Source organism: Triticum urartu, chromosome 4A (assembly GCF_056163025.1).
Source record: "Triticum urartu cultivar PI428250 chromosome 4A, HENAU_Tu73, whole genome shotgun sequence".
Taxonomy (NCBI): Eukaryota; Viridiplantae; Streptophyta; class Magnoliopsida; order Poales; family Poaceae; genus Triticum; species Triticum urartu.
This window is the reverse complement of record NC_141876.1, coordinates 591,076,725-591,148,813: the sequence shown is the minus strand read 5'-3', so window position 1 is coordinate 591,148,813 and position 72,089 is coordinate 591,076,725. Positions and strand designations below refer to the sequence as shown.

The window sequence follows — 72,089 nt, the reverse complement described above, 5'->3', positions numbered from 1 at the left end:
GAGAAAACCAAGCTGAAAGACGATGGCAGCAACTATACGGACTGGGTCCGGAACCTGAGGATCATCCTCATAGCTGCCAAGAAAGATTATGTCCTACAAGCACCGCTAGGTGATCCACCCGTCCCATAGAACCAAGACGCTATGAATGCTTGGCAGACACGTACTGATGACTACTCCCTCGTTCAGTGCGGCATGCTTTATAGCTTAGAGCCGGGGCTCCAAAAGCGTTTTGAGAGACATGGAGCATATGAGATGTTCGAAGAGCTAAAAATGGTTTTTCAAGCTCATGCCCGGATCGAGAGATACGAAGTCTCCGATAAGTTCTTCAGCTGTAAGATGGAGGAAAATAGTTCTGTCAGTGAGCACATACTCACTATGTCTGGGTTGCATAACCGCTTGACTCAGCTGGGAGTTAATCTCCCGGATGACGCGGTCATTGACAGAATCCTCCAGTCGCTTCCACCAAGCTACAAGAGCTTTGTGATGAACTTCAATATGCAGGGGATGGTAAAAAACCATTCCTGAAGTATTTGCTATGCTGAAATCAGCAGAGGTAGAAGTCAAGAAGGAACATCAAGTGTTGATGATGAATAAAACCACTAAGTTCAAGAAGGGCAAGGGTAAAAAGAACTTCAAGAAGGACGGCAAGGAACTTGCTGCGCCCGGCAAGCAAGCTGTCGGGAAGAAGTCAAAGAATGGACCCAAGCCTGAGACAGAGTGCTTTTATTGCAAAGGGAAGGGTCACTGGAAGCGGAACTGCCCCAAATACTTAGCGGATAAGAAGGCTGGCAACACCAAAGGTATATTTGATATACATGTGATTGATGTGTACCTTACCAGTACTCGTAGTAACTCCTGGGTATTTGATACCGGTGCCGTTGCTCATATTTGTAACTCACAGCAGGAGCTGCAGAATAAACAGAGACTGGGGAGGGACGAGGTGACGATGCGCGTCGGGAATGGTTCCAAGGTCGATGTGATCGCCGTCGGCACGCTACCTCTACATTTACCTACGGGATTAGTTATAAACCTCAATAATTGTTATTTCGTGCCAAGTTTGAGCATGAACATTGTATCAGGATCTCGTTTAATACGAGATGGCTACTCATTTAAATCTGAGAACAATGGTTGTTCTATTTATATGAGAGATATGTTTTATGGTCATGCTCCGATGGTCAATGGTTTATTCTTAATGAATCTCGAACGTAATATTACACATATTCATAGTGTGGATACCAAAAGATGTAAGGTTGATAATGATAGTCCCACATACTTGTGGCACTGCCGCCTTGGTCACATAGGTGTCAAACGCATGAAGAAGCTCCATGCAGATGGACTTTTGGAGTCTCTTGATTATGAATCATTTGACACGTGCGAACCATGCCTCATGGGTAAAATGACCAAGACTCCGTTCTCAGGAACAATGGAGCGAGCAACCAACTTATTGGAAATCATACATACTGATGTGTGCGGTCCAATGAGTGTTGAGGCTCGCGGTGGCTATCGTTATGTTCTCACCCTCACTGATGACTTAAGTAGATATGGGTATGTCTACTTAATGAAACACAAGTCTGAAACCTTTGAAAAGTTCAAGGAATTTCAGAGTGAAGTTGAGAATCAACGTGACAGGAAAATCAAGTTTCTACGATCAGATCGTGGAGGAGAATACTTGAGTCACGAATTTGGCACACACTTAAGAAAATGTGGAATAGTTTCACAACTCACGCCGCCTGGAACACCTCAGCGTAATGGTGTGTCCGAACGTCGTAATCGCACTCTATTAGATATGGTGCGATCTATGATGTCTCTTACCGACTTACCGCTATCTTTTTGGGGCTATGCTTTAGAGACTGCCGCATTCACTTTAAATAGGGCTCCGTCGAAATCCGTTGAGACGACACCGTTTGAATTATGGTTTGGGAAGAAACCTAAGCTGTCGTTTCTAAAAGTTTGGGGATGCGATGCTTATGTCAGGAAACTTCAACCTGAAAAGCTCGAACCCAAATCGGAAAAATGTGTCTTCATAGGATACCCTAAAGAAACCATTGGGTATATCTTCTACCTCAGATCCGAAGGCAAGATCTTTGTTGCCAAGAATGGATCCTTTCTAGAGAAAGAGTTTCTCTCGAAAGAAGTAAGTGGGAGGAAAGTAGAACTTGATGAAGTATTGCCTCTTGAACCGGAAAATGGCGCAACTCAAGATAATGTTCCTGAGGCGCCTGCACCGACTAGAGAGGAAGTTATTGATGATGATCAAGATACTTCTGATCAAGCTCCTACTGAAATTCGAAGGTCCACAAGGACACGTTCCGCACCAGAGTGGTACGGCAACCCTGTCTTGGAAATCATGTTGTTAGACAACAGTGAACCTTCGAACTATGAAGAAGCGATGGCAGGCCCGGATTCCGACAAATGGCTAGAAGCCATGAAATCCGAGATAAGATCCATGTATGAAAACGAAGTATGGACTTTGACTGACTTGCCCGTTGAACGGCGAGCCATAGAAAATAAATGGATCTTCAAGAAGAAGACAGACGCGGATGGTAATGTGACCATCTATAAAGCTAGGCTTGTCGCTAAGGGTTATCGACAAGTTCAAGGGGTTGACTACGATGAGACTTTCTCACCGGTAGCGAAGCTAAAGTCCGTCTGAATCATGTTAGCAATTGCCGCATTCTACGATTATGAGATATGGCAAATGGACGTCAAAACGGCATTCCTTAATGGTTTCCTTAAGGAAGAGTTGTATATGATGCAGCCGGAAGGTTTTGTCGATCCTAAGAATGCTGACAAGGTGTGCAAGCTCCAACGCTCGATTTATGGGCTGGTGCAAGCATCTCGGAGTTGGAACATTCACTTTGATGAGATGATCAAAGCGTTTGGGTTTACGCAGACTTATGGAGAAGCCTGCGTTTACAAGAAAGTGAGTGGGAGCTCTGTAGCATTTCTCATACTATATGTAGATGACATACTTTTGATGGGAAATGATATAGAACTCTTGGACAGCATCAAGGCCTACTTGAATAAGAGTTTTTCAATGAAGGACCTTGGAGAAGCTGCTTATATATTAGGAATCAAGATCTACAGAGATAGATCAAGACGCCTCATAGGTCTTTCACAAAGCACATACCTTGATAAGATTTTGAGGAAGTTCAAAATGGATCAGTCCAAGAAAGGGTTCTTGCCTGTTTTGCAAGGTATGAAGTTGAGCTCAGCTCAATGTCCGACCACGGCAGAAGAGATAGAAGAGATGAGTGTCATCCCCTATGCCTCAGCCATAGGTTCTATTATGTATGCCATGCTGTGTACCAGACCTGATGTAAACCTTGCCGTAAGTTTGGTAGGAAGGTACCAAAGTAATCCCGGCAAGGAACACTGGACAGCGGTCAAGAATATACTGAAGTACCTGAAAAGGACTAAGGAAATGTTTCTCGTTTATGGAGGTGACGAAGAGCTCGTCGTAAAGGGTTACGTCGACGCTAGCTTTGACATAGATCTGGATGACTCTAAGTCACAAACCGGATACATGTATATGTTGAATGGTGGAGCAGTGAGCTGGTGCAGCTGCATACAGAGCGTCGTGGCGGGATCTACATGTGAAGCGGAGTACATGGCAGCCTCGGAGGCAGCACATGAAGCAATATGGATGAAGGAGTTCATCACCGACCTAGGAGTCATACCCAATGCGTCGGGGCCAATCAAACTCTTTTGTGACAACACTGGAGCTATTGCACTTGCCAAGGAGCCCAGGTTTCACAAGAAGACAAGGCACATCAAGCGTCGCTTCAACTCCATTCGTGAAAATGTTCAAGATGGAGACATAGAGATTTGTAAAGTACATACGGACCTGAATGTAGCAGATCTGTTGACTAAACCTCTCCCTAGGACAAAACATGATCAACACCAGAATTCCATGGGTGTTCGATTCATCACAATGTAACTAGATTATTGACTCTAGTGCAAGTGGGAGACTGTTGGAAATATGCCCTAGAGGCAATAATAAAAGCATTATTATTATATTTCTTTGTTCATGATAATTGTCTTTATTCATGCTATAACTGTATTATCCGGAAATCGTAATACACGTGTGAATACATAGACCATAATATGTCCCTAGTAAGCCTCTAGTTGACTAGCTCGTTGATCAACAGATAGTCATGATTTCCTGGCTATGGACATTGGATGTAATTGATAACGGGATCACATCATTAGGAGAATGATGTGATGGACAAGACCCAATCCTAAGCATAGTACAAAGATCGTGTAGTTCGTTTGCTAGAGCTTTTCCAATGTCAAGTATCTTTTCCTTTGACCATGAGATCGTGTAACTCCCGGATACCGTAGGAGTGCTTTGGGTGTATCAAACGTCACAACGTAACTGGGTGACTATAAAGGTGCATTACAGGTATCTCCGAAAGTGTCTGTTGGGTTGACACGGATCGAGACTGGGATTTGTCACTCTGGATAACGGAGAGGTATCACTGGGCCCACTCGGTAATGCATCATCATTATGAGCTCAAGGTGACCAAGTGGTTGATCACGGGATCATGCATTACGGTACGAGTAAAGTGACTTGCCGGTAACGAGACTGAACAAGGTATTGGAATACCGACGATCGAGTCTCGGGCAAGTAACATACCGATTGACAAAGGGAATTGTATACGGGGTTGATTAATCCTCGACATCGTGGAGCATGTGGGAGCCATCATGGGTATCCAGATCCCGCTGTTGGTTATTGACTGGAGAGTCGTCTCGGTCATGTCTGCTTGTCTCCCTAACCCGTAGGGTCTACACACTTAAGGTTCGGTGACGCTAGGGTTATGAAGATATGTGTATGCAGTAACCCGAATGTTGTTCGGAGTCCTGGATGAGATCCCGGACGTCACGAGGAGTTCTGGAATGGTCCGGAGGTAAAGAATTATATATAGGAAGTGCTGTTTCGGCCATCGGGACAAGTTTCGGGGTTATCGGTATTGTACCGGGACCACCGGAGGAGTCCCGGGGGCCCACCGGGTGGGGCCACCTATCCCGGAGGGCCCCATGGGCTGAAATAGGAGGGAACCCAGCCCATAGTGGGCTGGGGCGCCACCCCCTATAGGCCCATGCGCCTAGGGTTTCACCACGGAGGAGTCCAAGTGGTGGAAGGCACCTCGAGGTGCCTTGGGGGGAGGGAAACCTCCCCTTGGCAGCCGCACCTAGGAGATTGGATCTCCTAGGCTGCGCACCACCCCCCCTTGGCCCTCCTATATATAGTGGGGGAGAGGAGGGATTTCATACCTCAGCCTTTGGTGCTTCCTCTCTCCCCGTTACGTCTCTCTCTCGCAGTATAGGCGAAGCCCTGCTACTGTGACGCCCTGCATCCATCACCACGCCGTCGTGTTGCTGGATCTTCATCAACCTCTCTTCCCCCCTTGCTGGATCAAGAAAGGAGGAGACGTCATCCGTTCTGTACGTGTGTTGAACGCGGAGGCACCGTCCGTTCGGTGCTAAGATCATCGGTGATTTGAATCACGTCGTGTTCGACTACATCATCCCCGTTCTTTGAACGCTTCCGCTCGCGATCTACAAGGTACGTAGATGCATCTAATCACTCGTTGCTAGATGAACTCCTAGATGGATCTTGGTGAAACCATAGGAAATTTTTTGTTTTCTGCAACGTTCCCCAACACATTCATATCTAGTGGACATGTTGCTCTTGTGTGCAGAGGCACGTTCTTCTCAGACTCAGCCACTTGATGTCTCTCACATCATGTGGTGTGAGTTTCGGTTTACGGTGTTCACTCGCAAGGTACCTATCTATGGACCGTACCTGTTTTTGCTGCTCTCCTCCACTTGGGAGAAGATGTATCCAGGTGATGAGTTCCTTCCTCCAGACTGGATTCGCCATGAGTCCATCAGCCTTCGCGTCAAGCCCAACTGGGCCAACACCACTAATCGTGCTGAGGCATCGTCTGCTAGGAGGGCTACTGGTGGGGGGGCTGCTGCTGCTGCTGAGGACCGTGCTGCTGGTGAGGGGGAGGCTGCTGCTGCTGAGGACCGTGCTGCTAGGTTCACCACCTCTTCCTCTGAGCCGTCATGGGCCAAGAAGCTGAAGGACAAGATGAAGACTCTCTTCTGCATGCAGGCAAAGGGACAGTACAGGACTCACGTGGCTGACAAGGAGAGTCGCCGCCACGACAAGAAGGTGATGAGGCTCTTTGGAGAGGATGTGTCTGGCGGGTCTGAGGACGTCATCACACCTGAGGTAGACTGGATGTCAAAGCAAGGCTACAAGTGGACCAGTTCAGAGGATGACATGGAGGAGACTATCCCCGCCGCCGAGTCTGACGAGGAGCACGAGGAGCAGTGGGACGACTTCTCTGCTTGAGCCACCACTTGTGTTGTAGGTGTCCTCTCTGCCTTTTTGGCGTCTCGATGCCAAAGGGGGAGAGAGTGTAGGGATTTGCGTGTGTCGTGCTTGCTGTGTTTGTGGTGTGTTTGTTTGGACCTCGTTTGCCTCGTTTGCTTTTGTTTGGTTTGTGTCTTCGAGACCTATCCTCCATATGGTGTAAGACATATGCACTCTTTCTATCTATCGTAGTTAACTTATGTTTGGTATATCTTGTCTAGTGATAGATATGCTTTGTCTCTATAATATAGGGGGAGCTGTGATCCTAGTATTCGTGTGTCGTGCAGTCCAAAGCACTCATCTAGGTGGCACACATCTAGGGGGAGCCCGTCTATATTATAGAGAGGAGGGGTTTGCATTTACTTAATATTATTTTCTTTGTCCAAATCCCCTTTTGTCATCAATCCACCAAAAAGGGGGAGATTGTAAGGTCATATTTATCCCTAAGTGTTTTGGTGATTGATGACAACGCATTTGCGGACTAATCGTGTGCCATGAGCTTTCCAGACTCTTCTCTGCTAGGCACAAGACGATTGGGTGTCCCTCGAAGACTTACGAAGACGGCGTCTTTTCTACGTTTCCTTTTGGTGGATTTGAGTCGTAGGAAAGCCGTACTATTAAGAGGGGGTCCGTGTTGGAAAGGTTTGGGTGGAATCATCACGTACACGTCTCCTTGTATCCCCTCCTTTCTTCCTTGGAGCTTCGTCCATTTTTCTGCCTCAGATGACTGGCTGCTTATGTGGTTGCGGTAGTACCGCTCCAGGAGCAACGGTAGTACCGTGGGCATCCATGGTAGTACCGCGCAGGCGCGCGGTAGTACCGCTGGTGCTCACGGTAGTACCGCTCCCCTGGAGCCGTACTACCGCTGCCCACCCGCTAGTGCCGCCCGGGTGCGGTAGTAGGAGCGGATGTAAAAAATTACATCCGCACCTCCGCGGTACTACCGCTTTCGCCGTGCGGTAGTACCGCGCTAGGCGGCCAAGCAGTAGTACCGCCCCTCGGCAGTACTACTGTGTCGAGTTTTTGCTACTTCCGTTCTGTTGCGGAAGTATGCATGGAAGTTCCCATTCCTCCTATCGGACTTTTGCCTCACGGTAGTACCGCGCTGTGGGCGCGGTAGTACCGCTTGGTTGCAAGCAGTACTACCGCGCGGCCTTGCGGTAGTACCGCTGGTCATGCGCGGTAGTACCGCTGGCCGCGGGCTGGTAGGTGGGTAACGGTTGGATCTTTTCTCCACACTATATAAAGGGTCTCCTTCTTCCCCGTTGACTTACCTCTTCCACCATTAATGCTTCATTATTGCTCCAAGCTCCATTTTCGCCCGATCTCACTCCCTAGCCAACCAAACTTGTTGATTTGCTTGGGAGTGGTTGAGAAGGCCCCGATCTACACTTCCACCGAGAGATATTTGATTCCCCCTACTAATCCCTTGCGGATCTTGTTACTCTTGGGTGTTTGAGCATCCTAGACGGTTGAGGTCACCGCGAAGCCATAGTCCATTGTGGTGAAGCTTCGTGGTGTCGTTGGGAGCCTCCAATTAAGTTGTGGAGATTGCCCCAACCTCGTTTGTAAAGGTTCGGTCGCCGCCTCCAAGGGCACCAATAGTGGAATCACGGCATCTCGCATTGTGTGAGGGCGTGAGGAGATTACGGTGGCCTTAGTGGCTTCTTGGGGTGCATTGTGCCTCCACACCGCTCCAACGGAGACGTACTTCCTCTCAAAGGGAAGGAACTTCGGCAACACATCCTCGTCTCCACCGTCTCCACGTTTGGTTATCTCGTGCCTTTACTTGTGTAGCTTATTTGTTTCTTATATCTTGCTTGCTTGTGTTCCTATTAGTGTTGCATCATATAGGTTGCTCATCTAGTTGCATATCTAGACAACCTATTTTGATGCAAAGTTTAAATTGCTAAAGAAACGCTAAAAATTGTTAGTTGTCTATTCACCCCCCCCCCTCTAGTCAACCATATCGATCCTTTCACTGATGTATCGACAATTTTTCATTTCAAGCGGTCTAAAATGTGCTATTGGTTCTCACCAACGGGCGAAAAGGAGGGACAATATTAAAATTGAAGGAATGAGTGTGGGCGATTACCGTGTAATTCTTCGGATAGTGGGGATGATCGATCATATGTTGTTTCTGCGGAGATTAAGAAGGCAAATCATGGAAGGCCTCTTTATTTCAAAGAAGTATTATAAGAGTGCTAGAAAATTCTACTTCGTGCAACATGTTATGTGCATCTAATATCGTTCTAGTTTTATGAAGGCATCTCGTAATTATTTTCCTGTAGATTACTCTAAATGAAAGTTCATGGCAAGGGTCTTCTCGGATCTAACCTCATGAAATGATGTAATCAAATACGACATGCAATATGACAATGTTGCTGCTAACATTTCGAAAAGCAAGGACATGCGGTCCATGATTCACGAAAGCGCACAACTCAAATCATCACACTCAACGAGAAAATCCTCGAATAATCCAACGTGTTTAATATGCATGGTGTGAGCAACTTGAACCCTACCATGCTACCATATCTGAATTTAGTCGTTTGAAGTAACACATTAATTTTCATCCATCGTTCATCTCATTTGAAGTTCTCTTCGACGTACTTAGTGAAGGAAATATGCCCTAGAGGCAATAATAAAGTTATTATTTATTTCCTTACATCATGATAAATGTTTATTATTCATGCTAGAATTGTATTAACCGGAAACATAATACATGTGTGAATACATAGACAAACTTAGTGTCACTAGTATGCCTCTACTTGACTAGCTCGTTAATCAAAGATGGTTATGTTTCCTAACCATGAACAAAGAGTTGTTATTTGATTAACGGGATCACATCATTAGGTGAATGATCTGATTGACATGACCCATTCCATTAGCTTAGCACCTGATCGTTTAGTATGTTGCTATTGCTTTCTTCATGAATTATACATGTTCCTATGACTATGAGATTATGCAACTCCCATTTGCCGGAGGAACACTTTGTGTGCTACCTAACGTCACAACGTAAATGGGTGATTATAAAGGAGCTCTACAGGTGTCTCCAAAGGTAGATGTTGGGTTGGCGTATTTCGAGATTAGGATTTGTCACTCCGATTGTCGGAGAGGTATCTCTGGGCCCTCTCGGTAATGCACATCACATAAGCCTTGCAAGCATTGTAACTAATGAGTTAGTTGCGAGATGATGTATTACAGAACGAGTAAAGAGACTTGCCGGTAACGAGATTGAACTAGGCATTGGATACCGACGATTGAATCTCGGGCAAGTAACATACCGATGACAAAGGGAACAACGTATGTTGTTATGCGGTCTGACCGATAAAGATCTTCGTAGAATATGTAGGAGCCAATATGGGCATCCAAGTCCCGCTATTGGTTATTGACCGGAGATATGTCTCAGTCATGTCTACATTGTTCTCGAACCGTAGGGTCCGCACGCTTAACGTTACGATGACAGTTATTATGAGTTTATACATTTTGATGTACCGAAGTTAGTTCGGAGTCCCGGATGTGATCACGGACATGACGAGGAGTCTCGAAATGGTCGAGACATAAAGATTGATATATTGGACGACTATATTCGGACACCGGAAGGGTTCCGGAGAAGTTTCGGATAAAACCGGAGCACCGGGGGGTTACCGGAACCCCCCGGGGGGTTAATGGGCCTTATGGGCCTAATGTGGAGAAGAGGAAGGGGCTGCCAGGGCAGGCCGCGCGCCCCCTCTCCCCCTAGTCCGAATTGGACAAGGAGGGAGGGGCGGCGCCCCCCTTTCCTATTCTCCCTCCACCTCTCCTAGTTGGACAAGGAACGGGAGGGGAGTCCTACTCCCGGTAGGAGTAGGACTCCTCCTGCGCGCCTCCATAGGGCCGGCCGCACCCCCCCTTGGATCCACCTCTAGACACACAAGTTGATCCACGTGATCGTTCCTTAGCCGTGTGCGGTGCCCCCGCCACCATATTCCACCTCGGTCATATCGTTGTAGTGCTTAGGCGAAGCCCTGCGTCGGTAGAACATCATCATCGTCACCACGCCGTTGTGCTGACAGAACTCATCCCCGAAGCTTTGCTGGATCGGAGCCCGGGGAGCGTCATCGAGCTGTACGTGTGCTAAGAACTCGGAGGTGCCGGAGTAACGGTGCTTGGATTGGTCGGGTCGGGAAGACATACGACTACTTCCTCTACGTTGCGTTAACGCTTCCGCTGTTGATCTACAAGGGTACGTAGATCACACTCTCCCCTCTCGTTGCTATGCACCACCATGATCTTGCGTGTGCGTAGGAATTTTTTTGAAATTACTACGAAACCCAACAGTGGTATCAGAGCCTAGGTTTTATGGTTTGATGTTATATGCACGAGTAGAACACAAGTGAGTTCTGGGCGATATAAGTCATACTGCTTACCAGCATGTCATACTTTGGTTCGGCGGTATTGTTGGATGAAGCGACCCGAACCGACATTACGCGTACGCTTACGCGAGACTGGTTCTACCGCCGTGCTTTGCACACAGGTGGCTGGCGGGTGTCAGTTTCTCCAACTTTAGTTGAACCGAGTGTGGCTACGCCCGGTCCTTGCGAAGGTTAAAATAGCACCAACTTGACAAACTATCATTGTGGTTTTGATGCATAGGTAAGATTGGTTCTTGCTTAAGCCCGTAGCAGCCACGTAAAACTTGCAACACCAAAGTAGAGGACGTCTAACTTGTTTTTGCAGGGCATGTTGTGATGTGATATGGTCAAGACATGATGCTAAATATTATTGTATGAGATGATCATGTTTTGTAACCGAGTTATCGGCAACTAGCAGGAGCCATATGGTTGTCGCTTTATTGTATGCAATGCAATCATGAGTAATGCTTTACTTTATCACTAAGCGGTAGCGATAGTCGTGGAAGCATAAGATTGGCGAGACGACAACGATGCTACGATGAAGATCAAGGTGTCGCGCCGGTGACGATGGTGATCATGACGGTGCTTCGGAGATGGAGATCACAGGCACAAGATGATGATGGCCATATCATATCACTTATATTGATTGCATGTGATGTTTATCTTTTATGCATCTTATCTTGCTTTGATTAACGGTAGCATTATAAGATGATCTCTCACTAATTATCAAGAAGTGTTCTCCCTGAGTATGCACCGTTGCGAAAGTTCTTCGTGCTGAGACACCACGTGATGATCGGGTGTGATAGGCTCTACGTTCAAATACAACGGGTGCAAAACAGTTGCACACGCGGAATACTCAGGTTATACTTGACGAGCCAAGCATATACAGATATGGCCTCGGAACACGGAGACCGAAAGGTCAAGCGTGAATCATATAGTAGATATGATCAACATAGTGATGTTCACCAATGAAACTACTCCATCTCACGTGATGATCGGACATGGTTTAGTTGATTTAGATCACGTGATCACTTAGAGGATTAGATGGATGTCTATCTAAGTGGGAGTTCTTAAGTAATTTGATTAATTGAACTTAAATTTATCATGAACTTAGTACCTGATAGTATCTTGCTTGTTTATGTTTGGTTGTAGATAGATGGCTCATGCTGTTGTTCCGTTGAATTTTAATGCGTTCCTTGAGAAAGCAAAGTTGGAAGATGATGGTAGCAATTACACGGACTAGGTCCGTAACTTGAGGATTATGCTCATTGCTGCACAGAAGAATTACGTCCTGGAAGCACCGCTGGGTGACAGGCCTGCTGCTGGAGCAACACCAGATGTTATGAACGTATGGCAGAGCAAAGCTGATGGCTACTCGATAGTTCAGTGTGCCATGCTTTACGGCTTAGAATCGGGACTTCAACGACGTTTTGAACGTCATGGAGCATATGAGATGTTCCAGGAGTTGAAGTTAATATTTCAAGCAAATGCCCGGATTGAGAGATATGAAGTCTCCAATAAGTTCTATAGCTGCAAGATGGAGGAGAACAGTTCTGTCAGTGAGCATATACTCAAAATGTCTGGGTATAATAATCACTTGATTCAATTGGGAGTTAATCTTCCAGATGATTGCGTCATTGACAGAATTCTCCAATCACTGCCACCAAGCTACAAGAGCTTCGTGATGAACTATAATATGCAAGGGATGAACAAGACTATTCCCGAGCTCTTCGCAATGCTGAAAGCTGCGGAGGTAGAAATCAAAAGGAGCATCAAGTGTTGATGGTCAACAAGACCACTAGTTTCAAGAAAAAGGGCAAAGGGAAGAAGAAGGGGAACTTCAAGAAGAACAGCAAGCAAGTTGTTGCTCAAGAGAAGAAACCCAAGTCTGCACCTAAGCCTGAAACTGAGTGCTTCTACTGCAAGCAGACTGGTCACTGGAAGCGGAACTGCCCCAAGTATTTGGCGGATAAGAAGGATGGCAAGGTGAACAAAGGTATATGTGATATACATGTTATTGATGTGTACCTTACTAGTGCTCGCAGTAGCACCTGGGTATTTGATACTGGTTCTATTGCTAATATTTGCAACTCGAAACAGGGACTACGGATTAAGCGAAGATTGGCTAAGGACGAGGTGACGATGCGCGTGGGAAACGGTTCCAAAGTCGATGTGATCGGGGTCGGCACGCTACCTCTACATCTACCTTCGGGATTAGTATTAGACCTAAATAATTGTTATTTGGTGCCAGCGTTGAGCATGAACATTATATCTGGATCTTGTTTAATGCGAGACGGTTATTCATTTAAATCAGAGAATAACGGTTGTTCTATTTATATGAGTAATATCTTTTATGGCCATGCACCCTTGAAGAGTGGTCTATTCTTGTTAAATCTCGATAGTAGTGATACACATATTCATAATGTAGAAGCCAAAAGATGCAGAGTTGATAATGATAGTGCAACTTATTTGTGGCACTGCCGTTTAGGTCATATCGGTGTAAAGCGCATGAAGAAACTCCATACTGATGGACTTTTGGAACCACTTGATTATGAATCACTTGGTACTTGCGAACCGTGCCTCATGGGCAAGATGACTAAAACACCGTTCTCCGGTACTATGGAGAGAGCAACAGATTTATTGGAAATCATACATACAGATGTATGTGGTCCGATGAATGTTGAGGCTCGTGGCGGATATCGTTATTTTCTCACCTTCACAGATGACTTAAGCAGATATGGGTATATCTACTTAATGAAACATAAGTCTGAAACATTTGAAAAGTTCAAAGAATTTCAGAGTGAAGTTGAAAATCATCGTAACAAGAAAATAAAGTTTCTACGATCTGATCGTGGAGGAGAATATTTGAGTTATGAGTTTGGTATACATTTGAAAAATTGTGGAATAGTTTCGCAACTCATGCCACCCGGAACACCACAGCGTAATGGTGTGTCCGAACGTCGTAATCATACTTTACTAGATATGGTGCGATCTATGATGTCTCTTACTGCTTTACCGCTATCGTTTTGGGGATACGCTCTAGAGACGGCCGCATTCACGTTAAATAGGGCACCATCAAAATCCGTTGAGACGACGCCTTATGCACTGTGGTTTGGCAAGAAACCAAAGTTGTCGTTTCTGAAAGTTTGGGGCTGCGATGCTTATGTGAAAAAGCTTCAACCTGATAAGCTCGAACCCAAATCGGAGAAATGTGTCTTCATAGGATATCCAAAGGAAACTATTGGATACACCTTCTATCACAGATCCAAAGGCAAGACTTTTGTTGCTAAATTCAGAAACTTTCTGGAGAAGGAGTTTCTCTCGAAAGAAGTGAGTGGGAGGAAAGTAGAACTTGACGAGGTAACTGTACCTGCTCCCTTATTGGAAAGTAGTACATCATAGAAAACTGTTTCAGTGACACCTACACCAGTTAGTGAGGAAGCTAATGATGATGATCATGAAACTTCAGATCAAGATACTACTGAACCTCGTAGATCAACCAGAGTAAGATCCGCGCCAGAGTGGTACGGTAATCCTGTTCTGGAAGTCATGCTACTAGATCATGATGAACCTACGAACTATGAAGAAGCGATGGTGAGCCCAGATTCCGCAAAATGGCTTGAAGCCATGAAATCTGAGATGGGATCCATGTATGAGAACAAAGTATGGACTTTGGTTGACTTGCCCGATGATCGGCAAGCAATTGAGAATAAATGGATCTTCAAGAAGAAGACTGACGCTGATGGTAATATTACTGTCTACAAAGCTCGACTTGTCGCAAAAGGTTTTTGACAAGTTCAAGGGGTTGACTACGATGAGACCTTCTCACCCGTAGAGATGCTTAAGTCTGGCCGAATCATGTTAGCAATTGCCGCATTTTATGATTATGAAATTTGGCAGATGGATGTCAAAACTGCATTCCTAAATGGATTTCTGGAAGAAGAGTTGTATATGATGCAAGTGGAAGGTTTTGTCGATCCAAAGGGAGCTAACAAAGTGTGCAAGCTCCAGCGATCCATTTATGGACTGGTGCAAGCCTCTCGGAGTTGGAATAAACGTTTTGATAGTGTGATCAAAGCATTTGGTTTTATACAGACTTTCGGAGAAGCCTGTATTTACAAGAAAGTGAGTGGGAGCTCTGTAGCATTTCTGATATTATATGTGGATGACATATTACTGATTGGAAATGATATAGAATTTCTGGATAGCATAAAGGGATACTTGAATAAGAGTTTTTCAATGAAAGACCTCGGTGAAGCTGCTTACATATTAGGCATAAAGATCTATAGAGATAGATCAAGACGCCTAATTGGACTTTCACAAAGCACATACCTTGACAAAATTTTGAAAAAGTTCAAAATGGATCAAGCAAAGAAAGGGTTCTTGCCTGTGTTACAAGGTGTGAAGTTGAGTCAGACTCAATGCCCGACCACTGCAGAAGATAGAGAGAAAATGAAAGATGTTCCCTATGCTTCAGCCATAGGCTCTATCATGTATGCAATGCTGTGTACCATACCTGATGTGTGCCTTGCTATAAGTTTAGCAGGGAGGTACCAAAGTAATCCAGGAGTTGATCACTGGACAGCGGTCAAGAACATCCTGAAATACCTGAAAAGGACTAAGGATATGTTTCTCGTATATGGAGGTGACAAAGAGCTCATCGTAAAAGGTTACGTTGATGCAAGCTTTGACACTGATCCGAACGATTCTAAATCGCAGACCGGATACGTGTTTACATTAAACGGTGGAGCTGTCAGCTGGTGCAGTTCTAAACAAAGCGTCGTAGCGGGATCTACATGTGAAGCAGAGTACATAGCTGCTTCGGAAGCAGCAAATGAAGGAGTCTGGATGAAGGAGTTCATATCCGATCTAGGTGTCATACCTAGTGCATCGGGTCCAATGAAAATCTTTTGTGACAATACTGGTGCAATTGCCTTGGCAAAGGAATCCAGATTTCACAAGAGAACCAAGCACATCAAGAGACGCTTCAATTCCATCCGGGATCTAGTCCAGGTGGGAGACATAGAGATTTGCAAGATACATACGGATCTGAATGTAGCAGACCCGTTGACTAAGTCTCTTCCACGAGCAAAACATGATCAGCACCAAGGCTCCATGGGTGTTAGAATCATTACTATGTAATCTAGATTATTGACTCTAGTGCAAGTGGGAGACTGAAGGAAATATGCCCTAGAGGCAATAATAAAGTTATTATTTATTTCCTTACATCATGATAAATGTTTATTATTCATGCTAGAATTGTATTAACCGGAAACATAATACATGCGTGAATACATAGACAAACTTAGTGCCACTAGTATGCCTCTACTTGACTAGCTCGTTAATCAAAGATGGTTATGTTTCCTAACCATGAACAAAGAGTTGTTATTTGATTAACGGGATCACATCATTAGGTGAATGATCTGATTGACATGACCCATTCCATTAGCTTAGCACCCGATCGTTTAGTATGTTGCTATTGCTTTCTTCATGACTTATACATGTTCCTATGACTATGAGATTATGCAACTCCTGTTTGCCGGAGGAACACTTTGTGTGCTACCAAACGTCACAACGTAAATGGGTGATTATAAAGGAGCTCTACAGGTGTCTCCAAAGGTAGATGTTGGGTTGGCATATTTCGAGATTAGGATTTGTCACTCCGATTGTCGGAGAGGTATCTCTGGGCCCTCTCGGTAATGCACATCACATAAGCCTTGCAAGCATTGTAACTAATGAGTTAGTTGCAAGATGATGTATTACAAAACGAGTAAAGAGACTTCCCGGTAATGAGATTGAACTAGGTATTGGATACCGACGATCGAATCTCGGGCAAGTAACATACCGATGATAAAGGGAACAACGTATGTTGTTATGCGGTCTGACCGATAAAGATCTTCGTAGAATATGTAGGAGCCAATATGGGCATCCAGGTCCCGCTATTGGTTATTGACCAGAGATATGTCTCAGTCATGTCTACATTGTTCTCGAACTGTAGGGTCCGCACGCTTAACGTTACGATGACAGTTATTATGAGTTTATACATTTTGATGTACCGAAGTTAGTTCGGAGTCCCGGATGTGATCACGGACATGACGAGGAGTCTCGAAATGGTCGAGACATAAAGATTGATATATTAGACGACTATATTCGGACACCGGAAGGGTTCCGGAGAAGTTTCGGATAAAACCGGAGCACCAGGGGGTTACCGGAACCCCCTGGGGGGTTAATGGGCCTTATGGGCCTAATGTGGAGAAGAGGAAGGGGCTGCCAGGGCAGGCCGCGCGCCCCCTCTCCCCCTAGTCCGAATTGGACAAGGAGGGAGGGGCGGCGCCCCCCTTTCCTATTCTCCCTCCACCTCTCCTAGTTGGACAAGGAACGGGAGGGGAGTCCTACTCCCGGTAGGAGTAGGACTCCTCCTGCGCGCCTCCATAGGGCCGGCCGCACCCCCCCTTGGATCCACCTCTAGACACACAAGTTGATCCACGTGATCGTTCCTTAGCCGTGTGCGGTGCCCCCGCCACCATATTCCACCTCGGTCATATCGTTGTAGTGCTTAGGCGAAGCCCTGCGTCGGTAGAACATCATCATCGTCACCACGCCGTTGTGCTGACAGAACTCATCCCCGAAGCTTTGCTGGATCGGAGCCCGGGGAGCGTCATCGAGCTGTACGTGTGCTAAGAACTCGGAGGTGCCGGAGTAACGGTGCTTGGATTGGTCGGGTCGGGAAGACATACGACTACTTCCTCTACGTTGCGTTAACGCTTCCGCTGTTGATCTACAAGGGTACGTAGATCACACTCTCCCCTCTCGTTGCTATGCACCACCATGATCTTGCGTGTGCGTAGGAATTTTTTTGAAATTACTACGAAACCCAACAGTGGTATCAGAGCCTAGGTTTTATGGTTTGATGTTATATGCACGAGTAGAACACAAGTGAGTTCTGGGCGATATAAGTCATACTGCTTACCAGCATGTCATACTTTGGTTCGGCGGTATTGTTGGATGAAGCGACCCGAACCGACATTACGCGTACGCTTACGCGAGACTGGTTCTACCGCCGTGCTTTGCACACAGGTGGCTGGCGGGTGTCAGTTTCTCCAACTTTAGTTGAACCGAGTGTGGCTACGCCCGGTCCTTGCGAAGGTTAAAATAGCACCAACTTGACAAACTATCATTGTGGTTTTGATGCATAGGTAAGATTGGTTCTTGCTTAAGCCCGTAGCAGCCACGTAAAACTTGCAACACCAAAGTAGAGGACGTCTAACTTGTTTTTGCAGGGCATGTTGTGATGTGATATGGTCAAGACATGATGCTAAATATTATTGTATGAGATGATCATGTTTTGTAACCGAGTTATCGGCAACTAGCAGGAGCCATATGGTTGTCGCTTTATTGTATGCAATGCAATCATGAGTAATGCTTTACTTTATCACTAAGCGGTAGCGATAGTCGTGGAAGCATAAGATTGGCGAGACGACAACGATGCTACGATGAAGATCAAGGTGTCGCGCCGGTGACGATGGTGATCATGACGGTGCTTCGGAGATGGAGATCACAGGCACAAGATGATGATGGCCATATCATATCACTTATATTGATTGCATGTGATGTTTATCTTTTATGCATCTTATCTTGCTTTGATTAACGGTAGCATTATAAGATGATCTCTCACTAATTATCAAGAAGTGTTCTCCCTGAGTATGCACCGTTGCGAAAGTTCTTCGTGCTGAGACACCACGTGATGATCGGGTGTGATAGGCTCTACGTTCAAATACAACGGGTGCAAAACAGTTGCACACGCGGAATACTCAGGTTATACTTGACGAGCCAAGCATATACAGATATGGCCTCGGAACACGGAGACCGAAAGGTCAAGCGTGAATCATATAGTAGATATGATCAACATAGTGATGTTCACCAATGAAACTACTCCATCTCACGTGATGATCGGACATGGTTTAGTTGATTTAGATCACGTGATCACTTAGAGGATTAGATGGATGTCTATCTAAGTGGGAGTTCTTAAGTAATTTGATTAATTGAACTTAAATTTATCATGAACTTAGTACCTGATAGTATCTTGCTTGTTTATGTTTGGTTGTAGATAGATGGCTCATGCTGTTGTTCCGTTGAATTTTAATGCGTTCCTTGAGAAAGCAAAGTTGGAAGATGATGGTAGCAATTACACGGACTAGGTCCGTAACTTGAGGATTATGCTCATTGCTGCACAGAAGAATTACGTCCTGGAAGCACCGCTGGGTGACAGGCCTGCTGCTGGAGCAACACCAGATGTTATGAACGTATGGCAGAGCAAAGCTGATGGCTACTCGATAGTTCAGTGTGCCATGCTTTACGGCTTAGAATCGGGACTTCAACGACGTTTTGAACGTCATGGAGCATATGAGATGTTCCAGGAGTTGAAGTTAATATTTCAAGCAAATGCCCGGATTGAGAGATATGAAGTCTCCAATAAGTTCTATAGCTGCAAGATGGAGGAGAACAGTTCTGTCAGTGAGCATATACTCAAAATGTCTGGGTATAATAATCACTTGATTCAATTGGGAGTTAATCTTCCAGATGATTGCGTCATTGACAGAATTCTCCAATCACTGCCACCAAGCTACAAGAGCTTCGTGATGAACTATAATATGCAAGGGATGAACAAGACTATTCCCGAGCTCTTCGCAATGCTGAAAGCTGCGGAGGTAGAAATCAAAAGGAGCATCAAGTGTTGATGGTCAACAAGACCACTAGTTTCAAGAAAAAGGGCAAAGGGAAGAAGAAGGGGAACTTCAAGAAGAACAGCAAGCAAGTTGTTGCTCAAGAGAAGAAACCCAAGTCTGCACCTAAGCCTGAAACTGAGTGCTTCTACTGCAAGCAGACTGGTCACTGGAAGCGGAACTGCCCCAAGTATTTGGCGGATAAGAAGGATGGCAAGGTGAACAAAGGTATATGTGATATACATGTTATTGATGTGTACCTTACTAGTGCTCGCAGTAGCACCTGGGTATTTGATACTGGTTCTATTGCTAATATTTGCAACTCGAAACAGGGACTACGGATTAAGCGAAGATTGGCTAAGGACGAGGTGACGATGCGCGTGGGAAACGGTTCCAAAGTCGATGTGATCGGGGTCGGCACGCTACCTCTACATCTACCTTCGGGATTAGTATTAGACCTAAATAATTGTTATTTGGTGCCAGCGTTGAGCATGAACATTATATCTAGATCTTGTTTAATGCGAGACGGTTATTCATTTAAATCAGAGAATAACGGTTGTTCTATTTATATGAGTAATATCTTTTATGGCCATGCACCCTTGAAGAGTGGTCTATTCTTGTTAAATCTCGATAGTAGTGATACACATATTCATAATGTAGAAGCCAAAAGATGCAGAGTTGATAATGATAGTGCAACTTATTTGTGGCACTGCCGTTTAGGTCATATCGGTGTAAAGCGCATGAAGAAACTCCATACTGATGGACTTTTGGAACCACTTGATTATGAATCACTTGGTACTTGCGAACCGTGCCTCATGGGCAAGATGACTAAAACACCGTTCTCCGGTACTATGGAGAGAGCAACAGATTTATTGGAAATCATACATACAGATGTATGTGGTCCGATGAATGTTGAGGCTCGTGGCGGATATCGTTATTTTCTCACCTTCACAGATGACTTAAGCAGATATGGGTATATCTACTTAATGAAACATAAGTCTGAAACATTTGAAAAGTTCAAAGAATTTCAGAGTGAAGTTGAAAATCATCGTAACAAGAAAATAAAGTTTCTACGATCTGATCGTGGAGGAGAATATTTGAGTTATGAGTTTGGTATACATTTGAAAAATTGTGGAATAGTTTCGCAACTCATGCCACCCGGAACACCACAGCGTAATGGTGTGTCCGAACGTCGTAATCATACTTTACTAGATATGGTGCGATCTATGATGTCTCTTACTGCTTTACCGCTATCGTTTTGGGGATACGCTCTAGAGACGGCCGCATTCACGTTAAATAGGGCACCATCAAAATCCGTTGAGACGACGCCTTATGCACTGTGGTTTGGCAAGAAACCAAAGTTGTCGTTTCTGAAAGTTTGGGGCTGCGATGCTTATGTGAAAAAGCTTCAACCTGATAAGCTCGAACCCAAATCGGAGAAATGTGTCTTCATAGGATATCCAAAGGAAACTATTGGATACACCTTCTATCACAGATCCAAAGGCAAGACTTTTGTTGCTAAATTCAGAAACTTTCTGGAGAAGGAGTTTCTCTCGAAAGAAGTGAGTGGGAGGAAAGTAGAACTTGACGAGGTAACTGTACCTGCTCCCTTATTGGAAAGTAGTACATCATAGAAAACTGTTTCAGTGACACCTACACCAGTTAGTGAGGAAGCTAATGATGATGATCATGAAACTTCAGATCAAGATACTACTGAACCTCGTAGATCAACCAGAGTAAGATCCGCGCCAGAGTGGTACGGTAATCCTGTTCTGGAAGTCATGCTACTAGATCATGATGAACCTACGAACTATGAAGAAGCGATGGTGAGCCCAGATTCCGCAAAATGGCTTGAAGCCATGAAATCTGAGATGGGATCCATGTATGAGAACAAAGTATGGACTTTGGTTGACTTGCCCGATGATCGGCAAGCAATTGAGAATAAATGGATCTTCAAGAAGAAGACTGACGCTGATGGTAATATTACTGTCTACAAAGCTCGACTTGTCGCAAAAGGTTTTTGACAAGTTCAAGGGGTTGACTACGATGAGACCTTCTCACCCGTAGAGATGCTTAAGTCTGGCCGAATCATGTTAGCAATTGCCGCATTTTATGATTATGAAATTTGGCAGATGGATGTCAAAACTGCATTCCTAAATGGATTTCTGGAAGAAGAGTTGTATATGATGCAAGTGGAAGGTTTTGTCGATCCAAAGGGAGCTAACAAAGTGTGCAAGCTCCAGCGATCCATTTATGGACTGGTGCAAGCCTCTCGGAGTTGGAATAAACGTTTTGATAGTGTGATCAAAGCATTTGGTTTTATACAGACTTTCGGAGAAGCCTGTATTTACAAGAAAGTGAGTGGGAGCTCTGTAGCATTTCTGATATTATATGTGGATGACATATTACTGATTGGAAATGATATAGAATTTCTGGATAGCATAAAGGGATACTTGAATAAGAGTTTTTCAATGAAAGACCTCGGTGAAGCTGCTTACATATTAGGCATAAAGATCTATAGAGATAGATCAAGACGCCTAATTGGACTTTCACAAAGCACATACCTTGACAAAATTTTGAAAAAGTTCAAAATGGATCAAGCAAAGAAAGGGTTCTTGCCTGTGTTACAAGGTGTGAAGTTGAGTCAGACTCAATGCCCGACCACTGCAGAAGATAGAGAGAAAATGAAAGATGTTCCCTATGCTTCAGCCATAGGCTCTATCATGTATGCAATGCTGTGTACCATACCTGATGTGTGCCTTGCTATAAGTTTAGCAGGGAGGTACCAAAGTAATCCAGGAGTTGATCACTGGACAGCGGTCAAGAACATCCTGAAATACCTGAAAAGGACTAAGGATATGTTTCTCGTATATGGAGGTGACAAAGAGCTCATCGTAAAAGGTTACGTTGATGCAAGCTTTGACACTGATCCGAACGATTCTAAATCGCAGACCGGATACGTGTTTACATTAAACGGTGGAGCTGTCAGCTGGTGCAGTTCTAAACAAAGCGTCGTAGCGGGATCTACATGTGAAGCAGAGTACATAGCTGCTTCGGAAGCAGCAAATGAAGGAGTCTGGATGAAGGAGTTCATATCCGATCTAGGTGTCATACCTAGTGCATCGGGTCCAATGAAAATCTTTTGTGACAATACTGGTGCAATTGCCTTGGCAAAGGAATCCAGATTTCACAAGAGAACCAAGCACATCAAGAGACGCTTCAATTCCATCCGGGATCTAGTCCAGGTGGGAGACATAGAGATTTGCAAGATACATACGGATCTGAATGTAGCAGACCCGTTGACTAAGTCTCTTCCACGAGCAAAACATGATCAGCACCAAGGCTCCATGGGTGTTAGAATCATTACTATGTAATCTAGATTATTGACTCTAGTGCAAGTGGGAGACTGAAGGAAATATGCCCTAGAGGCAATAATAAAGTTATTATTTATTTCCTTACATCATGATAAATGTTTATTATTCATGCTAGAATTGTATTAACCGGAAACATAATACATGCGTGAATACATAGACAAACTTAGTGCCACTAGTATGCCTCTACTTGACTAGCTCGTTAATCAAAGATGGTTATGTTTCCTAACCATGAACAAAGAGTTGTTATTTGATTAACGGGATCACATCATTAGGTGAATGATCTGATTGACATGACCCATTCCATTAGCTTAGCACCCGATCGTTTAGTATGTTGCTATTGCTTTCTTCATGACTTATACATGTTCCTATGACTATGAGATTATGCAACTCCTGTTTGCCGGAGGAACACTTTGTGTGCTACCAAACGTCACAACGTAAATGGGTGATTATAAAGGAGCTCTACAGGTGTCTCCAAAGGTAGATGTTGGGTTGGCATATTTCGAGATTAGGATTTGTCACTCCGATTGTCGGAGAGGTATCTCTGGGCCCTCTCGGTAATGCACATCACATAAGCCTTGCAAGCATTGTAACTAATGAGTTAGTTGCAAGATGATGTATTACAAAACGAGTAAAGAGACTTCCCGGTAATGAGATTGAACTAGGTATTGGATACCGACGATCGAATCTCGGGCAAGTAACATACCGATGATAAAGGGAACAACGTATGTTGTTATGCGGTCTGACCGATAAAGATCTTCGTAGAATATGTAGGAGCCAATATGGGCATCCAGGTCCCGCTATTGGTTATTGACCAGAGATATGTCTCAGTCATGTCTACATTGTTCTCGAACTGTAGGGTCCGCACGCTTAACGTTACGATGACAGTTATTATGAGTTTATACATTTTGATGTACCGAAGTTAGTTCGGAGTCCCGGATGTGATCACGGACATGACGAGGAGTCTCGAAATGGTCGAGACATAAAGATTGATATATTAGACGACTATATTCGGACACCGGAAGGGTTCCGGAGAAGTTTCGGATAAAACCGGAGCACCAGGGGGTTACCGGAACCCCCTGGGGGGTTAATGGGCCTTATGGGCCTAATGTGGAGAAGAGGAAGGGGCTGCCAGGGCAGGCCGCGCGCCCCCTCTCCCCCTAGTCCGAATTGGACAAGGAGGGAGGGGCGGCGCCCCCCTTTCCTATTCTCCCTCCACCTCTCCTAGTTGGACAAGGAACGGGAGGGGAGTCCTACTCCCGGTAGGAGTAGGACTCCTCCTGCGCGCCTCCATAGGGCCGGCCGCACCCCCCCTTGGATCCTTTATATACGGGGGCAGGGGGCACCTCTAGACACACAAGTTGATCCACGTGATCGTTCCTTAGCCGTGTGCGGTGCCCCCGCCACCATATTCCACCTCGGTCATATCGTTGTAGTGCTTAGGCGAAGCCCTGCGTCGGTAGAACATCATCATCGTCACCACGCCGTTGTGCTGACAGAACTCATCCCCGAAGCTTTGCTGGATCGGAGCCCGGGGAGCGTCATCGAGCTGTACGTGTGCTAAGAACTCGGAGGTGCCGGAGTAACGGTGCTTGGATTGGTCGGGTCGGGAAGACATACGACTACTTCCTCTACGTTGCGTTAACGCTTCCGCTGTTGATCTACAAGGGTACGTAGATCACACTCTCCCCTCTCGTTGTTATGCACCACCATGATCTTGCGTGTGCGTAGGAATTTTTTTGAAATTACTACGAAACCCAACAGTGGTATCAGAGCCTAGGTTTTATGGTTTGATGTTATATGCACGAGTAGAACACAAGTGAGTTCTGGGCGATATAAGTCATACTGCTTACCAGCATGTCATACTTTGGTTCGGCGGTATTGTTGGATGAAGCGACCCGAACCGACATTACGCGTACGCTTACGCGAGACTGGTTCTACCGCCGTGCTTTGCACACAGGTGGCTGGCGGGTGTCAGTTTCTCCAACTTTAGTTGAACCGAGTGTGGCTACGCCCGGTCCTTGCGAAGGTTAAAATAGCACCAACTTGACAAACTATCGTTGTGGTTTTGATGCGTAGGTAAGATTGGTTCTTGCTTAAGCCCGTAGCAGCCACGTAAAACTTGCAACACCAAAGTAGAGGACGTCTAACTTGTTTTTGCAGGGCATGTTGTGATGTGATATGGTCAAGACATGATGCTAAATATTATTGTATGAGATGATCATGTTTTGTAACTGAGTTATCGGCAACTGGCAGGAGCCATATGGTTGTCGCTTTATTGTATGCAATGCAATCGCGATGTAATGCTTTACTTTATCACTAAGCGGTAGCGATAGTCGTGGAAGCATACGATTGGCGAGACGACAACGATGCTACGATGGAGATCAAGGTGTCGGGCCGGTGACGATGGTGATCATGACGGTGCTTCGGAGATGGAGATCACAGGCACAAGATGATGATGGCCATATCATATCACTTATATTGATTGCATGTGATGTTTATCTTTTATGCATCTTATCTTGCTTTGATTAACGGTAGCATTATAAGATGATCTCTCACTAATTATCAAGAAGTGTTCTCCCTGAGTATGCACCGTTGCGAAAGTTCTTCGTGCTGAGACACCACGTGATGATCGGGTGTGATAGGCTCTACGTTCAAATACAACGGGTGCAAAACAGTTGCACACGCGGAATACTCAGGTTATACTTGACGAGCCAAGCATATACAGATATGGCCTCGGAACACGGAGACCGAAAGGTCGAGCGTGAATCATATAGTAGATATGATCAACATAGTGATGTTCACCAATGAAACTACTCCATCTCACGTGATGATCGGACATGGTTTAGTTGATTTAGATCACGTGATCACTTAGAGGATTAGAGGGATGTCTATCTAAGTGGGAGTTCTTAAGTAATTTGATTAATTGAACTTAAATTTATCATGAACTTAGTACCTGAGAGTATCTTGCTTGTTTATGTTTGGTTGTAGATAGATGGCTCGTGCTGTTGTTCCGTTGAATTTTAATGCGTTCCTTGAGAAAGCAAAGTTGAAAGATGATGGTAGCAATTACACGGACTGGGTCCGTAACTTGAGGATTATGCTCATTGCTGCACGAAGAATTACGTCCTGGAAGCACCGCTGGGTGCCAGGCCTGCTGCTGGAGCAACACCAGATGTTATGAACGTATGGCAGAGCAAAGCTGATGGCTACTCGATAGTTCAGTGTGCCATGCTTTACGGCTTAGAATCGGGACTTCAACGACGTTTTGAACGTCATGGAGCATATGAGATGTTCCAGGAGTTGAAGTTAATATTTCAAGCAAATGCCCGGATTGAGAGATATGAAGTCTCCAATAAGTTCTATAGCTGCAAGATGGAGGAGAACAGTTCTGTCAGTGAGCATATACTCAAAATGTCTGGGTATAATAATCACTTGATTCAATTGGGAGTTAATCTTCCAGATGATTGCGTCATTGACAGAATTCTCCAATCACTGCCACCAAGCTACAAGAGCTTCGTGATGAACTATAATATGCAAGGGATGAACAAGACTATTCCCGAGCTCTTCGCAATGCTGAAAGCTGCGGAGGTAGAAATCAAAAGGAGCATCAAGTGTTGATGGTCAACAAGACCACTAGTTTCAAGAAAAAGGGCAAAGGGAAGAAGAAGGGGAACTTCAAGAAGAACAGCAAGCAAGTTGCTGCTCAAGAGAAGAAACCCAAGTCTGCACCTAAGCCTGAAACTGAGTGCTTCTACTGCAAGCAGACTGGTCACTGGAAGCGGAACTGCCCCAAGTATTTGGCGGATAAGAAGGATGGCAAGGTGAACAAAGGTATATGTGATATACATGTTATTGATGTGTACCTTACTAATGCTCGCAGTAGCACCTGGGTATTTGATACTGGTTCTATTGCTAATATTTGCAACTCGAAACAGGGACTACGGATTAAGCGAAGATTGGCTAAGGACGAGGTGACGATGCGCGTGGGAAACGGTTCCAAAGTCGATGTGATCGCAGTCGGCACGCTACCTCTACATCTACCTTCGGGATTAGTATTAGACCTAAATAATTGTTATTTGGTGCCAGAGTTGAGCATGAACATTATATCTGGATCTTGTTTAATGCGAGACGGTTATTCATTTAAATCAGAGAATAACGGTTGTTCTATTTATATGAGTAATATCTTTTATGGTCATGCACCCTTGAAGAGTGGTCTATTCTTGTTAAATCTCGATAGTAGTGATACACATATTCATAATGTAGAAGCCAAAAGATGCAGAGTTGATAATGATAGTGCAACTTATTTGTGGCACTGCCGTTTAGGTCATATCGGTGTAAAGCGCATGAAGAAACTCCATACTGATGGACTTTTGGAACCACTTGATTATGAATCACTTGGTACTTGCGAACCGTGCCTCATGGGCAAGATGACTAAAACACCGTTCTCCGGTACTATGGAGAGAGCAACAGATTTATTGGAAATCATACATACAGATGTATGTGGTCCGATGAATGTTGAGGCTCGTGGCGGATATCGTTATTTTCTCACCTTCACAGATGACTTAAGCAGATATGGGTATATCTACTTAATGAAACATAAGTCTGAAACATTTGAAAAGTTCAAAGAATTTCAGAGTGAAGTTGAAAATCATCGTAACAAGAAAATAAAGTTTCTACGATCTGATCGTGGAGGAGAATATTTGAGTTATGAGTTTGGTATACATTTGAAAAATTGTGGAATAGTTTCGCAACTCACGCCACCCGGAACACCACAGCGTAATGGTGTGTCCGAACGTCGTAATCGTACTTTACTAGATATGGTGCGATCTATGATGTCTCTTACTGATTTACCGCTATCATTTTGGGGATACGCTCTAGAGACGGCCGCATTCACGTTAAATAGGGCACCATCAAAATCCATTGAGACGACGCCTTATGAACTATGGTTTGGCAAGAAACCAAAGTTGTCGTTTCTGAAAGTTTGGGGCTGCGATGCTTATGTGAAAAAGCTTCAACCTGATAAGCTCGAACCCAAATCGGAGAAATGTGTCTTCATAGGATATCCAAAGGAAACTATTGGATACACCTTCTATCACAGATCCAAAGGCAAGACTTTTGTTGCTAAATTCAGAAACTTTCTGGAGAAGGAGTTTCTCTCGAAAGAAGTGAGTGGGAGGAAAGTAGAACTTGACGAGGTAACCGTACCTGCTCCCTTATTGGAAAGTAGTACATCACAGAAAACTGTTTCAGTGACACCTACACCAGTCAGTGAGGTAGCTAATGATGATGATCATGAAACTTCAGATCAAGATGCTACTGAACCTCGTAGATCAACCAGAGTAAGATCCGCGCCAGAGTGGTACGGTAATCCTGTTCTGAAAGTCATGCTACTAGATCATGATGAACCTACGAACTATGAAGAAGCGATGGTGAGCCCAGATTCCGCAAAATGGCTTGAAGCCATGAAATCTGAGATGGGATCCATGTATGAGAACAAAGTATGGACTTTGGTTGACTTGCCCGATGATCGGCAAGCAATTGAGAATAAATGGATCTTCAAGAAGTAGACTGACGCTGACGGTAATATTACTGTCTACAAAGCTCGACTTGTCGCAAAAGGTTTCCGACAAGTTCAAGGGGTTGACTACGATGAGACCTTCTCACCCGTAGCGATGCTTAAGTCTGTCCGAATCATGTTAGGAATTGCCGCATTTTATGATTATGAAATTTGGCAGATGGATGTCAAAACTGCATTCCTAAATAGATTTCTGGAAGAAGAGTTGTATATGATGCAACCGGAAGGTTTTGTCGATCCAAAGGGAGCTAACAAAGTGTGCAAGCTCCAGCGATCCATTTATGGACTGGTGCAAGCCTCTCGGAGTTGGAATAAACGTTTTGATAGTGTGATCAAAGCATTTGGTTTTATACAGACTTTCGGAGAAGCCTGTATTTACAAGAAAGTGAGTGGGAGCTCTGTAGCATTTCTGATATTATATGTGGATGACATATTACTGATTGGAAATGATATAGAATTTCTGGATAGCATAAAGGGATACTTGAATAAGAGTTTTTCAATGAAAGACCTCGGTGAAGCTGCTTACATATTAGGCATAAAGATCTATAGAGATAGATCAAGACGCCTAATTGGACTTTCACAAAGCACATACCTTGACAAAATTTTGAAAAAGTTCAAAATGGATCAAGCAAAGAAAGGGTTCTTGCCTGTGTTACAAGGTGTGAAGTTGAGTCAGACTCAATGCCCGACCACTGCAGAAGATAGAGAGAAAATGAAAGATGTTCCCTATGCTTCAGCCATAGGCTCTATCATGTATGCAATGCTGTGTACCAAACCTGATGTGTGCCTTGCTATAAGTTTAGCAGGGAGGTACCAAAGTAATCCAGGAGTGGATCACTGGACAGCGGTCAAGAACATCCTGAAATACCTGAAAAGGACTAAGGATATGTTTCTCGTATATGGAGGTGACAAAGAGCTCATCGTAAAAGGTTACGTTGATGCAAGCTTTGACACTGATCCGGATGATTCTAAATCGCAGACCGGATACGTGTTTACATTAAACGGTGGAGCTGTCAGCTGGTGTAGTTCTAAACAAAGCATCGTAGCGGGATCTACATGTGAAGCAGAGTACATAGCTGCTTCGGAAGCAGCAAATGAAGGAGTCTGGATGAAGGAGTTCATATCCGATCTTGGTGTCATACCTAGTGCATCGGGTCCAATGAAAATCTTTTGTGACAATACTGGTGCAATTGCCTTGGCAAAGGAATCCAGATTTCACAAGAGAACCAAGCACATCAAGAGACGCTTCAATTCCATCCGGGATCTAGTCCAGGTGGGAGACATAGAGATTTGCAAGATACATACGGATCTGAATGTAGCAGACCCGTTGACTAAGCCTCTTCCACGAGCAAAACATGATCAGCACCAAGGCTCCATGGGTGTTAGAATCATTACTATGTAATCTAGATTATTGACTCTAGTGCAAGTGGGAGACTGAAGGAAATATGCCCTAGAGGCAATAATAAAGTTATTATTTATTTCCTTACATCATGATAAATGTTTATTATTCATGCTAGAATTGTATTAACCGGAAACATAATACATGTGTGAATACATAGACAAACTTAGTGTCACTAGTATGCCTCTACTTGACTAGCTCGTTAATCAAAGATGGTTATGTTTCCTAACCATGAACAAAGAGTTGTTATTTGATTAACGGGATCACATCATTAGGTGAATGATCTGATTGACATGACCCATTCCATTAGCTTAGCACCTGATCGTTTAGTATGTTGCTATTGCTTTCTTCATGACTTATACATGTTCCTATGACTATGAGATTATGCAACTCCCATTTGCCGGAGGAACACTTTGTGTGCTACCTAACGTCACAACGTAAATGGGTGATTATAAAGGAGCTCTACAGGTGTCTCCAAAGGTAGATGTTGGGTTGGCGTATTTCGAGATTAGGATTTGTCACTCCGATTGTCGGAGAGGTATCTCTGGGCCCTCTCGGTAATGCACATCACATAAGCCTTGCAAGCATTGTAACTAATGAGTTAGTTGCGAGATGATGTATTACAGAACGAGTAAAGAGACTTGCCGGTAACGAGATTGAACTAGGCATTGGATACCGACGATTGAATCTCGGGCAAGTAACATACCGATGACAAAGGGAACAACGTATGTTGTTATGCGGTCTGACCGATAAAGATCTTCGTAGAATATGTAGGAGCCAATATGGGCATCCAAGTCCCGCTATTGGTTATTGACCGGAGATATGTCTCAGTCATGTCTACATTGTTCTCGAACCGTAGGGTCCGCACGCTTAACGTTACGATGACAGTTATTATGAGTTTATATATTTTGATGTACCGAAGTTAGTTCGGAGTCCCGGATGTGATCACGGACATGACGAGGAGTCTCGAAATGGTCGAGACATAAAGATTGATATATTGGACGACTATATTCGGACACCGGAGGGGTTCCGGAGAAGTTTCGGATAAAACCGGAGCACCGGGGGGTTATCGGAACCCCCCGGGGGGTTAATGGGCCTTATGGGCCTAATGTGGAGAAGAGGAAGGGGTTGCCAGGGCAGGCCGCGCGCCCCCTCCCCCCCTAGTCCGAATTGGACAAGGAGGGAGGGGCGGCGCCCCCCCTTTCCTATTCTCCCTCCACCTCTCCTAGTTGGACAAGGAACGGGAGGGGAGTCCTACTCCCGGTAGGAGTAGGACTCCTCCTGCGCGCCTCCATAGGGCCGGCCGCACCCCCCCCTTGGATCCTTTATATACGGGGGCAGGGGGGCACCTCTATACACACAAGTTGATCCACGTGGTCGTTCCTTAGCCGTGTGCGGTGCCCCCTGCCACCATATTCCACCTCGGTCATATCGTTGTAGTGCTTAGGCGAAGCCCTGCATCGGTAGAATATCATCATCGTCACCACGCCGTTGTGCTGACGGAACTCATCCCCGAAGCTTTGCTGGATTGGAGCCCGGGGAGCGTCATCGAGCTGTACGTGTGCTAAGAACTCGGAGGTGCCGGAGTAACGGTGCTTGGATCGGTCGGATCGGGAAGACGTACGACTACTTCCTCTACGTTGCGTCAACGTTTCCGCTGTTGATCTACAAGGGTACGTAGATCACACTCTCCCCTCTCGTTGCTATGCATCACCATGATCTTGCGTGTGCGTAGGAATTTTTTTGAAATTACTACGAAACCCAACACTTAGGTGTTAGTTGGGATTTAAATTTTAAGCTTGCGCGAGCTATAGAGCTTAGTCACAATTATTATCGCCACTGTCAAGGTGGGCTCACTTCTCCAACATAAAAGACCGATGTTTTACTTTCGCGACGACTCTCCGCCACCATGTCACTCGACCCATGTGGCATGCCCACGTGGCCACCCCCGTCCACCTCGGGTAGCGTTAAAGGAGTGACTGGTCAGGCAACACCTGTTACAAGCTCATATGCGTATGAAACATTAGGCTGGCAAAACATGCCACATCACAATTTTAAAGTGGGCAAGCAAGTTTACATCAAGCTAAAGCTGTATGTGCAAAGTTCTACAACCCAACATGCTTGCCACAAATTGTCTTTCGGATATTTTGGGCCTTTTCCATGTTTGAGCTCATATTGGCCAAGTCCCTTACAGATCGGTTTGCATGAGGCTTCGTTTATTCATCTGATTTTCACGTCTTTCAACTCTGAAACTATGTGTGTTTGCCTCCCCATCTCCATCTTCAGACACGACCCAATTTGAGATCCATGTACAACCGACACTCGACATGAAGTTAAACCAATCGAGTTATAGAACAAGTTTTGGTGCGTCGGTCTGGTTATCACACAGATTCCACCTGATGAGACCATGAATAATTGCAAGCCTGGTTCCCATGTGATGTGGCTTGTGGACAAGCCAAAACACAAAAAGGACAGAGTGTCAGCACCACTACTGCTATTGTATGTGAAGCCCAATAGCAGGCCGACCCATCATTGAATAAGGCCCAAGGTCATCGCAAGAGAGATAGAAGAAGCAACACCAGAGTGATTGGCCCGGACTGGGTGAACATGCTTGCGGCAACATAAGAAGCTCATGATCCAAGACAATCGTCATGGAAAATCAATCACGAACCGGAAAGGACGAGGACTACCTACTCCCACCTGGCTCTCAACACAACCCTCTCTTCTTCCCGTTTTGCTCGCTTCTGCTTGTATCGAGACCTCGGATTGTAGCATGAAACCTCCTTGAGTGAATTGATGAAAGAATTAGCAAAGAGCACCTAATATCTTCCACGCAGGTGTTAGTTGGGGACTTGCGATTTTAACTCGCATAAACTATAGTAGAGCTTAGATCTCCTTTGGTTCATAGGATATGAGTATTATACGAATAGGAAAATCATAGAGACACGTTATAGAAAAAGAGATGTTATCTGAGGCATAAGATATGGATTTTTCCATTGAGTCGGCTGATGTTTTTTCTTTGAAATGTGAAGGATATTGATTCATAACCTACATAGAAACAAGAATTCATTCTTAGGAACCAAGAGGACTAAAATAAATTCCTTTAGAAATTGTACAAAATTCATGTAAACTCTTCTTACTCACAAATTGTGTGACACGGAGCGAGCAAGCAACCCCGGCGACTCTGCACCACCACGTCACTGGACCAACGTGTCGCGCGCACGTGGCCTCCCCCGTCCACCTCAGCGGCCGCGTTAAAGGAGCGTCGCCTCGGCCCGCCCCGCCAACGAAGCGAGCGTCGGATCGCCGTCTCCCTCCAGATCTCCGGAGACCCCTCCCCACTCCCATCCCCACTCCCATCCCCGCGCCGCTGACCCCCGCTCCCATTCCCCCCACCCGGCGGCGAGTAAGCAGAGGCGGGGCTGCCCGCAGCGAACCCTAGCCGCCGCCCGCCCGCCTCCAGCCGGCGCCGGCGCGACGGTCGGCGGGAGATCTCGACGAGGGAGATCCAGCAGGGCCATGGCCAGCTCCGGCATCGCCTACCCCGACCGCTTCTACGCCGCCGCGGCCTACGCCGGCTTCGGCGCCGGCGCCCCTTCCACCGCCGCCATCTCCCGCTTCCAGAACGACGTCGCCCTCCTCCTCTACGGCCTCCACCAGCAGGTGACGACCTAGGCTAGGCCCGCCGAAATGGTGGGGATCAGGGATCGGGAATTCGGCTGGTGGCGACTGACCTCGTGGTTTTCGTTTCGGCGCAGGCGACGGTCGGGCCCTGCAACGTGCCCAAGCCCAGGGCGTGGAGCCCCGTGGAGCAGAGCAAATGGACGAGGTTGGCGTCTCCGAGCCTGACTCCCGGCTTCCATCGAGCTTAAGATATGCTGCTGCAAAGGCCACAACTCCTAGCTAGATAGTGCAATTTTCCTATATATGCCGCTAGTTCACTAGTTTGGCCTTTTGGAACAATTATCTGTCCATATAGATAGATGCCCAGTGAACACCAATTTAGCAATTGCCATGTGCGCGCACTTGAATTGCTGCTGCTTGCTTAGTCATACTCTTGTGTTTTCAGCTGGCATGGGCTTGGAAGCATGCCGTCCGCAGAGGCGATGCGTCTCTTTGTCAAAATACTGGAGGTATAGCTAGTTACATGTTGCTCTTCAGTGTGTTGCATCTGCGCTAGTGTTGTATTGACACATTGATGTTATGGTGGCAGGAGGAAGATCCTGGATGGTACTCTAGAATCCCTGAGTTCATCAACCCTCAGCCTGTAGTAGATATTGAAATGCATGTAAGTCACGTCAGATAATGTATTTGGGTACATATATATCCCAAGTATACATTGCTTCTCTGTTGTTTGCCTGAGTATTCTGAATCCACCTTATATATCCTTGAACTTATTGGTTTATCAATAAATTATCTGTATTTCGTTTTACAAGAAACCAAAGGAAGAGCCGGACATCGTACCGGCTTTGACAAATGGAACTGGAACATCATCAATTCCAGAACCAAAAACCATTTCTGAAAACGGAAGTTCAGTGGAGACACAAGACAAAGTTGTTATTCTGGAAGGTCTTAGTACTGTCAGTGCTCACGAGGAATGGACTGCATTGTCTGTTAGCGGCCAGCGGCCTAAACCCCGCTATGAGGTGAGCCATGTGTTCCCTTGCCTCTTTATTTTCAAACTTGTAGGGTTATTACCCTATCTTTTGTTTCTGTTTGCTATATTTACTTTTGTAGCATTGATGTGAATTTTGGCTGCTGCAGCATGGAGCAACTGTTCTTCAAGACAAAATGTATATATTTGGTGGAAACCACAATGGCCGTTATCTTAGTGACCTTCAGGTTTGTGAAGCTAACTGTGATAATGCAGCATGTCATATGTATGCATTCTAATTTTTTGTTAGCTTGGACATGGAGGCACACGAACAAATTTTGTCGCATATTTGTCACTAAATCATCATCAACCAATTGTTTTTGTCTGTACACACTGCTCTCAGAATTAGTGATTCATTTTTATTCATAATCCCTAAGCTAAATGATCTTATGTAAAATTAGTGCGGTGCTGAAGCATGCCCTGTAACAATTCCAGTCATCTTATGCTCTTAGATTGTTATTATTGTTCAATTGAGTATGTTGTAACAATGCATGGGAACAACGATAGTTTTTTCTACAGAATTAAGTAACACCGACTCAATGCTTCTTGTTTTTCTTTGCCACAATTTGTGCCAACCGCAGGTTTTGGATCTGAAGAGTTTGACTTGGTCCAAGATTGATGCCAAATTGCAAGCAGGAACATCTGATTCAGCTATAACAGCACAAGTCTCTCCATGTGCTGGCCATTCTTTGGTAAATTTTACACAAATATGTAATAGCTGCAGCTAATGAGTATCTTCCACCTGATGCTAACCCCCCACTACCACTTTGTAGATATCATGCGGTAACAAATTCTTCTCTGTTGCTGGGCATACAAAAGATCCATCTGACAGCATTACAGGTTTACTAAAAGTCACTTTTCAGTCTGCATAGCGCTGTGATGTAATCATATCTAACATCTGTGAATATTTGTTGATGTTGTTACTATGTTTTTGGTGTTTTTATGCTAGTGAAGGAATTTGATCCACATACTTGTACCTGGTCGATTGTCAAGACTTACGGAAAACCACCGGTAATAATTTTCTTCAACCCATAGATCTGTGATCTCTCCTGTCCTATTATATCAGTTATAATTGGAATGACATATTTGTTTATTGTTTCACTGTCCTTTGATAAGCATGTCTTAATGGTTTCTTCAATTGGCATATACCTTATTTTATCCGAGAGTTTACTTTAGTTTAACACAGTATGATGTGCCTTAAGTAAGGGCTAACACACTATTATATGTGGTATAGTTAAGGTTCAAGAGTGGTGAGTTATGTGCAGTTCTAATTTTCTCTGGCAACTATGAACTTGGATTGATCATTATAATAGCCTTCAGCTCATGTTCTTTTAACTTTGTGGCCAAGTCCAGAGAAGTCTTCTATTCGTTCAAGCTGAACACTTGCAATCTGCAACATAGTCCAAAGAGCATACTCTCAGCTTTGGAATTATGAAACATATTGCATATAGTTGCATAGATGTATACAATTTTTGGGGGTGACCAATTCATTCGTAGCTTATGCGGTAGTTTTTGTTCAGTGTTAGCGGTACCAGTATCAAACTTGGGGCCATCTTTCACATCATCAAAATATATGTATCATGTTTACAAGAAATATTTTGACTCAGTCCATTTATGATACTAAGTGAGGGCATTTTATATTTTGCACCAAAATCCGGAGTATAATACTAAGTTCATGGCCATGTCTAGTTTTGTTGTTGCAATAATTCTCCGGTGCTTGCTGAGATAACACAAACACCCTTAAGTGAATGAATGATACAAAATCTTGCTAAATACTAAATTGGCTAATTAGTTATTTAAAGTATATTACTTATGCGAATTTCATCTGCTGCAGGTTTCTCGTGGAGGTCAGTCAGTGACTCTTGTTGGAACAACTCTAGTCGTGTTCGGTGGCGAAGATGCAAAGCGATGTCTTTTGAATGATTTGCACATTCTTGATCTTGAAACCATGACATGGGATGATGTGGATGCAATGTGAGTACTGGAATCTCTGTAGATCTCTCATGCATAATCTTTGTGATATGTACTGTTCATTTGGTGACATTGTTAGCTTCATCGTATCTGAACTACTGTTAAGTGCTACTAAATTTAGTTGGAACACGTAGGTCATCGTGTGCATTTGTTGCCTTTCAAGTTATTTTATTATGATTGAAGCTTTTTTTTCCTAGTGAGATGCTCCATAAACTTAGCTTAAAAGCTGTTCAAGTAGATTACTCTTCATGTTAAATAGTTCTGAACTGAAGCGCTTAGTTGGATTATTACTGGTTTACTACTTATTTTTTCTCAATTAGATGGGACTGATAGAAGTACTAAATTGATTGAAAGAGACAAATGAAATGAAAGGGAAAAACAGAGAAGGCATATTTGAATCTCTGAACTGAAGCGCTTAGTTGGATTATTACTGGTTTACTACTTATTTTTTCTCAATTAGATGGGACTGATAGAAGTACTAAATTGATTGAAAGAGACAAATGAAATGAAAGGGAAAAACAGAGAAGGCATATTGGATGTGAAATTTGAATCTTGTTCTGGACACCGAACTTGATATTACCGTATTTCTGGATTCAATGTATTCTAATGTTTGCTTTATGTTTTAGAGGCACCCCTCCTGCTCCTAGATCAGACCATGTTGCTGCTTGCCATGCTGACCGCTATCTTCTAATTTTTGGCGGCGGATCTCATGCGACATGTTTTAATGACCTACATGTCCTTGATTTGCAGACGGTAAGAACAAATTTCTTGCTGGGACTCTGAAGATTAATTCATTGCCTGTGATTGTTAAGTTCTAATGTTAGAATCACAGATGGAATGGTCAAGACCCAAACAGCAGGGCCCGATTCCAAGCCCACGAGCTGGTCACGCAGGTGCAACTGTTGGAGAGAATTGGTACATTGTTGGTGGTGGCAATAACAAAAGCGGTAGGTTTTTAAGTGCCTGATCTTATGTACATTCCGGCTCTTCTCGTACAATATTAGAAAAACCCTAGATTGCCTCAATACGGATACACATATCAGTATCGGGGTGATACAGATACGTAAATACGTCATTTCTGAAAAGCGCCAATACGAGGATACGTTTGACTATTGTTGAAAACAATATAAAAAATATGTTAACAATTAAACATCAAGCCATTTACCATATATTTAGTCAGTGCAGTCCATTAGCTTCTGTCTTCTTATCCATGATTCCAACAAAAGCAAGAACCAACAGATACGCTAGTTGCTGGAAGTATCGGTGTTTTCTTGGAGAAATCTTTATGGCTTTCAGTCTATATTTATATGTTCATATTACTAGTAGATTTTTACTTCCTGAGATAATTTCCCCAGTTTAATTTGTTAAGTGCTAATTGGAGGTGCTGCGAAGAGTTATGGGAGGCACAGTTTCCTTAAACATTCCCTGCATATAGAACCAAGACAATTCCTTGTGCACCTCAAAACTAACTCAGCAGTTGAATATGCTGAATTTAGGTATTGGCTTGCAACTTGGTGCCTCACTTACGAGATGGTTTCTCACATTATGTTGAGAAATCACAATGCCACATAAGCTCAGAAAGTATTCTGCAAAATCTCATTCAAATCCACAAAGCAATGGCTCAAGCACTTGTCGTCTTGAAATGCAAATTGTATTGTCTTATTATTTTCCTTTAAGAGGATTAAGATAACACACATCTTTGTTAATGCTATGGAATTGTGATGAGTAGCCACTGTATCACTCATCTTTGTTAACATCAGGTTCTTGTCAAGTCAATACTTCTGTTGCAGTTAGGCAGCGTTTTCGGGCCGTCAATTTTAAGTTTACCTTTAGTTTATTTTGATTTATGTTTGCATTTAGTGATCTCATGCATTTGTCCTTGCAGGTGTCTCCGAAACACTTGTGCTTAACATGTCAACTCTGGCATGGTCGGTTGTTAGCACTGTAGAAGGACGTGTTCCTCTTGCCAGTGAGGTATTCCTCTTGAGCAATTTGTTAATGTTGAAATGATTTTCTTTTGGTTGGTAACATTTACACCCTATTATTTTTAGGGCATGACTTTATTGTATAGCAATTATAGTGGAGAAGATTATCTCATTTCTTTTGGAGGATACAATGGACGGTACAGCAATGAGGTAACTGGCATTTTATTAATCATCTATATGCCTGGAAATCGCTTTCAAAATTTCAATCTTTTGTTTTCCTCTGTGCTGGACAGGTGTATGCTCTTAAACTTAGTGTAAAGTTAGATTTGCAGTCGAGCACAAAGGACCAACCAACCTCAGATAGCACGTCTAGGGTGCTGGAACCTGAGGTTGAAATTTCTCAAGATGGGAAGATACGGGAGATTGCCATGGACAATGCTGATTCGGTAATGTTTCTCTCTAATATCTGGAACTACCTGGAGGTGCCTATGTTGACCTAACTTGAATACAGCAGAAAGCATTTATTGAATCTCGGTTACTGTAGAAATGCCGTTTGTACAAATTTAAACTAGAGGGTGCAGCTATTTTTTTGGGTACATATGCACATTCAACATTATTTGATACAACTTTCTGTTATTTGGAAGATGTACTTGAAACTGGCTTTATACGTCATTGTGTTGTGCTGTGTTTCAGAAAAACAGAAATGATGAAGCAAATGAACAACTTTTGGCAGCCCTTAAAGCTGAGAAAGACGAACTAGAGGCAACGCTTAACAGGGAAGGACTGCAAACTGTACAGCTTAAAGAAGAGATAACTGAAGCAGAGGCCAGAAATGCGGAGCTGACAAAGGCGAGTCTTGTTTTCTATCTTCCAGTTGCTCAATTTCTGCCCCTACGTACGGCATAGTTAGTTTGCCTGTCCTTTTGTCCTGCATATACAGTCTTTGAATCAATCAAGCTATGAGTTTTAGTTTGTATATACACAATAAGTAAGAGAAGTCTAAACCAGTAAACCACTTGTACTGTGTGGATCCTTATTTTTGCGCATCTATGTATGTAAAACCTTGTAGGAACTTCAAGCTGTCCGTGGGCAACTTGCCGCTGAGCAGTCGAGATGTTTCAAACTGGAGGTGGACGTGGCGGAGCTGCGGCAAAAGCTTCAGAGTCTGGATGCACTGGAGAGGGAGGTGGAGCTCCTTCGAAGGCAGAAGGCGGCTTCCGAGCAGGAGCAGGCGGCGCTGGACGCCAAGCAGAAGAAGCAAGCTGGCTCGGGCGGCGTGTGGGGCTGGCTTGTCGGAACCCCTCCAGACGACGATGATTCCGAGTCGTCGTGATAGGGCAGGCAAATTCATTCATTCATGCTTCTTTCTCCTTCTTTACCCCCATACATATACTATATATACACAGGCAGCGATCAGTTGGTATACTTGCTTGTACTCTACATTAATTCTATTCTACAGACAAACGTACTACTTGCCATTTGATGATTTGTCCGCCCGGCAATTTCTTCTTCTCCATTTCATTTGAGGACCAAGCAATAATCTATGTGTGTGTTTCCTTGCGATGATCAAGCATTAGTTATCTGGTGAATACGCAATTTCATTTGAATGTTTGTGTTTCCGCACAAAATTCTCAACGGTCTGCTCTTATCATCAGGGTCCTCTGGAGACTGGCAGGTAGGAGGGGGGCGGTGGCGGATGACGTGCGAAATCTTTTGGGTTTTACGCCGGTTTGAAACGTGTGCTAACCATTACGACAACATATCTCCTCTTTTTAATATTACATGTACATCACCCATTAAAAAATGTTCATTGTGTATTTATAAATAGTTCAACATGTATTTTACCAAATCAATCTCGTATCTAAAAAAAGTCCGTGAATTGAAGAGAGTGTTCAGTTGGTATCAAGAAAAATGTTCATCCCATATCAAGAAATTGATCATTTTGTATTATAAATTGTCCATCATGTATTTTTGAACCTATTTAAAAATCATCGTTTGTATATAAAAATATTCATGCATTTTGTAATCACATATTTTTAAAATGCACAATGAACCTTTTCAAATTACACTATAAAAATTGTTGAAGAAATAATTAACATTTCTGAAATACGCGATGAACATTTTCTAGATACACATGAACAATTCTTTTTAATACATGATGAACAATTTTGGAAAAAGCGATGACCTTTTCTTAATACAAGATCAACCTTTTTAAAGTATATGACAAACATTTTTTTAACACAATGGTGAACATTTTTTCAATACAAGTTGAATGCTTTTTATAATATGACATGAGCCTTCTTTAAATACACAATAACGTTTTGGGAAGACAATGAACATTTTTACTATACTTGATGAACAAAAAAAAGAACCGGAAAAATAGGATCCCCTAGTTGGTTAAAGCAGTGGAGGAGTCCTCACATCCGACCTCATTTGTCTTTTTTAGGGCAACTAGGGACTTTATTCAATCTGTAAATAATAGGGCATACAAACAATGTCTAGAACCATCCCTAGCCGCACATGACGACTGACAGATAACGAAGAAGCAACCTTTTCTAAGGCGTGTGCTTCAAAATTACAATCTCTAGACTTGAAACGAAAGCTAACACTACTGAAGTCTCTCCTTCTAAAATTAATTTCCTCCAGAACACAAGCATACATAGTAGCCACCCCCTGCTTGATATTTGTAACCACCTCGAGGCACTTCGAGGCTATGGTCATCTGCTGAATATGAAGATCTTGAGCAACCACAAGTGCCTCATTGCACACATAAACTTCCAGAGATGCCGGCCGACCAGACAATCAAAAACTACAGCCGAAGCCCCAAGATAATTTCCCTGCTTGTCTCTACAGGCCACCGCCGCAGCGCCCTATCGCCAAGGCGTGATAGACCACCATTAATGTTCATCTTTGCCGCTTCTCCTTCAGGGGAATCCACTTGCCTATCTTATTCGCCTAGCAGAAAAGGTGCTAGTAGGGGACGGCCGAGACTGACCTATCTCTAGCTCTTCCAAGTACTCCCTCTGTTCTCAAATATAAGTCTTTTTAGAGATTTCAACAAGGGACTACATACAGAGCAAAATGAGTGAATCCACACTCTGAAATATGTCTATATACATCTGAATGTTGTAGTCCATTAGAAACCTCTAAAAGACTTTTATTTAGGAATGGAAGGAGTATCTGTTTATAAAGCACCAAGTCGAGGTAGGACTTAGGTATTCATTATCATGGATGGCCTTCCCTTCTAGCCCACCATATAGCCCATAAATAGTGACTAGCACCCGTGCGAGATCCTGTTGGTTTGTGGTTTTGAAGAGCCAAAACAACCACAACCTGGCATCTTCTTCTTGATTTGATATCACATGCTCGAGTAAATGCTCATTCCCCAAAGCCCAAGTGCACCTCGCCATGCGACATGAAAGTAGTGACTGGTGCTAAGTATCTTCTGTTGTATTACAAATGGGGCAACTGAAGAATCTGCCATCTTCCTGTCTTTTCGAACAGTTCCCGTCGACAATGAAGTGTGTGCAAGGCTCCAAGTAAACACATGGACTTTTGATAGGATCCTTACCTTCCATAGTTAGGATCTCTACCTTCTTTGTCTTCAACAAGTCTTCCTGATTCCTCTTTTCTTAAGTTTGGCTGCTTCCAGGTCGAGGGCGAATCGACTATGCCGTCTTCTGAAGATCATGGCCGGTTTCCCAAAGCCTTCTCAAAAAATAATTCTGCTCCGCCTTGCCATCCGAAGCCACGAGCGACACTTTTTGTCGGGCTCCTCCGACCGACAAAAAAAAGAACAATAAAGAAACACAAAATCCCTAGAATAGACGAAAATAAAAATAAAAATAAAAAAGAAAAAGAATGGAAGAGGAAACCATAAAAATGAAAAGACATTTAAAAAAGAAATGAAAAACTAAAAATAAAAGAGATTCAAAACCAAAAACAGAAAATAACCCAAAATGCCAAATGGAGGCCGAGCTCTATGGAGGCTGGATTTTGAAAAGTGTCAAATTCCATACCTTTATGTTACAAAAAATTCTGAAAATACACATACATTACTTCCGTGTACACATGTATATTTTTTCAGCATTTTTTAAACTGAAAAGGTTTCATTTTGATTTCTTTTTTAAAATTTTGGCCTCCAGAACTCCCTATTAAAGAGCCCAACTTAGAATGGTCATGTCGGGCCCAAACGTGCTTATAGTTTCATTTTTCCTTACTTTCAGAAATATCATAAAAGCATATATTTGGAAAATATTTATATTTTAGTACTCTAATCAGTTGTTTGACGTGCATTTAAAAATATATTCAATATGTATTTATAATATTTATTCATTGTGTATAGCAAAACGGTTTCTCGCATGTTAAAAAAATGTACATTGCATATTTAAAAATGTTCGAATTGTACTTTGATGAAATTCATCTCTTACCTAAAAATGTCCATGAATGTTAAAAAGGTGTTCATTTAGTATCCAGAAAATGTTCATACGTATTAAAAATGTCAATCATGTATTTTAATGACTATTTTAACCTTTTTCATGTTTATTTAAAAATGTTCATGCGTTTTTCGTAATCACATATTTTGAAATTCACAATGAACCAGTTCAAAATACATGTTTAACATTGTCAAATAAACAATGAACATTTTTTAAATACTCGATGAACAATTTCTAGATGCACTTGAACAAATTTTTTAATACATGATAGAAATTTTGGACAAAACGACCATTTTGTTAATACATGTTCAACTTTTTAAAGTATTTATGGTGGACAATTTTTAATACACTACTGTTTTTTATATACAAACTGTTTTTTTGGTAATATGGTATTAACCTTCTTTAAGTACATAACAAACATTTGGGAAAAGACAATGGAAAATTTTATTATACATGATGAACAAAAAATGGAAACTGAAAAAATAAAACAGAATTAAAAATGAAATCAGAAAATTGTTCCAAAAAAACAAAAAATGATTTTTTTTAAAGGGAATAGAAAGGTAAAACAAAAAATGACTCATGTTGGATATGTCTTTAAAAGAATATTCAACGTGTTTGAAAAATGTGCATCGTGTATTTACAAAGTGTTTAATGTACATTTGACAAATGTTCAAGATGTATTCAAATAATGTTAAGTGTATATTTAAAATATGCTCAACATGATGCAAACAGAATGTTCAGCGTGTATTAGAAAAGTTGGCATGCATTTAAAAAACAAACAAAAATATAAAAATAAGCAAAACTCAATAAGAACAATAAAAAGCCAAAACCCCCTAAGAATACACGAAAATAAACAAAATAAAAGAAAGAGAAAGGAAGAGGAGCAAACAAAAATTAATGAAAAGAGAGCTAAAAAGGAAAAGAGAATGGAAAATGGAATAAAAGAACAAAAAAACCGAAAATGCCAGATGGTGGGAGGTTTAAAAAATAAACCAATATTCATAATTTTAGATTTATTTTTAGAATGGTCTATGTTTTTTTCGGAGAATATTTAGAATGGTCTATGTTTTTTTCTGAGATTTTTTTTTAGAATGGTCTATGTGGGCGAGAAGCACCGAGCAAGAAACGAGTCTCTTGCTAGCCGGCCCAGGAGCTGCTGGATCGGTGTTAAGGCCCAAGGACGCTAGGTATCCTCGCACGAACAACCCGCACCCCACCCCTCTCCCCAGTCGACGCTTCTAGCACATCCGCTTCCCCTCCCCCTCCCCCACACACTCGACGGCGCCGCGGATCCGGTTGTACCTGGCGGTGATGGCGGCGGCAGGCGGCGGCGGGGCGTTCGGTGGAGGGGCGTTTGGCGGCGGGGCTGGTGTCGGAGGGGCTGGCGGCGGCGGGGCTGGCAGAGGGGCGTTCGGCGGCGCGGCTGGCGGCGGAGGGGCCGGCGGTGGCGGGGGTGAGCGGCCGTGGCTTCGTCTGCCTACATACGCGCAGCTACTGCTCAGCTCCCTGCGGGCCACCCGCACTACCTTCGAGGATCTGCAGGAGCGGGCTGGCAGCCTCGCCAAGCTCGCGAACGACCTACAGACTGGTGTCATCGAGGGCAACGTGGCGATCCTCACGACAGCTGCGGTGAAGTTTGGGCACCGTAAGGTCATGGACATCCTCCATGAAAGGTTCTATCCCAACCGTGGATCTCTCAAGTATGCCAGAGTGATCACGCGAAGCCTGCAGAGCTCACCGCCGGATTTTGATCCTGTGCTACTCGCATCCCTTGATCTTGCTCAGTCAAGGCGTCTGTCATCGTTCCTTAAGTATGCCGTCAGTGAGCTCAACAGTATAAATGGACATTTAGGGCAGGCTGGGGTTGGTGCTGCCACTTGGTTCAGAGAATTGCGTGCCCTCAATGAAAATGCAGATGATTTCCTGCAAAGAGTCGCACTCCAGTATGGCCTGACCAGGGGTGTTCTTGCCGCTGGTTTAGCACATCTTCATCAGGCGATTGCGGCCGCCACTGATCTCATCACCAGGTTCAACGAAGAGCCAACTGCTGTCCGTCATCTTTTCACCGCGTTTACCTCGGCAGGCCCACTGGTATGTTTACTTCAGATGACCTGTGATATTTCTGAACCATATCTATATATATTCACTTCTTTAGGGTACCTATCTTATCACCTAAAATGCACCGTATTGGGAAAGTAGGGTTTAGTCTTGCTGGGCTGGTCGATATCGGAGAAGTATCATTAGAAGTATGGCTTTTGACTTGTACCGTACTGCTGCAAGTTTATATGTGAAGCTTGAGAAGTAAGATTGCACAGATCAGCTTGTGCCTTCTAATTACACTACATTTTTGCGTGTCCCCTTACAAATCCATGGCATGCCACTCATGCATGATTTTCTTGAATTCATTTACTCTTATGTTTTTTTAGCTTCTTTGCTGTTACAATACCTACTAGAGTAAGTACTCCCCAGCAAGCACCAATGGAATTGGAGTAAGATGCACACCAAATGGTGAGCAATGATAGGTGGTATCTTTACCAATTTCGGTTCCTACAATCAGGGTTTCTGGTACTTGGCGATTAATTCCCAGTCTGGGGTTTTTGTAATTGGCCTATCCTTACAATTTTTGCTTTAACTAAGAATGCTGTTTGATTCAGCAAACATATAGCAGGCAGAGACTATAGAAATCGGCAAGGAATTACACTTGCTTACTTAAAATAATCCAAACTGGTTGATCCTATATCCCACGAGCGTTTACATCCTTATTCAGCGTGTGTATGTTTTGATTGAGTCTCATTCTTTTTGGACAAACCCTGCTCTGCTGGTAGTAACGCCTGTAGGCCAGTTGCCCCTGCCTTAGCCCAGAATCCTGACTCCGCACGTATTACTGATGAGCAGCATAGTGATATCAGGTCTATAAGTCTATTGCTGTTTAAGACGGCAGCGGTTCACTGCTTCCAAATCCACCATGCTGTGAGCATTATCAACGAGGATAAGCAACATGGTTCCCTACCATCCGATGGATGCTCGAGAGGTGAGCCACCCAATTGAGATAAGATAGTTGATACTACATTAGCACAGGTGTTGTTTAATTTTGACTGCACACTGCTACCACCGTTCAGGAAACAGCATCCAACAGAGGGCGGTTACAATATGCATAGGCATACAAAATGCAGGAATAGTGTTAGAGTGAAAACTGACCATTTTCAGTCTGTGTCGCCAGTGGAGCTAACACAGCATGCATGACCTTCTCTCCCTTCCCTATCGCAGTAGCTCAGCTGAAGGTTTATATCTGCATGTTATTATTCTTCACGTTGGAGCTAGCGTTTGAGGCTGCCACTATAAGCTTTGGTTTTAATAATACAAGTTTCTAAATGTCGGTCCATACACTCAGTTTGATACCACCCTGCCACTTGTGCTAAAAGCAGATTCTGATGCAACTGTTGTTACCAGAATAGCAAAAATGTCTCTTGCTACTTTTCTCAATGTAGGATAGCGTCTACCAGCCACTTTCCACCAGTACAACACATCAAAATGCTCTTTGCTCAATGGGACCAAATCATCTATCAAGTACTGATCTAACTCATTGAGAATTGACATTAAAGCTGGCCTTTTCTGAGCAACGCGTGCATTGAGAATTGACATTAAAGCTGTAGCTTTTGGTGCTGCCCTTGAGGAATGTGATGATTCCACATCATCTTCATTGTTGTCAACCTGATATTCTTCCAACAAGCTACATAATGAAGCAACGGTTTCTGAAACATGACCATGGCACTCTTCAGGAGTAACATCATGTAGGATAGAGAAGCAAACAACCAACATTTCATTTTTGATCTTCTTACAAGAAGAGTACCCAATCTAGCTTTTTTCTGATTCGGATGTGTATACACATTTTAATGTGTTTGTTTGCTCATTTCAATCCGTAGGTAGGTCATGTTGAAATATCCAAAACATCTTATAATTTGAAACGGGAGGTAGTACATCAGAAGCAAAAGCCTATTCATCATCACTAGGATAGCAGTCATATAGTTTCTCAACCTTCTTTGCACGCTCAAACACAGCCTTATAAGGTGAAGAAGCAGTATGGAGCATGGTGAAAGTAGAGTTCCATCTAGTCTTGCAGTTAAGTACCAACTGTTTTCCCATTTTTACTTTCTGAAACTTAGCAATTTCCTCAAATTTCTCTACCCTTTCTGGGGTGGCTGTCCAAAATGCTACACTTAGGAATTTTTTAGCAGCTTTCAACACATCCAAACCATCCTTCACTATCAAATTCAGAACATGTGCACTACATCGCATGTGAAGCATCATACCTTTCAGCATTAGTTCTCTTTCCCTATCTTATTCAGCAATAGATCAACTGTCTTGTCATTTGAGGTGCAGTTATCCAGAATCATGGCAGAAAGCTTCACATCAAGATTTCCAAGCAACCAAAGTCTCATACAGTTCATCTGCTATAGCTTCTGCAATTTGTGGAGCTGGCACATAAATGAACCTAAACACCATACAAAACATTGACAAGTTATTAGACAACAACATTCATATGTGCAACATAGCAGCATTGATAATCTTAAGACAGCAGCATTGATAATATCTTAAGACAGCAGCATTGATAAGTTTAGTACCACATGATAACACTCCTAAGGTTCCAATTATCACCAATAAAGTGGGCTGTGATAGCTATGTAGCCCTTCTTTTGATGATCAGCTGTCACATATCAGTTGTGATTAGCTATGTTGTACATTACTTATTTTGATATGATAATTAAATATCAATCACCTTTCACACAGATTATGGCTCTCCAAACATTCGTTATTTTATTTTTATTGTCAGAATATAGATGTGAATATCCTCATCTATATTTAGACTATGACATGCAAAAGGAATTTCTGAGATAAATAATTGACAAGGATCCACACAAACAGATGTGTGTATCACCTATTCGCACAATCAATCGAGAGACGGAGATAGAGATGGTGGTGGTCTTGGTTACAAGATAGTAACAGTAATTTGCCATCATCGTAGTACCGTTGCATGCAATTGTATACTTTAGATAAATTGATTCATGTATGGATATTAGTTTTACAAGGTTTATTGTCTGCATTGTTTACTTCAGATAAAGTAGCATGTTCTGTGCTAGAAGTGGCCAAAGATTGGGTTTTCATGATATTTATTTTTGTAAATTGATATTATTTTTGGGTATATGCATATATTTATTCACACTTGTAATTCTTATTGTTTTCAGGAGTAGGAGGATTATCAGAGAGGATGGGGATAGACGATTTCTTTCTACAGATCTACTGCGTCTACTCACCATCTAATTTGATGCCTGCCCGTGCTTCATAACTTTGTTATGTCTTGTGATGCATCAGATGAAACTGGGAAGTCATTGAATTATCTTTTATCGTATCATGACATCTTATTAACACTATTAGAGTATAGTTACTCGATGCATTTGTTAACTATATGAGTGATTTTCATTAGATGTGCATGATTAGATGTTAATGTTGTTTTAGTTGTGAGATTGTTAGGCTACTAAGTTATGCCTTGGTTTAATTATTATCTCATGATGTTAACGTGTATGGCTTGCATGATTTTTCCTTTATTTCTTGGTTTATTGCATGATTGAGGGAGTGATTTCAAAAATTACTAGCATCATGCAGTAGTTAATTGTCAAAGATAACATGTTAGGATTAAAAGTTGTTTGCATGGATCTATAGGAATTAGCATGTTGCTTAGTCTGTTACCGAGGTGCGATTTTTGTCCTTGTAGGGAGTGCTGGATTAAAAAAAGCATGTTAGGATTAAAAGTTGTTTGCATGGATCTATGGGAATTAGCATGTCACTTAGTTTGTTAGTGAGGTGCTATTTTTGTCCTGCTTGTAGTGACTGCTAGATTTAAAAATAATAAGTCAACATGTAGATTATTTATTTAGTCCAATGTGGGTAAAATGTTGTCTGCTTTGTAAACATGTTTTTGAATGTATATCTTCGTTCACTAGAAGAAATGGTGCTAGTTCACTATTGGGTTCATTTTGTGTTATACCGTTAGATAAAATGCATGCTTAAGAAAAATAACAAAGGGAGCAATCCTATCTTAGTGGACATTAATTGTATTATATCATTTTATTGTCTTTGTCTTGTTGAATATATCCTAGGTTGGCTCTTCAATATGACTGATATGTTTTTTCCTTGTATTGATGCTCCTTGTTTCCCTAAGAAAAAAGACATGCAATATTCAATTAGTCAATAGTTTTGCGAAACGTGCGAGCGTAACCTATGTGGGGAGGAAGAGCACAACTTGTTAGGGAAAAATGACATCATGTATTAGTTATGTTTTGTGTGGAGAGAAAGCACAAGACGTCTGATAAGCTTGTGGTACTATATGATTATTATTATCTCATTTTGTTAATCTGTGTTCATTTATGGTTTTGTACTCATTAATTAATTTGTTAACTGTATATAGATCATTTATAAGGAAGGTGCTTTCAAAATTTTATTAATTAAATATTGTATATAGTTTTGAAAACACAAACTATTATATTAAAATTGTTTGAATGGATATATAATAAATAGAACGAAATTGATATAATGATATAATAAATAGAATGAAAATGTTTCAACGATAATGTTGTAGTTAATTTTTAGATGATGAATCGCTGTTTGCATCGTGTGAAGTAGTATGAAATGAATATGATGATTATTTTGTTTTGCTCATAAGTATATTAAAATTAATAAGAGATTTGACTTCTAGATTTTCTATTTAGTTCAATGTTGTCCATATTGTGAATATATATTTAAACATATATCTTTATTTAATAAAATATGATAATAGTTTAATATTGGGTTCATTTTGCATTATATTGCGTGCATTGGCCATAATATATCTTATTGTTTTTATTGTCTATATATATTCTTTTTTAATATTTTTTCTGTTGGTTTCTTTATCATGAGTTTGATATGTCTAGTATTGACCATGACTTGTTTCTGTCCAGGGAAAAAAGTTCAATATAGTGTTGGGAAACATCTGTTGTAAGCTATGTGAGGAGGAAGCACACAACTCAAGACATCTGATAAGCCTGTGGTGAGCCTCAGGTTCTGCAACAAATGTTACTCCCTCTGTCCCAAAATAAGTGACTCAACTTTATACTAAAGTTAGTACAAAGTTGAGTAATTTATTTCGAGACGGAGGGAGTAACAAAGTACAGAGATCTCCTTACGATCAAGGGAAACAACTGTTGTGTGAATGGAACATCTATTGACACACTTTATTCGGCATGGTATCCTTGGTTGCATCATCTATTGCAATTGTTGGTTTGAAGGTTAACGATGTGCTGGTTTAATTATTTGAGATAACAAGCATTTTTATTGACCCATAAAGCTTATTGGTGTGCTGATTTCAGTTGCCAGAGATGTTTATGTTCCAGGAATAGTTAAATTCAGTGTAGGAGACGGGGAGGCTGAAGACCTGCTTCCTCAATCTCAATTATTGGAGCTGCTGGTTTCAAGACTACAGGTGCTGCTTATATTCCATGAATATTTTGATTCAGGGAAGGAGAAGGGAACGGGGATGAACTGCTGCATCAACTATTGCAGTTGTGGAGGCTCAGGCGCTGCAGACGTTTTTGTTCCCATGAATATTTGGATTCACTGAAGAGACGGAAGTGAATAACCTGCTACATCAACGTTTAAAGGGTAGATATGTTGTGGATAGAGTTCTGGTTGTTTGCGTGTGTGGGTGCTTTGTGCGGAGTCAGTCCAGGCCACGAGTCGGTTATAAACTATAGTGATCTCAAACCATAAAAAATATATTTTAACTGCAGATGTAAAGGTTTATGAATTTATTTGTGTTCAAATGCCTTTTTAGAATTGAAAATTGTTTTTCGTTTTTCTTTTGGTAAACGTTTCCAACCGGCGCACCGGCCGAAGCTTCGGCCGGTCGCACGGGATGCGATTGATCGAGTGGGATCGAACGAACCGTTTTTCTGCTCGGGGTATAGCTGGACTAGGTAATGTGGCCTACTCTCCACCAAACATTCCTTATCCTTTTCTTCTTTCTTCTTCTTCCTCGGTCTGCATCTAGACTTCACCGCTGCTTCTTTTTCCTCCCTAGCAACACCTCGCAAGCTGCTGGTTTTCTTCATCGGAGGCGGTGGTACTGAATAGCAGCCACCTCACGTCCGAGCCTCCGCTCCCCCTCGTTGCCTGCGCACACACCGCTGCGAGGTCAACACTCATGACGATGCAACATCACCATGGACGTGCCCACACAGCTTTGCTTTTTCTACGGAGTGCTGCAACCGGTCATGGGAGATGCTACATCCGCCGTGAGGGATGCTATAACCCATAAACTTTTTTTTGCTGGAACCAACTACTGTATTTGTCGCTGATTCTTTTTTTGCTGGAACTAGTGTTTTGTTTTGCTACCACCGGTGACATGGTTTGCTACCACCATACGCAGTGACCGGCCGATTTTTTTTCTTGCTACAACCGTGTCATATTTTTGCTGCAATCGGCAGCCACAGAAACTACAATCGGTTAACATTTTTGCTACAATGGCGACGACGGGCGGCACGGCAAGCTTTTAATTTGCTGGAACCGTTACCCTTTTTTGCTACAACCGTTCGTTCTTTTTGCTGCTACCGACACCCGACGGAGAGTACAGTTTCTTTGTGAGCTCATCGCCGGAGGTGCTGCGACCTGCAATCACCGCACCCCGAAGCTGCGTCCGCCGTCATCGGAGCTGCGACCGTCGTCACCGGGAGCTGCAACTACGGGGACATATGTTGCTGCATGCATGGAGCCGACGAGAAACACATGAGATGACGGCAGTGAGGGGCGGCGACCAGCGTGACGCGCCAGGCAGTGCTTCTAGGCCGGGCGCGTCGCTCGTCCATGGCGGCGCTATGGGGCTGCTTCCTAGGGAAGAAGACACAGGGGAAGAAGGAAGGAGATCCTGGGGTTCTACATTGCTTAATTTGCTACAATCATTGTTTTTTTTTCTGGAATTAGTCTACTTTTTTGCTACGATCGACCACTGAATCTTTCCCGGTTCGAGTTTGTTTTCTGCTGGAACCGGTGCTTAATTTTGCTACAATCATTGTTTTTTCTGCTGGAACTAGTCTACTTATTTGCTACAATTGACCACTGAATCCCTAGCTGAGTCTACTTTTTTGCTTCCACCATGTTCTGTTTTTGCTGGATCCTGTCATTGTTTTTGCTTCCACCATGTTCTGTTTTTTTGGGCACCACAATCAGAGTTGCGACCGTGGGGGCGTTGTCGGGCTGCCGCCGGCGAGTTGGCCGGTGCTGCAGTAGAAGCATGCGAAGGATTACGGGGGAGGAGGAGGTGCATGGTTGCTAGGCATGGACATGGGAAGACTAGGGGGAGGAGTGGAGACGCGGCGACGGCGAACTCCGACCCACGACGGGGGCAGCGACGGCGAACTCAGACCCATGGCGGGGGCGGCGACCTGCGTGGTGGGCGGGGGTAGGTGGTCGTGGTGGGCAGGGGCATGGCGGGTCGATTTGATGGGGCGAGAGGAATTTTTCTCCTACTCGCTCGGGACGATGGGTGGGGGAATGAAGCGGGGAAGCTGATCTGGTGGACAAGATGCCTTGCATCGTACGGCGCGGATGCGACCGGCCCAAATTTTGGGCCGGTGCGCCGGCGGCGCAGATTAGCGCCCTTTTCTTTTTCTGTTTGGCTGCCACTTGAATTGTTACATCAAAGGAAATGAATACCAACTTCGGATGTTCTACAACTCTAGAACATTCCATATAGAAACATGATATTTGAATGGACCCTACTACAGAGCAGCGCCGTACCTGCGCGTTCCCCTGCGGCGGCGGGAAGTTGCAGCCCATGCAACAGCTGTGCGAGGGCATGCGGCGGCAGAGAGGTAGAAGTAAAGGTACTAGTAGTACTACTAGCTAGCGACGGTAAAAAAGCAGCCACTGCTCACAAGTTTTTGAAAGAACTATCTATATTAGGTTGCCAAAATACAAATGAATTAATTGCGATAACCGTCTGGTATTTATGGTGGGAGAGACGCATGTTGGTTCATGAAGAGAAATCTCAAGAAGTGAATCAGATTTCGATGGGGATTCGTGCTATAACTGCAAACTATGTGAATGCCCACTCCCCTAGTGCGACTAGTAGAAAAGAAGGATGGAGCCGACCTCCTATGGGTTTTGTTAAACTAAATGTTGACGCTTTTTTTGACCATGATCTACTCAGGGGCACGGCAGGTGTGGTGCTCAGAGATGACAAAGGAAACTTCACTGCTGGCGGAAATTGGAAGATCGATTGGTGTGCTGATGTACTAACAGCAGAAGCGATGGCTCTTAGGTTTGGTTTAATTCTTGCACAAAAGATGGGATGCAATCGTCTTATTATTAACTCTGATAATATGGAAGTCATCGACACAATGAAGAATGGAGGACAATCGGCGGGAGTTGCAGCGGCAGTATTCGAGGATTGCTATTTCATGGCATGCCATTTTCCGTTGACTAGATTTGAACATTATAATAGGGTAGCTAATAAGGTTGCTCATGAACTTGCTAGGCTAGCGAAAGTTTCTGTAACTAGAGATTGGTTTGAGGAGCCTATGGAGAATATTGTATCTTTTCTTATAGACGATGTAACTATCATTTCCAATTAATAAAGTGGATGTTTTCTTTCAAAAAAAAAACAACGCCTCCGTGTTATTAGCTTGTGGGTTTTTATCAGTTTTGTCATCGGCTGTACTACACTACTCAGTTCTATTACTAAAAGGTTTCACTGCTAAAAAATGCCATTGTTCCGCTAGATGCGTGCTAAAAAAAGCCATTTTCACTGTTACTGCCATGTCAAAGGACATTGATCGAAGGTAGATGACAAAAATACCCCCTATCCCGTTTGATCGAAGGTAGACGTGTGCTAAGGGGAAGTTTTGATGTAGATGGAAATATATGTCATACATCCTTTAGGTAAATAGTAATATTTAAACAGAACAGTATATAATATTGTTTCTAATTGACAGCAACAACAAATATGATAGCAGGAGCACATGATTTTGTAAAGTTCTCTGAAAATTTCAGCATGGTGCCTGCCCATTTTTATGAAAACAACACAAATGCACCAAGGTTTACAAACTTCACATGTGCAGCCCTTTCTAATTCTAGTATCCGTATCCATCCTGACCATCAGAACATGTGTACCAAATTGTACGAGAGTATCAATAAGGCACCACACCAATCAGCTATTACAAATTCTACACAAGAAATTCCATCTCTACAAGCTACTATGAGCCACACACGCACCACACTAAAAATTAGCATACTCACCCTGCCGGAATTTCAGAGGCTATGACATGCTGGGAGGTGGCGGAGCTGGACTCGGGAGGAGCTGCGGAGTCAGGCGGGAGAAGCGCCGGAGCTGCCTGCCTCGAGTGGCGGTGCTGGGCGGGAGGCGGCGCCAAAGCCGCGACGGGTAGCGGCGCTGGGTGGGCAGCGCGGCGGCTGCGGCGAGTGGAGGCGTCGGAGCTGGGCGGGCAGCCTGGCGACCTGCGGTTACAATTGAGGATCAGCAGGCGGCGGCTAGGATTGTGGTTCCGGCTAGGGAAACTGATATGAGCAGGTTAGGTATTGAATAAGGTTAAGTACATCTGCTCTTTAAACAAATGCTACTACGATTGGATGTGGTGGTGAGCTTGCTCGCTCACCTGAGGTCTCTGGTTCTTTGATACACCTTGTTACTCTTTTTTCTTGTAATTTCTTTTCCTACTCCTTGACAGGTTGGGCATATAACGTGGAGAGAGATCTTGCAAATGAGACCAGCGCATTATAGTCATATAACGTGGTCAACGTCTATTGATTTGACGGTAACGGTGAAAAAAATGCTTTTTTGAGCACGCAACTACTGTAACCGTGGAAGATTGAAAAAATTTAGTGGCAGAACTGAGAAGTATAGTACAATCGATGGAAAAACTGATAAAACTATTAACTTTTGCTTTTGAAGGATATTTTTTTCTGTGGGGATGCTTAGTTTGTCAAAAGAAGTTTATACTTCCGATTACAAGCACTTAGTTGTCAGATTTTAAGTTGCTCAAAACAAAAAGTTGTCGGATTTTTACATGCTTAGCTGTCAAATTAAAAAAAAATGGTTACCAAGTTTGAAAGTACTTATTTGCCACATATAAAAAGTATTTAGTTGCCAAAAAAATTAACATGCTTAGTTGCCAGATTACAAAAAACTCTGTTGTCAATTTTAAAAATACATAGTTACCAAGTGAAATGTACTACTTATTTCAAAATTACAAAAATGCTTTTAGCTGCTAGATATCTTTTAGTTACCAGATACTTCGGGTATTTACTTACTGGATTTAAACATACTTAGTTGCCATACATTTTTTAGTTACCGAATACTTAGGGTATTTAGTTACCGGATTTAAACATACTTAGTTGCCAGACATTATTTAGTTACCAAATACTTAGGGAATTTAGTTACCGAATTTAAACATGCTTAGTTGCCAGACTATAAAAATGCTTAGTTTCCAGAAAAGTTTAGTATGCTTAGTTGTCACATACTTAGGGTGTTTAGTTAGCAGGTTTAAACATGCTTGGTTGCCAGACAAAAATGCTAAGTTGCCAAAAAAGGTGTAATGACCCGAACCTGATAAAATTTGATGTCTCTGTACTTACTGTGCTAGTCCCTTAATCGACTTGCTAACACACACAGTACATATAAATACCAAAGTAACAAGTGTATCATTTACTATAACGTTTGATCCAGAATTTATAAAGTATTACAAACTGAATAGCACATAGCCGGAAATACATAAGAGCGGACGAGCTCGCCTGCTCACGGAATCGGTGGGCACTCGTCTGCTTCGCGATATGGGCCACCTCCCGTATTTTCTGGTGTATAGGTTGTGTGTAAATCATATTGTTTCGATCGTGTACGGCACAGCTGGGCCCACGTGCTAACTAACGACGTTTCGTGGAAAACGGCGTTGGGGTTCTGCACACACATGTGCCCAGTGGCGGAGCTTAGTTGAAACAAAACATGACCGTGGCCCGCCCAATCCACGACCAAAACAGTGAATAATGAAGGCAAAAGTTAGATCATGTGGGAGAAAAACAATGCGTCCCTTCAGCTTGGCCCGTCCAACAAAAATTGTGTAGCTCCGCTACTGCATGTGCCACAGGACGAACCCCTAAAAAAATGTGCCACAGGACGCACAGGCCTACGTTTACACGCGGCGGCAAAGTACCCCACATTGACCGCTCATTCATTTTAGCCAGCCGAATGGATTACTTCTCCAACATTTCTAGCGTGCAATTCCAATCCCGTGTTCATCTTCATTCCCGGGGCCTGAGTACATTTGAGTCCACCAAAGTAGGAGTCTGTTACAACCTGTGATAGTAGGTTTGAACATGCACTGAAAAAACAATTCATGTTTGAAAAACTTACTATTTTTGTTCGCCTCTTTCTGTAGTTTTCGCTCGCCTCCCGGTCAAACAGCAATTGCATGTACTGTTGGACAAACAAAACAAATGCATGGGGCAGTTAGCTGGGACATAGCTTTTTATTATATGGTTGGCACAAAAATGTGTCGGAACATGAAACAATTCCGAGTTCCAACACATACACGAGCAAGTGTTTGCGCATATGTATAAGCGCATGCGTTTGCATTTGTATAAAAAAACATACGCGAGTACATTGCGATACATTATTCATTTTTAAAATGCAGAATGATTTTTTACCAACGATGTTTTCTAAAGATATGTCATTTTTTAATACACGGCGAATATTTTTAATTACATGTTGAATAATTTTAATACAAAATGAACACTTTTCAATATACCGTAAGAGGTTTTTAATTACACTATTGATAATTTTGAAAACCACAATGATTTTTTTAGAAAAATACACGAGGCACAATTTTTAAAAATTTCAATGAATATTTTTTAATACGCGATGAACATTTTCACTCATTTCAAAATACATGATAATTTTTTAAAATATGCAATGATTTTTTAACATGATGAATATTTTTAACACATGTATAAAAAATACTTTTCAAATACGCGGGAACTTTTTGTATATCCGTGAACCTTTCTTTGATGTACGTAAATATTTTTTTATTTTAACCATGTGTGTTTTAGCCAATTTTTTTAAATAACATGTAAAGAACCTGGAAAAGATAAGAAAAGAAACAATAAAATTACGGTGTTCCCTCTAGTTTCAATTCAATTCAATATTAGAGTGTTTTTTTAAAAGACAATTCAATTCTAAGCGACGGAAAGCTTGAGGGAAACCAATCAAAAAATTCATAGGGGCACGTATGTGCGGGAGCACCTGCCCAGCCCTGCACGGCCACCCGGTTGCCTCGCAATCCGCAAATTTGTTGGATTTCGCACGAGGGAACACAAGTTTTAAGTATCAAAAACTTATGTTTAAGACGTTCACTGTTTATGGAAACTTGTGATTTTATTGTTCGCTTGCACTAAATTTTAGATTTCGATCTTCATGTTTCTAAATCCTACGATTTTATCAGCTCACACTAAGGTTCAATGATTAGAACTTAACATTTTCTTTGCGGGTAAAAAAATCATCAAAACATATACAAAATGGATCTTATTTGAAAGCCCTCATCACAAGCAATACGAATCTGAAAATGAAACTTGATTTCACCCGCAAAAAAAAAACTTGATTTAAATTTTGGTTGAAATTATTTAAAAGTTTTAAATTCGAAAGCCAACAACATGTGGTAGGGGCAGGCATTTGGGGTGTTCAAAGATGAACATAAAAGAGAAATATTCATTTATCCACCAACTCACTGGACGATGTTTTTGAAGACGTGATGCAAAGTGGCTGAGCCGTAAACATGTTATATTATTGATTGGGTTGTAGTGTTCACTTTAGTTGTGAAACAATCAAAATTGCTAGCTCATAACATACATATATTTACTTGTTTTCTTGTACTTCAGGCGGCCAGCAACGGGAACCTGTCCAAAACCAGGTGACGCATTGCAAGCTACAAATTTCAATGCATCCCTCCATCCTAACTGGGGGCTCTCCGTTTAGCTGACAAACGCCGTCAGGGCTCTCCCTAACTCTGTCATGCAGAATCTACGGACCCATGCCCATTCGTGCACTGTTCCCTTCGTGTATACCAGTCAGTATTCTTCATTAGCCATAACTGCAATCCCCACGTGACCTTGTCCCATTGGCACACATACCAGGAGCGTGCGAGCCCGTTCGCTATATGCCGCTCTCGCACATAGCTAACTTTATTCAATAACAACAGTGTAGCATAATAAACGATGAATCCTATCAATGCCCATGGCGAAAATGCTGACTGAAGACTCGCGACCCTACTGTATCTCATTGATCATCTAAAAATCCTACAACATAATAAGTTACAGCCATAAGGGTCAATACATTAAATGTATTGGCAAATCACATAATATGATATAACAAACCTACATCCACAAGCAAAGAATGACAAACAGAACACTCAAATTGGTTTGTAGAAGATTGTCTTCACCTACCTCCACTAACTGAACTTACAACCGCCTCTAATTTATTCGCTCAAGATAACCCCAATGATTCTAAGTAAACATGACAAGAATTTCAGAAGTATTTCAAGTGCGCTCTGTCAGTGGCGCATTCTCTAGGAACAATAGAGCACTCTGCCAAGGACGCATTCATCTGATTTAACTTCGGAAAACTATACCTCGCCTCAAGTGTGCTCTGTCAATGGCGCATTCTCTAGGGATAATAGAGCGCTCTGCCAGTGACACCTAGTTAATAATCCCGAGCCTACGGCTAGAAACACTCACCACTTTCATGGATCACTCGACACATGCCCACGTCTACCATGGCAAGCTAATCACACCATCACATAATACAATAAATACCCAAATATGACAACAGAGAATATACAGATCAAACTAAGCACATATCATAGCATAAAAATCACACATGCATAGCAGAATATAGGATGAGCAAAATCAAAGGTGCAAACTTGCCTTGAAAGGTGCTGAAGTACTCTAACGCTTAATTCTGATACGCTTCACACCCAGGACAATCATACGTTTAATGAAGGCACTGATTAATAAACCGTAATCACATAACACCACAATAAAGCCAACAACAAATAATTCAAATAAAACATAAATAACAGAACATATCAGTAGGTATATATTATCTACGTGCTAGTAGGATCACAACGCAAAAAGAATCAACTAATTTGGATAAACGGTTTGAAAGATATGGCCACCGAAAGGTTAAATTTAAATTTGATCAAATTCAAATTTAAACAGTTCAAAAATGTGAAAATTTAGTTCTACGGTACTCGCCTGGTCTCTGCGAATACACAGGAAAAAGAATTGATGAATTTGGAGTTACGGATCTCAAGATATAGCTAGTTGAAAATTGGGTAAAAATCTGTAAAAAGAATGATTATGAACTGCGGTTACTGTAGCGCGTTGCTAGGTGTCGCATGCAGATTGGATGGAGGGTGTTCTGGGCGCACGTGCTCACCGTGAGCTTGAAGAAAACGATGGCGGCAAGTTCGGGCGTGGGCGGCGCCGCGGCGGCACTCCTCCGGTCGTACTCCGGCGAAGTAGAGTTGACTGGCGGACACGGAGTTCAACAGTGAGGATGATGGGGTCGTCGGTGGTGAAGGTAGCTCCCTCGGGCAGCGGTGGCTGGAGCTCGGGCAGTGGGGTCTTCGTCGGGGCGAGCTCGATGTGCTCGGTACGGCGCTTCCCTGCGAGAACTAGAAGATGAGGGAGCTAGAGGGAAACAAGGGGAACACTACAGGGGGAACACGAGGTGCTGGGGGACCCGCGGTGGCGACGATTTCGGCCGGCGGAAGAGCTTCCGGCGGCGGCGGACTCCGGCGAGATCTGGGCGCCGTTCCGAGGGGGAAATTAAGCAGCGGTTTGCGGGAATCGGACTAGAGGAGCAAGAGGGACCGTCTGGTGTCCATGAATCGGATCGGGGGTTAGGGATCTGGCCGAATCGAGGGCAGGTTGGTTCGGCAGCAGCGGCGCTCTCGTACAGGAAGGGCAGATTGGTTCGTACAGGAAGGGGAGTTCGAGTGGAGGAAGGAGATGACCTGGCGGGTCCCAGCGTCAGCGTCAGAGAAAAAAAAAGGAGAGGGTTGCGCTGGGCCGGCCGGCCTGCCAGCTGTTGCAACTGGGCCACTGTGCCACTGTGCAGCCCGACTGCACAGTGCGATTGTTTTGTTTTAATAAAAGACTGTGCAACAGAAATTAAAATAGCTAGATAAAAAATACCGCAATAATTCCTAAAAGAAAACAAAAATAGTCAGTAAAATATTATGGATATGTTAGAAATCAGTGAACTTTGTTTTCCAGAAAAATACGAAACAAAAATACACAAAACATTTTTACAAAATCTATATGGGTCTTTATAAATGTCCCATAGAATATATTTTTAGAACTCCAGATAAATATCCAAATAACATTTAAAGCACTTCCAACTCTTTTTAACATTGAAGGATTCATCTTGCCTTTTCTCTCGTATGATTTAATTTGAGTTAGAATTGTTTTAAATACTCAAAATCCAGATGAGAAAATATTCAGTTATTCACCAATATTATTCTTTGAGGAAGTCATGTGATCCTCTCTCAGAATTGAATTGGAAAACATTATGAATATTCTCAAAACCAAAACAAGAACCAAATGAATAATTGGGAAAGTCCTTTTTATTCCCTCTTGTTTATTATTCATTTAAATAATCCAAAAGTTTCAAGTCCTAACCAAATTTAACTAACAACAAGCAACAGAAGCAAGTTTTTAATAAATCCTATTTAAATAATTAACATTCCAAGTTTTAGAATTTTGAGATGTTACAAAAGGTTATCGTGCTTAGTACCCCTATTGCCAATTAAAAAAACTTAGTTGCCAAATTATTGTTACTTATTGCCAAAATTAAAAATATTGCTTAGTTTGTCAATTCCAAGTACTCGTTGACAACTTTAATCATCTGTAATCCCTAAACTACAAGCAATGTAACAATATCAGTGTCTGCTAAATTTTCTTGGCGCACAACTATGCAACGCATATTAGCACATCAATGCAAAACATACTGTAACACTGCACACTCCACATCTCGTGCTGTATGCAGTGTTGCACTTGCATGCTGAGGTAATATCTCCGGGATTCATAAAACTTGCATCGCATGTTCAGTTTAGTGCTAGGATTTTGAAAATACAGTTTTATGGTCATTTAATTTTACTCAAGCATGCATATACAGTCATGGTGCACATACACAGTCGTATGGAACTATGGATGTGTATGGCCCTATATGTCAGTGAGTGATGACGTTAGTCGGGACATATTTTTACACAAAACACCCACATAATTTTTATTCCTGGAAAAAGTCAACCACCTTGACCCATTTTGCACAAAATCTACTCACATTTTTATTTCCAGAATAAACCGACCACGGTACATCACATAAATGCAGAAATTAACTGTAAAAATGCGTGTGCCAGGATTTGATACCGCGATCAACTGTTTTAAGGCAAGACGATATAGCCATTATGTCTATTGAGGCTGGCATGTCTCATCTGGATAACTAACTTATATTTTTTATGAGTAAAGGATAACTAACTTATATATACTGAAGAAAAATTCATGTGGAGCTTGGAGCTAAAATGGGACGGGGTACCGTGGCCCATTTTACACACGCTATTTTTTAAAAATAATTGTAAGACGTATAAAGGTACGTTCAAATATATGTTTGTTAGAAATACTATAGATACAGGCGATGATTAGTAATTATAAATCTTATAAATGTAAACCTATCTATTATATATAAAATATTTAGTAATCATGGCTATTAGTAATTTAAAACATTTAAATGTTTTTATAACTAGTTTTTCAAATGTTTGTATAATTAAAAGTATTCATAATTTAAAATTTAAATTGTTAATACGTATATTCAATTATGGCTAATATTTAAGTAAATTTTTTGAGTAAGTCATGAGTAAAAATCATACACAAGTCAATATTCATAAATATTTAGTAAAAGTTTGTATTCGTCATTTTTTATAATTTAAATATAAGCCACAAGTGTAAACAAAAATTGGATTCATTAAACATATTTATGTAATAAACATTTTCAATGTCCGTATTAACTAAATATTTTTATATAATACACAAATTTATATTATTATTTTTAATAATCATCGTTTATATGTATAGTATTTTTAACAAACAAATATTTGAACATTATTTATTACTTATATTTCTACAAATATCCTAAAAAACTATTACTTATGTTTATCTAAAAATTTATATATATTACACATGTTTGTATTTTTTTACTGATCATCATCTGTATGTATAATATTTTTCACACAAAAATATTTGAACATAACTTTATTACTTACATTTTACAATTATCTTAAAAAACTAGCGCGCACAAAATGGGTCGCAGTACGCCGGGCCCATTTAAGCTCCACATGAATCTCCTTTCGGTACATATAAATTTGTTATCTAAACTGGTCACCCGAACCTGAAGGTCGTAGTGGCTAGCCTTGTTGGGTTAAAACAAATCTTCGTGGGAACAAAACCTTTTTTTATGACTATTTGTGGGATCAAAACCTTTTTGCAGCTAATTTTTGCATTTACTTGCAGTACCGTGGTTGGGTTATTCTGGAAATAGAAAATGAGAGGGGTTTTTGTGCAAAAACGGGTCGAGGTGGTTGACTTTTTTCACGAAAAAAAATTAAGAGTGTTTTGTGCACAATACGTCCCACCCAACGCTGCCCCTCACTGACAAGTGGGGCCATACACATGAATACACCCATGTACGTGTACTATGTACGTATCTGCACGCTTGAGTCAAGTTAGACGACCACAAATCCGTATTTTCAAAGTTTTAGCACCAAAGTAAACATACAACACAAGTTCTTTGACGCAAGATTGATGGCACATGGTGCGATGTTCCGTCAGAGATGGAAAGGATAGCCTCAGGAGGTGTTTACAAAAGACCCGACGCTCTCGTCTGGAGAGCTGTTGGATTGCGTACAATCAAAGGTGGTGACGGAGGTGATGAATGAAAACTTATGTGCACCTTCTTCAGAAAAGAAAATTTTGGATGTGTTATTCCAGATTGGCCCCCTAAAGGCACCAGGTACGGATGGTTTCCCGGCATGTTTCTATCAACGCAACTGGATTGTCTTGAAGGGTCAAATTATTGTTGCGGTATTGGACTTCTTTCATACTAGGACCATGCCCGCCAGGGCGAATGATACATCGATTGTTCTAATTCCAAAAGTTTCACATCCTAAGGAGCTAAAAGATTTTAGGCCAATTAGCCTATGTAATGTCATGTATAAAATTGTCTCTAAGTCTTTGGTTAACCGATTGCGTCCCATTTTGTCAGAGTTAATATCGGAGAACCAAAGTGCATTTATTTCAGGACAGTTGATCTCAGATAATTCTATCATTGCTTTTGAGTGCATTGATTATATCCAAAATCTGAAGGCTAATTCACCGGCATGTTGTGCTTACAAGCTTGTTCTTTCCAAGGCTTATGATATGGTGGATTGGGAGTTTCTGGAGAAGGCCCTCCTTAAGTGGGGGTTCTCACATCAGTGGATTTCATGGATAATGACATGTGTTTGTTCAGTGAGATACTCAGTGAAGTTTTATGGGAAACTTTTAAATTCCTTCACGAGGACTTCGACAAGGTGATCCATTATCTCCGTTTTTGTTTCTTTTTGTGGCCGATGCTTTCTCTGCTCTTGTCAACAAAGCAATTATGGACGGGAGTATGGAAGGTGTAAGATATGTAGACGTGCACCGGTGATCTCTCATTTATTATTTGCGGGTGATTCTCTATTATTTTTCCGGGCTTCCGAACAACAAGCTACAATTGTCAAAGGTTTGTTGAACACTTATGCAGTGGCTACGGGTCAACTTATTAATCCTTCAAAGTGTTCGGAGACAGTGGCAAACGAGATTAAAGGAATCCTTGATATTACAAAAGAGGTCTTTGAGCCAAAGTATTTGGGCCTTCCAGTGCCAGAAGGTAGGATGCACAAAGGTAGGTTTGAAACAACTCAAGCAAGAATTAGTAAGAAGCTAGTAGATTGGAGTGAGCAATTCATGTCCTCAGGTAATAAGGAGATTCTAATTAAGTTTGTTGCGCAAGCTACCCCCACATATGTTATGAGAGTCTTCAAATTGCCTGCTTCTGTGTGCGATGATTTAACACGCATGATGAGACAATATTGGTGGGGAGTTGATAAAGGAAAGAGAAAAATGGCTTGACTCAGTTGGGATAAAATGCGCCTTCCAAAATTGACGGGTGGCATGGGGTTCAGTCGTTCAGAGATATGTGCGCTTTCAACCAAGCCCTGCTAGCTAAACAGGCGTGGTGGTTGATTGAAACCCCAGATAGTTTGTGTGCTCGCCTACTTCGAGCAAAATATTACCCAAACGGAAATATTCTGGATACAATGTTTTCTGGCTGTTCTTCGGCTGTCTGGAAAGGCATTGAGTATGGCCTTCAGCTAGTGAAAAAAGGAATTATTTGGAGAATTGGTGATGGCTCTATGGTATGTACGTGGCGGGACCCGTTGGATACCTAGGGGTAACGACTTACGACTGATCAGTCCGAAAAGAAACCGCTGGTTTAATCTAGTTTCAGATTTCCTTTTTGATAATGATGGATGGAATCTGGAGCGTCTCCGGTAGCATTTCTGGGATATGGATGTGCAACAAAATTTGAGGATACGTACGTCGTCGAGGAATCGTGTTGATTTCCTTGCTTGGTACCCAGAGAAATCAGGATGTTTTACTATTAAAAGTGCCTATCGTCTCGCAACAAAAAACCACGATGATTCGTTTGCGGGTGGGGCATCTAGTATACATCCAGAGGAAGAACGATCTATATAGAATTTTATATGGCGAGCTAAAGTCCCTCTGAAGATGAGGATAACTGCATGGAAGGCCGAGCCAGGAGCTCTTGCAATGGAACAAAACAGGTTGTTTCGCCATTTGGGCACTACAGATCGTTGCCGGGTGTGTGGGGCTCCTTTCACGCGCTGGTTGCATGCACTCAGGCACGTCTGGTTTGGCAAAGCATGCGTAGAATATGGCCGCTGCCTGGGATGATGTGCTAGTAGATAACGGCAAAGAGTGGATATTGCATGTATTGGCGACATGTGATAACAAAACTCGTGATATGGTAATTCTGCTTGTATGATGGATATGGCAGCTACGTAATGATGTTGTGCATGGGAAAGAAGTACCACGCGTTGAGGTTACTATGGATTTTCTAGATAGTTACTACAAATCACTTGATCTTGCCAGGGATCATAGTATGGAGGAGATTATTAAAGGTAAAATGTTAATAGGAGAGGAGGTAGTACGTCCAATGGTACATCAAACGGGGCCTACAACTCCTTGGCCACATCCTCCGACAAACTGGACTGCCTTGTTTGTTGATGGCTCTTACTCGTCTCAGGATGGCAGTGCGGGTGTTGGTATGATTTTGCAACGTGATGATGGATCAGTAATTTTCGCTGCCTACCGAGTTATTTTTAATTGTAACGAGGCATTGGAGGCCGAGATTCATGCACTTATGCAGGGGATGGTCCTAGCGTGTTACAACATACAGAGCAGCAAGTAAGGGTGCAATCTGATTCTTTCGAAGCGCTATCAATCCTCTCAAGTGATAGCTTGTCTCGTTCGACTTATGGACACCTAGTAACAGAAATCAAGTCAATGGTGAATGAAATGGAGTTTGTTCCACAGAAAATTAATAGAGCTCAAAATAGGGTAGCAGATTGTATGACAAACTATAGCCGTATCGAGTCATGTACTGCGATGTGGATGTGCAGATGTCCTCTATATTATGAGAACTTGTTGCCTCTCGATTGTAACCCTATAAGTTTGGAATAAACTCCCGTGTGATTTCGCAAAAAAAGGTAATATTACCTCGAATAGATTCCACATCGATGTACAGCTGACCACTAGGGAACAACCGCTGTTTTTTTTTTCTGTCCATAGCGTTTGTGCCTGCGGCCGTAGACACGTGATGTGATGGAGGAGACGCAAATGACCGTTGGAAAAAAAGTGTGACAGGTATCATTTGGAAAAAAAAGGAAAGAAATCAGCAGTGTTCACAAAGGTGCAGACACCCGTCTATCTATAGTCACTAGGGGTTGGGGCGCCACTGGTGGCGCTTCTTGAGCGGGAGCTGAGCAGTGTCAGGTTGGATGCGCCCCTTCCTCCTTCCCGAATCTACTAACTTATGTGATTGATGTTGAACTGATATTTGAAACAGAGTAGAGCATAAAAAACAAAGATAGATAAGAGTCTTAGTATATATATAAACAAGTGCAGTGGAAACTGATAGGTGGAAATCTTAGAGGCTACATGGCGACATCAAATATGCTAGCTGTTCACAAGCAGGGCATTGCAACGTCCAAAAGGAGAGGCTTCTGTTGTTGATGATGATGCGTCTAGAGGCGATGCACGGTGAGAGCAAGGCAGCGATTTGCGGTGACCTTGAAGCGGAAGGCGTATATGTCTCCTTGGTGGATGTTTGCATAATCGCGAAACCTTGACCAGTTGATGGTGATGGTGGCTCTCTTTTCCATTCCTAACATGATGTAACAATGCCATGCACCTTGTTGTTGGCAAGAGCTTGATCTTCAACGCATCATCATGTGAGTGAATGTAGTCCTCGAGGTTTTCTTTGGTCACTACTAGAAAAAGGGCTATAGATGGAACTGACAGTAATGGCGCACCACTATATACTAATGGCGCACCATTTGTTGGTGCGCCATTAGTGTGGAAGACACTAATGGCGCACCAGGCACACGGTGCGCCACTAGTAATAAAATGTTTTTTTTTCATTTTTTCAAACATACTAATGGCGCATCCGGGCAGAGTGCGCCATTAGTAGTTAGAACTACTAACGGTGCACCAGCCATAGAGTGCGCCACTACTGTATTTTTTTTACTTTTTTTGCAAAACTAGTAATGGCGCACTGTGCCACGGTGCGCCATTAGTATATTTTTTTTTACTTTTTTGCAAAACTACTTATGACACATGTCTGTGTGGTGCGCCATTAGTATGTTGGGTCACTAATGATGCATGTCTCTGTGGTGCGCCATTAATAACCTGGGACCAGCTAGATATTTTTGGACAGCCACACCTACACACTCACTTTCCCCACTTCATTCCCCCACCTCCTTCTCTAAGCTTGTCGGCTGCCTCCTCCTCCTCACCTCATTTGCACCATAGATTCATCAAAATTAAGTGTTGAAATTACCTTTTTTTGATAGGTAAGTAAGGGGAAAGCTATCTTCATGTTGTAGATCTACTTTTTTTCTCCCTAGCTCGCTCGAACAACGTGCACATGCACTTTTTGTGGCCTAGCTAGATCTATGTATGTTTGTGGTGTTGCATATGTTTGTGGTGTTGCATATATGTTTGTGTTTGCAGGTACCGGTATTTGAAATGCGATAGTTGCCAATATTTTGCCGGAATGTTGATTCATTTCCGTTTCGGCGAGAATTTTGGCACTATGCATTCTTTTTGGTCCTATTTTTAAGGAAAGTCATGCCAAATTTTTTCTTGGTTCTAAAATATCGTTTTGCTCTACCCCGCAGGCGACCATGGTCCGCACGATGACCGAAGGCATCGTGAATAGGTTTTTGAGCTCCGCGAAGGCTGAGATGCTTCAAAAGAACGAGACGGAGATAAGATGTCCGTGTCGAAGATGCAAGCTGAAGAGCCTTATTGCGGACCCGGATTCCGGGCAGGTGCGGTACCACCTGCTCTTGCGTGGTTTCATGGATGGCTATCGGTGGCAAGGTGATGAAGATGACTATGAAGTCGTCCATGGGGGCCGGGCAAGAAATGAGGAAGGGCAGCAAGACAACCACCGCGGCTCGGGCGGGCGAGAAAACGAAGAATCTCCAGGACATGATCACGACGGTGATGCTGTACACAGTCATCATGTAGAAGATGCCGGACATGATGATGAGGAAGATGCCGGAGCAGACGAAGGGCATGATCATGAAGATCTAGATGCCGGAGGAGCAGACGACGATGGACCATCGATGGGCTGGGTGCAGGACCCTCATATTCAAGAGCTGCTTCTCAAGCAAACGGATAACGCAAGAGCTGACGCCCGAGAGAAAGCCAAGCTGGATCAACTGGAGATAGACGCGGTTACTCCATTGTATGAAGGATGCAGAACCGAGGATACCCGCCTGAAAGTAACGCTCATGGCTTTGGAGATGAAAGTAAAACACAAAATGACCGACGCATGCTTCGACGAGAACATGTCATTCTGGCACGAACGTCTTCCCAAGGGGAACAAGTGCCCGACCAGTTTCGAGGAGGCGAAGAAAGTCGTGTGTCCTCTGGATTTACTGCACATGAAATACCATGTGTGCATGAACAATTGCATCATTTATCGGGGCGAGCACGCGGAGTCTACCATATGTTCGGTGTGCGGCGTCACTCGATACAAGAAGAGGAAGAAAGCTCCTCGAAAAGTGGTGTGGTACTTTCCGATCACTCCTCGTCTGCAGCGGTATTTCACGGACCCTAAGGTAGCAAAGCTCCTGCATTGGCACGCGGATAGGGAGGAGAAGAAGCGAGAAGATGACGCAAATGATCCGGAGATAAATAAAAAAGACAAGATGCTGAGTCACCCTAAGGATGGGAGCCAGTGGCAAGCGTTGAACTTCGAACACCCAGAATTTGGGAAGGATCCAAGGAACATCGTGCTGGGCGCGAGCACCGATGGAGTCAATCCGTTTGGCAGCCAGAGAAGCACACATAGCACCTGGCCTGTGTTTGTGTGGATGTACAACCTCCCCCTGGTTGTGCATGAAGAGGAAGTACATTCACATGAGTATGCTAATTGAAGGGCCGAAACAACTAGGAAACGACATCAATCTGTATCTGGGGCTGCTGAAAGAGGAGCTAGAAAAACGCCAGCCAATACGTGGGACGCCGCAGAGAAAGAATGTTTCCCTATGAGAGCCGCACTGCTCACGACGGTGCACGACTATCTCGGTTACAGATATCTCGCGGGGCAGGTGGTCCACGGATTTTCTGGATGCGTCAGGTGCATGGATGACACAACGTATCGCCAGCTAGATAGAGATCCCGGGTCTTCGAAAACCATGTTCATGGGACATCGAAGGTGGCTTCGCGACGATGACCCGTGGAGGAAACGCAAGGATCTGTTCGATGGTGAAACCGAACTCCGAAGACGCCCACGTACGAGGAGCGGCGAGGAAATAGACGGGCTGTTGAAAAATTAGAAAGATTGCCCACTGCCGGGAAAGAAGCAAAAGGCGCCAGAGCCGCTGCTGAAGGTATGGAAAACGATGTCTGTTTTCTGGGACTTGCCGTACTGGAAGATCCACCGTGTGCCTCACAGCCTTGATGCCATGCATATCACGAAGAACGTGTGCGAGAGTCTGCTTGGTACCCTGCTCAACATGCCAGAGAGGACCAAAGGTGGGCCGAAAGCAAGGGCAGACTTGAAATCAATGGGCATCAGGCAAGAGCTTCATGCTAATGATGATGATGATGATGATGATGATGAGGCGAAGCAGGACATAGAAAGTCGTCGCAAAGGCAAAAAGGCCAAGAAGACCGGAAATGACTACCCTCCCGCGTGCTTCACTCTAAGTCAGGAGGAGATCAAGCAGTTTTTCACCTGCCTCGTAGGAGTAAAACTTCCTTACGGTTACGCGGGGAAGATAAGCAGATACCTAGACCCAGCGAAGCAGAAGTTCAGCGGGATGAAGTCTCACGACTGTCACGTGCTGATGACGCAGATACTTCCAGTTGCAATTCGTGGGATCATGGACGCGCACGTCCGTGAAACGCTATTTGGCCTATGCAAATTTTTCGACGTCATCTCTCGGAAGTCGGTTGGCGTGAGGCAACTCAGAAGGCTACAGGAAGAGATCGTGGTGATACTATGCGAGCTTGAGATGTACTTTCCGCCCGCATTCTTCGACGTTATGGTGCATCTGCTGGTCCATATCGTGGAGGATATCATCCAACTCGGGACGACGTTCCTGCACAACATGATGCCGTTCGAAAGGATGAATGGTGTCATCAAAGAATACGTTCGCAACATGTCACGTCTAGAGGGAAGTATAGCCAGAGGCTTTCTGACCGAAGAGTGCATCTCCTACTGCACGAATTATCTAGGCATCGAGAACCCCGTTGGTCTGCCCGTCAACAGGCACCTCAGTAGGCTCGCTGGATGGGGTCACCGTGAGGGTCGCCGCGAAATGCATGTCGACTTCAAGGGTCGACTCCCCGACTTTGAAAGAGCAAACCTAGTCGCGCTACAACACATAGACGTGGTCGATCCTTGGGTGGTAGAGCACAAAACCTTTATTGAGAAGACGTACAATGACCGAGGCCAACAGAGGACGGACGGAGATATAATCAAAGAGCACAACTCATGTTTCACGCGTTGGTTCAAGCAGAAGCTTCTGTCGTACCCTTTACATGAGGATTCTTCTGCGGAAGAACAACTCATATTCGCCTTGTCACAGGGCGCCGAGCACAACCTGATGACCTATGAGGCGTACGATATCAACGGCTACACATTCTACACCGAGGACAAGGACATGAAGAGCGATGGTTATCAGAACTCCGGGGTAACGATGGAATCCTACACCGGTAATGTCAAGGACAGATACTACAGAAGGATCGAGGAGATCTAGGAGCTGAGCTACGCTTGAGAGAAGGTACCGATGTTCCGTGTCAGATGAGCCAAGAGCGTCCTAAAAGAAGACCGGTATTTCACCACCATGGTTATACCCGAAGCCAAATCCAAGACCGCGGGCGCAAACGTCACCGCAAAAATGAGCCATGGGCACTGGCTTCCCAAGTGGACCAATGCTTCTTCATTACCGACCCGTCAAAGCCCAGTCGTGTTGTCGTGAGGAGAGGCAAAAGGAAGATCATCGGAATGGATGGAGTAGCCAATGAGCAAGACTTCGACAAGTACGGCGACCCGAAGATCGAACATGAAGACGACGATGAAGTAGCAGCATACACCACAAGAAGAAGCAGGACCACCCTACCTAAAGGACGTCCGTTCCACAGAAGAACTCCATTTGCGAAAAAGAAGGGCAAGAAGATTATGAACAGATAGCTAGCTAAGATCGACTGTATTCATGGGCACTTTTTGATATCATGAATATTTTTAAATTTCATGGACACTTTTTGAATTCATGAATATTTTTTCAAATTTGATGATATTTTTTCATATTCAATATGATAAAATATTGAATATTCATGAGGACACTCGATCTCGATCCCCCTCCATATCGATCTTGATTCCCCCTCCATCTCGATCTCGATCCCACCCGCACCCTCCCTCGCTAGCTCCACCGCCGCCGCCGACCCACCGCACCCTCCCCCGCTCCACCACCGCCGCCGACGACCCCCGCACCCTCCCCCGCTCCACCACCGCCGACAAGCACCCCCCGCACCCTCCCCCGCTCCACCACCACCGACGAGCACCCCCCGCACCCTCCCCCGCTCCCCGGTGAGCTCCGCCTCCTCTCCCCTCTTCATTTAAAAAAAATAATAATAAAAAAGTGTAGACTACAATTGTTGTTAAACAACAATTATTACTGTTTTTATAAAAAAATATTATTGTTTCATATCATATTCATATTCATTTTCTAAAAAATTATTACATGCAACAAAAAAAATTTACTTATGGCGCACCCCTGGCTGGTGCGCCATTGCTATATATATAAAAGATTACTAATAGCGCACCTCTGCCTGGTGCGCCATTGCTATGTAAAAAAATATTACTAATGGCGCACCTCTGCCTGGTGCGCCATTGCTATGTAAAAAAAAGATTACTAATGGCGCACCGACCGCGGTGCGCCATTAGTAAGATTCCCCCTAGCTAATTCCCTCCCTCTTGCCAGATCCCCTTCGTCCCTCTCCCTCGCCTCCCTAGCTAATTCCCCCCGCTGCCCCGACCCACGCTGCCGCCGCCCCCGCGCCTCCGTCTCCGTCGCCGCCCCCACGCTGCCGCCGCCCTCGCGCCTCCGTCTCCGTCGCCGCCCCGTCTTCCTCTTCGACTACGAGGACCCGGACGAGCTCGGACGCCCTCGAGCCATCCCTTCGACGCCCGCCGATTTCCTCCGCCTCGGCCACCATCGCCACCGCTCGACGCCGAATTCGCGCCGCCTCGACT

At 43.2% G+C, this 72,089-nt stretch overlaps 2 protein-coding genes and 1 long non-coding RNA gene across 4 annotated transcripts; 2 read left to right on the top strand and 1 right to left on the bottom strand.

Moving 5' to 3' along the window:
- The first annotated feature begins 33,152 nt into the window (after nt 1-33,152).
- On the top strand, nt 33,153-39,919 carry ACBP4 (acyl-CoA binding protein 4). Its single transcript, XM_048716792.2, has 17 exons — nt 33,153-33,516; nt 33,612-33,682; nt 33,923-33,986; nt 34,067-34,141; nt 34,290-34,499; nt 34,618-34,695; nt 35,089-35,199; nt 35,281-35,347; nt 35,457-35,518; nt 36,342-36,481; nt 37,105-37,231; nt 37,311-37,425; nt 38,364-38,452; nt 38,530-38,613; nt 38,697-38,849; nt 39,097-39,252; nt 39,473-39,919. The coding sequence occupies exons 1-17, from the start codon at nt 33,373-33,375 to the stop codon at nt 39,734-39,736; spliced, it is 2,010 nt and encodes a 669-aa protein (XP_048572749.1). The 5' UTR covers nt 33,153-33,372; the 3' UTR covers nt 39,737-39,919.
- Nucleotides 39,920-44,058: 4,139 nt separating this feature from the next.
- LOC125553045 (uncharacterized) lies at nt 44,059-51,347 on the top strand. Of its 2 annotated transcripts, XM_048716793.2 has the most exons (3): nt 44,059-44,930; nt 45,735-45,870; nt 48,082-51,347. In XM_048716793.2, exons 1-3 carry the CDS (start codon nt 44,151-44,153, stop codon nt 48,180-48,182), a joined length of 1,017 nt encoding a protein of 338 aa, XP_048572750.1. In that variant the 5' UTR covers nt 44,059-44,150; the 3' UTR covers nt 48,183-51,347. The 2 variants fall into 2 exon arrangements, with proteins under 2 accessions (XP_048572750.1, XP_048572752.1); XM_048716795.2 differs by lacking the exon at nt 45,735-45,870 and having other exon boundaries at nt 44,061-44,930.
- A 3,633-nt stretch (nt 51,348-54,980) lies between these two features.
- LOC125553046 (uncharacterized) lies at nt 54,981-59,945 on the bottom strand. Its single transcript, XR_007303891.2, has 3 exons — nt 59,370-59,945; nt 56,292-56,354; nt 54,981-56,192 (listed from the first exon to the last, which is right to left on the bottom strand). It is a non-coding gene; the product is annotated as an uncharacterized LOC125553046 (long non-coding RNA).
- Nucleotides 59,946-72,089: the final 12,144 nt, after the last annotated feature.

Excerpts from the sequence above, each read along its gene's own strand:
- ACBP4 (XM_048716792.2), top strand. The coding sequence starts at position 33,373 with ATGGCCAGCTCCGGCATCGCCTACCCCGACCGCTTCTACGCCGCCGCG. Across the intron at positions 33,987-34,066 it reads TCTTTGTCAAAATACTGGAG|GAGGAAGATCCTGGATGGTA; the intron begins GTATAGCTAGTT and ends TTATGGTGGCAG. Across the intron at positions 34,142-34,289 it reads TAGTAGATATTGAAATGCAT|AAACCAAAGGAAGAGCCGGA; the intron begins GTAAGTCACGTC and ends TCGTTTTACAAG.
- LOC125553045 (XM_048716793.2), top strand. The coding sequence starts at position 44,151 with ATGGCGGCGGCAGGCGGCGGCGGGGCGTTCGGTGGAGGGGCGTTTGGC. Across the intron at positions 44,931-45,734 it reads TTACCTCGGCAGGCCCACTG|CATAGTGATATCAGGTCTAT; the intron begins GTATGTTTACTT and ends ACTGATGAGCAG. Across the intron at positions 45,871-48,081 it reads ATCCGATGGATGCTCGAGAG|GAGTAGGAGGATTATCAGAG; the intron begins GTGAGCCACCCA and ends TATTGTTTTCAG.